The 72,089-nt window shown below is 43.9% G+C and overlaps 3 protein-coding genes and 1 pseudogene across 5 annotated transcripts in view; 2 read left to right on the plus strand and 2 right to left on the minus strand.

Annotated features, from left to right (window-relative positions):
• LOC129867408 (elongation of very long chain fatty acids protein 4-like) overlaps nt 1–5,141 on the minus strand; it is a 13,124-nt gene extending 7,983 nt beyond the window's left edge. The window contains exon 1 of the mRNA XM_055940786.1: nt 4,968–5,141. The gene's annotated coding sequence lies outside the window, so the exon portion shown is untranslated. The remainder of the gene's footprint in view (nt 1–4,967) is intronic.
• Nucleotides 5,142–25,347: 20,206 nt separating this feature from the next.
• On the minus strand, nt 25,348–38,664 carry armh1 (armadillo like helical domain containing 1). Of its 2 annotated transcripts, XM_055940788.1 has the most exons (12): nt 38,551–38,664; nt 38,074–38,293; nt 37,856–37,924; nt 37,597–37,763; nt 36,448–36,644; nt 36,044–36,128; nt 35,719–35,835; nt 35,344–35,416; nt 34,748–34,877; nt 34,592–34,669; nt 30,475–30,556; nt 25,348–30,303 (listed from the first exon to the last, which is right to left on the minus strand). In XM_055940788.1, exons 2-12 carry the CDS (start codon nt 38,277–38,279, stop codon nt 30,275–30,277), a joined length of 1,233 nt encoding a protein of 410 aa, XP_055796763.1. In that variant the 5' UTR covers nt 38,280–38,293; nt 38,551–38,664; the 3' UTR covers nt 25,348–30,274. The 2 variants fall into 2 exon arrangements, with proteins under 2 accessions (XP_055796763.1, XP_055796764.1); XM_055940789.1 differs by having other exon boundaries at nt 38,074–38,664.
• Nucleotides 38,665–40,897: 2,233 nt separating this feature from the next.
• On the plus strand, nt 40,898–42,846 carry LOC129866558 (galectin-3-binding protein B-like; annotated as a pseudogene).
• A 1,149-nt stretch (nt 42,847–43,995) lies between these two features.
• Nucleotides 43,996–53,692, plus strand: LOC129867411 (DNA methyltransferase 1-associated protein 1-like). 2 transcript variants are annotated; one of them, XM_055940790.1, is made up of 11 exons: nt 43,996–44,145; nt 44,591–44,697; nt 44,899–44,990; nt 45,289–45,487; nt 45,701–45,859; nt 46,083–46,250; nt 47,622–47,807; nt 47,924–47,995; nt 48,539–48,611; nt 51,639–51,949; nt 52,978–53,692. In XM_055940790.1, the coding sequence occupies exons 2-11, from the start codon at nt 44,602–44,604 to the stop codon at nt 53,035–53,037; spliced, it is 1,416 nt and encodes a 471-aa protein (XP_055796765.1). In that variant the 5' UTR covers nt 43,996–44,145; nt 44,591–44,601; the 3' UTR covers nt 53,038–53,692. The 2 variants fall into 2 exon arrangements, with proteins under 2 accessions (XP_055796765.1, XP_055796766.1); XM_055940791.1 differs by having other exon boundaries at nt 45,292–45,487.
• The last annotated feature ends 18,397 nt before the right edge of the window (nt 53,693–72,089 follow it).

The following is a 72,089-nucleotide window of genomic DNA, read 5'->3' on the forward strand; positions in this document are numbered from 1 at the left end:
CCATCATAGCACTGAGACTGCACTTGTGAAGGTGGTAAATGACCTTTTTAATGGCGTCAGACCGAGGCTCTGCATCTGTCCTCGTGCTCCTAGACCTTAGTGCTGCTTTTGATACCATTGAGCACCACATTCTTTTGGAGAGATTGGAAACCCAAATTGGTCTACACAGACAAGTTCTGGCCTGGTTTAGATCTTATCTGTCGGAAAGATATCAGTTTGTCTCTGTGGATGGTTTGTCCTCTGACAAATCAACTGTAAATGTCGGTGTTCCTCAAGGTCCGTTTTAGGACCACTATTGTTTTCACTATACAGTGGGGAGAACAAGTATTTGATACACTGCCAATTTTGCAGGTTTTCCTACTTACAAAGCATGTAGAGGTCTGTAATTTTTATCATAGGTACACTTCAACTGTGAGAGACGAAATCTAAAACAAAAATCCAGAAAATCACATTGTATGACTTTTAAGTAATTAATTTGCATTTTATTGCATGACATAAGTATTTGATCACCTACCAACCAGTAAGAATTCCGGCTCTCACAGACCTGTTAGTTTTTCTTTAAGAAGCCCTCCTGTTCTCCACTCATTACCTGTATTAACCGCACCTGTTTGAACTCGTTACCTGTATAAAAGACACCTGTCCACACACTCAATCAAACAGACTCCAACCTCTCCACAATGGCCAAGACCAGAGAGCTGTGTAAGGACATCAGGGATAAAATTGTAGCCCTGCACAAGGCTGGGATGGGCTACAGGACAATAGGCAAGCAGCTTGGTGAGAAGGCAACAACTGTTGGCGCAATTATTAGAAAATGGAAGAAGTTCAAGATGACGGTCAATCACCCTCGGTCTGGGGCTCCATGCAAGATCTCACCTCGTGGGGCATCAATGATCATGAGGAAGGTGAGGGATCAGCCCAGGACTACACGGCAAGACCTGGTCAATGACCTGAAGAGAGCTGGGACCACAGTCTCAAAGAAAACCATTAGTAACACACTACGCCGTCATGGTTTAAAATCCTGCAGCGCAGGGGGACCCCCTGCTCAAGCCAGCGCATGTCCAGGCCCGTCTGAAGATTGCCAATGACCATCTGGATGATACAGGCGGAGGAATGGGAGAAGGTCATGTGGTCTGATGAGACAAAAATAGAGCTTTTTGGTCTAAACTCCACTCGCCGTGTTTGGAGGAAGAAGAAGGATGAGTACAACCCCAAGAACACCATCCCAACTGTGAAGCATGGAGGTGGAAACATCATTCTTTGAGGATGCTTTTCTGCAAAGGAGACAGGACAACTGCACTGTATTGAGGGGGGGATGGATGCGGCCATGTATTGCGAGATCTTGGCCAACAACCTCCTTCCCTCAGTAAGAGCATTGAAGATGGGTCGTGGCTGGGTCTTCCAGCATGACAACGACCCGAAACACACAGCCAGGGCAACTAAGGAGTGGCTCCGTAAGAAGCATCTCAAGGTCCTGGAGTGGCCTAGCCAGTCTCCAGACCTGAACCCAATAAAAAATCTTTGGAGGGAGCTGAAAGTCCGTATTGCCCAGCGGCAGCCCCGAAACCTGAAGGATCTGGAGAAGGTCTGTATGGAGGAGTGGGCCAAATACCCTGCTGCAGTGTGTGCAAACCTGGTCAAGAACTACAGGAAACGTATGATCTCTATAATTGCAAACAAAGGTTTCTGTACCAAATATTAAGTTCTGCTTTTCTGATGTATCAAATACTTATGTCATGCAATAAAATGCAAATTGTTCTCCCCACTGTATATTTTACCTCTTGGGGATGTCATTCGAAAACATAATGTTAACTTTCACTGCTATGCGGATGACACACAGCTGTACATTTCGATGAAACATGGTGAAGCCCCAAAATTGCCCTCGCTGGAAGCCTGCGTTTCAGACATAAGGAAGTGGATGGCTGCAAATGTTCTACCTTTAAACTCGGACAAAACAGAGATGCTTGTTTTAGGTCCCAAGAAACAAAGAGATCTTCTATTGAATCTGACAATTAATCTTCATGGTTGTACAGTCATCTCAAATAAAACTGTGAAAGACCTCGGCGTTACTGTGGACCCTGATCTCTCTTTTGACGAACATATCAAGACTGTTTCAAGGACAGTTTTTTTTTCCATCTACGTAACATTGCAAAAATCAGAAACTTTCTGTCCAAAAATTATGCAGAAAAATGTATCCAGGCTTTTGTCACTTCTAGGTTAGACTACTGCAATGCTCTAATTTCAAGCTACCTGAAAAAGCACTATATAAACTTCAGTTAGGGGTAAATACAGCTGCTATAATCTTGACTAGAACCAAAAGATTTGATCGTATTACTCCAGTGCTAGCCTCTCTACACTGGCTTCCTTTCAAGGCAAGGGCTGATTTCAAGGTTTTACTGCTAACCTACAAAGTATTTCATGGGCTTGCTCCTACCTATCTTTCCGATTTGGTAATCCGTACATACCTACACGTACGCTACGGTCACAAGACACAGGCCTCCTTATTGTCCCTAGAATTTCTAAGCAAACAGCTGGAGGCAGGGCTTTCTCCGATAGAGCTACATTTTTATGGAATGGTCTGCCTACCCATGTGAGAGACGCAGACTCGGTCTCAACCTTTAAGTCTTTACTGAAGACTCATCTCTTCAGTAGGTCCTATGATTGAGTGTAGTCTGGCCCAGGAATGTGAAGGTGAACGGAAAGCCACTGGAGCAACAAACCGCCCTTGCTGTCTCTGCCTGGCCGGTTCCCCTCTCTCCACTGGGATTCTCTGCCTCTAACCCTATTACAGGGGCTGAGTCACTGGCTTACTGGTGCTCTTCCATGCCATCCCTAGGAGGGGTGTGTCACGTGAGTGGGTTGAGTCACTGACGTGGTCTTCCTGTCTGGGTTGGCGCCCCCTCTTGGGTTGTGCCGTGGCGGAGATCTTTGTGGGCTATACTCGGCCTCGTCTCATGATGGTAAGTTGGTGGTTGAAGATATCCCTCTAGTGGTGTGGGAGCTGTGCTTTGGCAAAGTGGGTGGGGTTATATCCTGCCTGATTTGGCCTGTCCGGGGGTATCATCGGATGGGGCCACAGTGTCTCCTGACCCCTCCTGTCTCAGCCTCCAGTATTTATGCTGCAGTAGTTTGTGTCGGGGGGCTAGGGTCAGTCTGTTATGTCTGGAGTATTTCTCCTGTCTTATCCAGTGTCCTGTGTGAATTTAAGTATGCTCTCTCTAATTCTCTCTTTCCTTCTCTCTCTCAGAGGAACCTCAGCCCTAAGACCATGCCCCAGGACTACCTGGCATGATTATTCCTTGCTGTCCCCAGGCCACCTGGCCGTGCTGCTGCTCCAGTTTCAACTGTTCTGCCTGCGGCTATGGAACAGTGACCTGTTCACCGGACGTGCTACCTGTCCCAAACCTGCTGTTTTCAACTCTCTAGAGACAGCAGGAGCGGTAGAAATGCTCTCAATGATCGGCTATGACAAGCCAACTGACATTTACTCCTGAGGTGCTGACCTGTTGCACCCTCGACAACTACTGTGTTTATTATTATTTGACCATGCTGGTCATTTATGAACATTTGAACATCTTGGCCATGTTCTGTTATAATCTCCACCGGCACAGACAGAAGAGGACTGGCCACCCCTCATAGCCAGGGAACCCGGAGAAGAAGAAAAAAACTCTGACTGGGGAAAAATTGCTTTGAACGGTCATCCAACTCAGAAACTTGGGCATCATCCTAGACCTCCAACTGATCTGAGCAAAGATCACTGGGGTGTATTCATGAAGCCAATTCCACAACAAAAGCCATTTACTCCAAATGTTTTGTTTACTTGGTAATGAAAGTTTGAGTTTATATTGGACAAATTCAGGTAGATCATTCCCAGTTTCGTTTGCTTCCGTTTGTTTCTTAAACTGTAAACGGTTCCCGTTGCAATAAGCTATTGAGAGAGGCTGCCATAGTCAGACCTGGACCTCAAGAGAAGACAGGCTATGTGCACACTGGCCACACAATGAGGTGGAAACTGAGCTGCACTTCCTAACCTCTTGCCAAATGTATGACCATATTAGAGACACATATTTCCCTCAGATTACTCAGACCCACAAAGAATTCGAAAACAAACCCGATTTTGATAAACTCCCATTTCTATTGGGTGAAATACCACCGTGTGCCATCACAGCAGTAAGCTGTGACCTGTTGCCACAAGAAAAGGGCAACCAGTGAAGAACCAACACCATTGTAAATATAACCCATATTTTTTCCCCTTTTGTACTTTAATTATTTGCACATTGTCACAACAGGGTATAACGCCATAATATGACATATGAAATATCTCTACACCTTTCACATTTTTGTGAGTGTAATGTTTACTGTAAAAAAATAAGAAATTCATACACATTTGTTTATCTATTTCACTTACTCTGGCAATGTAAACATATGTTTCCCATGCCAATAATGCCCTTTGAATTAAATTAGTAATTAATATATCCCTGATATCACGATTTGTCCCAGTCTGAGCTCGTTTTTTTCTTCTGAGTTCCCAGTTGTCGAGAACGGGATCCTCGCTTTAAATCACAAATGACGTCACTTTTCCCATAACCAAGTAGAGAGATACCACACAACAACCAACGCGTAGGATTCATAGTTTGCGTTCAAAAAATATATATCCTGGTTAGTTCATTGAATCACCAAATAATGTGGAGACAATTCATTGAATCACCAAATGTGTCATGTTTTTGCACGTTAGAGAGGCGTAGTATAATCTCAAAGATTGACACCCATTTAGTGGCCTTTAAACTTTCTTTCAGTCCTTGTAAGGACATTACCATAAATATTATTTCACACGCGCCGTAAATTCATATAAAATGACGGGCAAAGTTCAAATAAACTTACAATATTTGTGTAAATATTTATCTTACGATTTTTCGTCTGACTAAATACAATACATACAGAGCTGTGTTTAATGAATGAACTGGACTTACCCGATAAAAGCGTGGGACTTCCTTCTGAAAACTGGTGAAAATAGGCCTACGCGAGACGTTCCACACGGCGTTTTGATTGGACACATTATGGCAACAGCTACCAGGCAGGTATTTCAAGTTCGAGCATGTGTTCAGTAAGAGATCACCTAACGTAACAAGCGCAGAAAGACAAGCAAGAGAACCCCCCCACACACACACTGCCATAATACTTATGTAGGCCTACGTTTAAAAACCGAATCATATTACTTCATATCCACAAACTGTTTCGTTAATAAAATTATATTGTTTGATCTCAAATTGGAGGGATGATGCTAGGCAAAAAATATATAAAATATATATATATTCCAGTTTTACAGTCAGTATTCTCAATGCATGTGTACTGTGTATATCTGAGGTAAAACACACCAAAGCATATTTTATGCAACATATAGGACAACAAACATTTTGCAGGTAGTGTTCAGCATTCAACTAAAATAATTACACACTGTTTGCATCCTAAAAAGTATTTTACTTTTAGACCAGTTTGGAACTTGTGGCAGTTCGCCAGACAGCAATAGTCATTGTATGTTACTTCGAACCCACAAATGCAGATACTCCAGATACTAAACTAAAGAAGGCCAGTTTAATTGCTTCTTTTATCAGAACAGTTTTCAGCTGTGCTAACATAATTGCAAAATGGTTTTCTAATGATCAATTAGCCTTTTAAATTGATAAACTTGGATTAGCTAACACAACGTGCCATTGGAACACAGGAGTGATGGTTGCTGACAATAGGCCTCTGTACGCCTATGTAGATATTCCATTAAAAATCAGCCATTTCCAGCTACAATAATAATTTACAACATTAACAATGTCTACACTGTATTTCTGATCAATTTGATGTTATTTTAATGGACAAAAAAAAGGCTTTTCTTTCAAAACAAGAACATTTCTAAGTGACCCCAAATTTTGGAACGTACATTCTGAATGTAGTGTATAGCAGACAGTATAATAATATTCACTCTAGATAAGGGTGTCCTGCTGATGAATGTGATGTAGTGCAATAACACTCACCTTGGTAGTTTGTCCCTCTTGATCCTCCAGTGTCATACAGCTTCATAAACTGCAGGGGACAGATGACGCGTGACTATTGTTGTTCACTGTCACAGTTCTTATCACAAACAGTCCACATCAAATCAAATTTATTTATATAGCCCTTCGTACATCAGCTGATATCTCAAAGTGCTGTACAGAAACCCATCCTAAATCACCAAACAGCAAGCAATGCAGGTGTAGAAGCATGGTGGCTAGGAAAAACTCCCAAGAAAGGCCAAAACCTAGGAAGAAACCTAGAGAAGAACCAGGCTATGAGGGGTGGCCAGTCCTCTTCTGGCTGTGCCGGGTGGAGATTATAACAGTACATGGCCAAGATGTTCAAATGTTCATAAATGACCAGCATGGTCAAATAATAATAATCACAGTAGTTGTCGAGGGTGCAACAGGTCAGCACCTCAGGAGTAAATGTCAGTTGGCTTTTCATAGCCGATCATTAAGAGTATCTCTACCGCTCCTGCGGTCTCTAGAGAGTTGAAAACAGCAGGTCTGGGACAGGTAGCACGTCTGGTGAACAGGTCAGGGTTCCATATCCGCAGGCAGAACAGTTGAAACTGGAGCAGCAGCACGGCCAGGTGGACTGGGGACAGCAAGGAGTCATCATGCCAGGTCGTCCTGAGGCATGGTCCTAGGCCACAGGTCCTCCTCCGAGAGAGAAAGAGAGAACATACTTAAATTCACACAGGACACCGGGTAAGACAAGAGAAGTACTCCAGATATAACAAACTGACCCTAGCCCCCCGACACAAACTACTGCAGCATAAATACTGGAGGCTGAGACAGGAGGGGTCAGGAGACACTGTGGCCCCATCCGATGATACCCCTGGACAGGGCCAAACGGGCAGGATATAACCCCACCCACTTTGCCAAAGCACAGCCCCCACACCACTAGAGGGATATCTTCAACCACCAACTTACCATCCTGAGACAAGGGCGAGTATAACCCACAAAGATCTCCGCCACGGCACAACCCAAGGGGGGGCGCCAATCCAGACAGGAAGATCACGTCAGTGACTCAACCCACTCAAGTGACGCACCCCTCCTAGGGACGGCATGAAAGAGCACCAGTAAGCCAGTGACTCAGCCCCTGTAATAGGGTTAGAGGTAGAGAATCCCAGTGGAGAGAGGGGAACCGGCCAGGCAGAGACAGCAAGGGCGGTTCGTTGCTCCAGAGCATTTCCGTTCACCTTCACACTCCTGTGCCAGGCTACACTCAATCATATGACCCACTGAAGAGATGCATGCAAGTACACATACTGGATGCATCCCGGTAGCACTGACGTAATCCAGAGTACAGAAGAAACTATCTTGTCCTCAGTTTCTCTATCCATTCCTGGGCCCATTTTTTCCACCCAAGGAAATGTAACTTTACCTGGTCCAGTTCTTTCACCTGTTCAGTTCAAACATCTGTCCAGTTCTTTCACCTGTTCAGTCCTTTTACTTGTACAGTTATTTTACCTGTCCAGTTCTTCCACCTGCCAGCTCTTTCACCTGTCCAGTTATTATACCTGTCCAGTTATTTCACCTGTTCAGTTCTTTTACCTGTCCAGTTGGTCCACCATTCCAGTTCTTCCACCTGTCCAGTTCTTTTACCCTTTCAGTTCTTTCAGATCAGTGCAAGTGACAGAAAGTAGAGAAACATGTCACAGGTAGAAAGTTTAATTGGACATATCAGAAAATGTGATAAAATAGCAATTGTCTCTGTTCTGTATTAATCTGTCTGTAACGGGCTTCCTCCATCCGAAGAGGAGTAGCAAGGATTGGACCAAAGTGCAGCGCGGCTAGTGTTCAACATGTTTAATAAAAGAACAAGTGAAACACTACAAACAACATACAAAATAACAAATGTGCAAAACCGATACAGACCTATCTGGTGCAGAACACAAACACAGAGACAGGTAACAAACACCCACAAAATCCCAACACAAAACAAGCCTCCTATATATGAGTCTCAATCAGAGACAACGACTACCATCTGTCTCTGATTGAGAACCCACACTAGGCTGACATAGAAACAGACAAACTAGACACACAACATAGAATTCCCACCCAGCTCACGTCCTGACCAACTAAACACATACAAAAACAACAGAAAACAGGTCAGGAACGTGACAGAACCCCCCCTCAAGGTGCGAACTCCGGGCGCACCCCTAAAACTCAAGGGGAGGGTCTGGGTGGGCATCTGTCCGCGGTGGCGGCTCCGGCGGTGGACGAGGGCACTACTCCACCATTGTCTTTGTCCACCTCCTTAGCGTCCCTTGAGTGGCGACCCTCGCCCCCGACCATGGTCCAGGAACCTTCACCAACTCCCCTCTACAATAGAGGAGACAACTCAGGACAGAGAGGTAGTTCAGGACAAAGAGGTAGCTCAGGACAGAGAGGTAGCTCAGGACAGAGAGGTAGCTCAGGACAGAGAGGTAGCCCAGGACAAAGAGGTAGCCCAGGACAGAGAGGTAGCTCAGGACAGAGGGACAACTCCGGACTAGTGGCAGCTCCGGACTGAGTGGCAGCTCCGGACTGAGTGGCAGCTCCGGACTGAGTGGCAGCTCCGGACTGAGTGGCAGCTCATGACTGGAGGGCAGCTCATGACTGGAGGGCAGCTCATGACTGGAGGGCAGCTCATGACTGGAGGGCAGCTCATGACTCAAGGGCAGCTCATGATTGTAGGGCAGCTCATGACTGTAGGGCAGCTCATGACTGTAGGGCAGCTCTGGCAGCTCCTGACTGGCTGGCGTCTCTGGCGGCTCCTGACTGGCTGGCGTCTCTGGCGGCTCCTGACTGGCTGGCGTCTCTGGCGGCTCCTGACTGGCTGGCGTCTCTGGCGGCTCCTGACTGGCTGGCGTCTCTGGCGGCTCCTGACTGGCTGGCGTCTCTGGCGGCTCCTGACTGGCTGGCGTCTCTGGCGGCTCCTGACTGGCTGGCGTCTCTGGCGGCTCCTGACTGGCTGGCGTCTCTGGCGGCTCCTGACTGGCTGGCGTCTCTGGCGGCTCCTGACTGGCTGGCGTCTCTGGCGGCTCCTGACTGGCTGGCGTCTCTGGCGGCTCCTGACTGGCTGGCGTCTCTGGCGGCTCCTGACTGGCTGGCGTCTCTGGCGGCTCCTGACTGGCTGGCGTCTCTGGCGGCTCCTGACTGGCTGGCGTCTCTGGCGGCTCCTGACTGGCTGGCGTCTCTGGCGGCTCCTGACTGGCTGGCGTCTCTGGCGGCTCCTGACTGGCTGGCGTCTCTGGCGGCTCCTGACTGGCTGGCGTCTCTGGCGGCTCCTGACTGGCTGGCGTCTCTGGCGGCTCCTGACTGGCTGGCGTCTCTGGCGGCTCCTGACTGGCTGGCGGCTCTGGCGGCTCCTGACTGGCTGGCGGCTCCTGACTGACGGACGGCTCTAGCGGCTCCTGACTGACGGACGGCTCTAATGGCTCGGAACAGACGGGCGGCTCTAATGGCTCGTGGCAGACGGATGGCTCAGACGGCGCTGGGCAGACGGATGGCTCAGACGGCGCTGGGCAGACGGATGGCTCAGACGGCGCTGGGCAGACGGATGGCTCAGACGGCGCTGGGCAGACGGATGGCTCAGACGGCGCTGGGCAGACGGATGGCTCAGACGGCGCTGGGCAGACGGATGGCTCAGACGGCGCTGGGCAGACGGATGGCTCAGACGGCGCTGGGCAGACGGATGGCTCAGACGGCGCTGGGCAGACGGATGGCTCAGACGGCGCTGGGCAGACGGACGGCTCAGACGGGGCTGGGCAGACGGACGGCTCAGACGGCGCTGGGCAGACGGACGGCTCAGACGGCGCTGGGCAGACGGACGGCTCAGACGGCGCTGGGCAGACGGACGGCTCAGACGGCGCTGGGCAGACGGACGGCTCAGACGGCGCTGGGCAGACGGACGGCTCAGACGGCGCTGGGCAGACGGACAGTTCAGACGGCGTTGGGCAGACGGGCAGTTCAGGCGCCGCTGGGCAGACGGGCAGACTCCGGCCGGCTGAGACGCACTATAGGCCTGATGCGTGGTGCCGGAACTGGAGGTACCGGGCTGAGGGCACGCACCTCAGGGAAAGTGCGGGGAAGAGGAACAGGGCTCTGGCGATGCACTGGAAGCCTGGTGCGTGGTGTAGGCACTGGTGGTACTGGGCTGGGGCGGGAAGGTGGCGCCGGATATACCGGACCGTGAAGGAGGACACGCGCTCTTGAGCACTGAGCCTCTCCAACCTTACCAGGTTGAATGGTCCCCGTAGCCCTGCCAGTGCGGCAAGGTGGAACAACCCGCACTGGGCTATGCAGGCGAACCGGGGACACCACCTGTAAGGCTGGTGCCATGTACGCCGGCCCGAGGAGACGTACTGGAGGCCAGATACGTTGGGCCGGCTTCATGACATCCAGCTCGATGCCCAACCTAGCCCTCCCAGTGCGGCAAGGTGGAAAAGCCCGCACTGGGCTAAGCACGCGTACTGGGGACACCGTGCGCTTTACCGCATAACACAGTACGACGCCCTCTCACTCCACGGTAAGCCCGGGGAGTTGGCTCAGGTATCCAACCCGGCTTCGCCACACTCCCCTTTAGCCTCCCCCCCAAGAAATTTTTGGGTGAGCCTCTCGGGTTTCCAGCCACTCTGCCTTGCAAGCGCCTCATAATGCCGCCTCTCCGCTTTTGATGCCTCCAGCTCCGCTTTGGGACGGCGACACTCCTCTGGCTCTGCCCAGGGTCCTTCTCCGTCCAGAATCTCCTCCCATGTCCATTCCTCCTTGTACTGCTGCCCGTTGCCACGCTGCTTGGTCCGGGTTTGGTGGGTGTTTCTGTAACGGGCTTCCTCCATCTCTTCATCCGAAGAGGAGTAGAAAGGATTGGACCAAAGTGCAGCGCGGCTAGTGTTCAACATGTTTAATAAAAGAACAAGTGAAACACTACAAACAACATACAAAATAACAAATGTGCAAAACCAATACAGACCTATCTGGTGCAGAACACAAACACAGAGACAGGTAACAAACACCCACAAAATCCCAACACAAAACAAGCCTCCTATATATGAGTCTCAATCAGAGACAACGACTACCATCTGTCTCTGATTGAGAACCCACACTAGGCTGACATAGAAACAGACAAACTAGACACACAACATAGAATTCCCATCCAGCTCACGTCCTGACCAACTAAACACATACAAAACAACAGAAAACAGGTCAGGAACGTGACACTGTCATAATGAAAATAATACATTTGATTTGAAAACCAATCTTTACAAATCCCAAGGATACTGAATCACAGATCAACTTTCAGAAACTAAAGTTAGCTTAAAGTAGGCCTACATAGGCCTACATAAAACATGATACTGAATGTTAAGGACTAATTAATAGCAGGCCTAATTTGTTATTTAATGGAGGAGTAATGCACACTTGTTAAAAGATGACTTCTGATTGTACAAGTATAATATTGGACAGTAGCCAACTGGAGACAAATCAAATACAAGTTTAATGAAAGTAAAATGCAACATAAACTGTTGATTAGTAGTTGTAGCTGTACAAGCATTTACAAAATCTTTCACCACATTCGTCACAATTTTCTTCTCTTATTAATCATAATTTTCTGTCCTTTCAGACAGATTTCACAGCTTGTGAGTGTGACTTTGCAGTCGGCAGCATATTGTTGTTGAAGAATTGGGGTGAGCTGTTGTAACTTCTCAGGGATTATGCTCTGTTCTGTGTTGAACTGTGATGTCATGCCTTTCATAGAGTCCAGTTATATCTGCACCCTAACACAAGGCCATTGTGTTCTGGAACTGTTACTTGTATAAATAACTGTTGTGATAATGCTGTTCATTGACTACAGCTAAGCGTTGAACACCATAGTGCCCACAAAGCTCATCACTAAGCTAAGGACCCTGGGACTAAACACCTCCCTAATGTAACTGTATCCTGAACTTCCTGACGGGCCGCCCCCAGGTGGTAAGGGTAGGCAACAACACGTCTGCCACGCTGATACTCAACACGGGGGCCCCTCAGGGGTGCATGCTTAGTCCCCTCCTGTACTCCCTGTTCACCCACGACTGGGTAGCCAAACACGACTCCAACACCATCATTAAGTTTGCTGACGACACAACAGTGGTAGGCCTGATTACAGACAATGATGAGATGCCAGTATGGTGCCAAGACAACAACCTTTCCTTCAATGTGAGCAAGACAAAGGACCTGATCGTGGACTACAGGAAAAGGCGGGTCGAACAGGCCCCCATTAATATCGACGGGGCTGTAGTGGAGCAGGTTGAGAGCTTCAAGTTCTTTGGTGTCCACATCACCAACAAACTAACATGGTCCAAGCACACCAAGACAGTCGTGAAGAGGGAACGACAACACCTTTATCCTTCTCAGAGACCAAAAAGATTTGGCATGGGTCCTCAGATCCTCAAAAGGTTCTACAGCTGCACCATCGAGAGCATCCTGACTGGTTGCATCACTGCCTGGCATGACAACTGCTTGGCCTCCAACCGCAAGGCACTACAGAGGGTAGTACATCCCTGGGGGCAAGCTTCCTGTCATCCAGGACCTCTATACCAGGCGGTGTCAGAGGAAGGCCCAAAAATTGTCAAAGACTCCAGCCACCCTAGTCATAGACTATTCTCTCTGCTACCGCACGGCAAGCGGTACCGGAGCGCCAAGTCTAAGTCCAAGAGGCTTCTAAACAGCTTCTACCCCCAAGCCATAAGACTCCTGAACACCTAGTCAAATGGCTACCCAGAATATTTGCAATGCTCCCCCCCCCCCACCATCACCACTGCCACTCTGTTGTCATCTATGCATAGTTACTTTAATAACTCTACCTACATGTACATACTTCAAGTGGTCGACCGATTAATTGGCATGGACGATTAATTAGGGCCGATATCAAGTTTTCATAACAATCGGTAATCTGACTTTTTGGACGCCGATTATGGCCGATTACATTGCAATCCATGAGGAGACTGCGTGGCAGGCTGACCACCTGTTACGCGAGTGCAGCATCAAAAGAACCTGTGGCTGCAAGGAGTCAAGGTAAGTTGCTAGCTAGCATTAAACTTATGTTCTAAAAAACAATCAATCTTCACATAATCACTAGTTAACTACACATGGTTGATGATATTACTAGGTTAACTAGCTTGTTCTGCGTTGCATATAATCAATGTGGTGCCTGTTAATTTATCATCGAATCACAGCCTAATTCAACTTCGCCAAACGGGTGATGATTTAACAAAAGCGCATTCGTGAAAAAAGCACATTCGTTGCACAAATGTACCTAACCATAAACATCAATGCCTTTGTTAAAATCAATACACAAAAGTATATTTTTATAAACCTGCATATTTAGTTAAAATAAATGCATGTTAGCAGGCAATATTAACTAGGGAAATTGTGTCACTTCTCTTGCGTTCAGTGCAAGCAGAGTGTATGCAACAGTTTGGGCCGCCTGGCTCGTTGCGAACTGTGTTTCTTCCTAACAAAGACCATAGTTAATTTGCCTGTCACGGTCGTCTTGAGGTGAGAGAGTGGACCAAGGCGCAGCGTGAGAAAAATACATCTTCTTTTAATTAGACGAAGAATAACCACGAACTAAACACTTACAAACTTAACAAAACAACAAACAACCGTGAAGCTAGGCTCATGGCAGACGGGCGGCTTTGCAGGCTCAGTACAGACGGGCGGCTTTGAAGGCTCAGTACAGACAGGCAGTTCATGCGGCGCTTGGCAGACGGACAGTTCAGACGGCGTTGGGCAGACGGGCAGTTCAGGCGCCGTTGGGCAGACGGGCAGTTCAGACGGCGTTGGGCAGACGGGCAGTTCAGGCGCCGCTGGGCAGACGGGCAGTTCAGGCGCCGCTGGGCAGACAGCAGACTCTGGCCGGCTGAGACGCACTGTAGGCCTGGTGCGTTGTACCGGAACTGGAGGTACCGGGCTAAGGACACGCACCATCAGGCTAGTGCGGGGAACAACAGGGCACACTGGACTCTCAAGGCGTACTATAGGCCTGGTGCGTGGTGCCGGAAATACCGGACCGTGCAGGCGTACTGGCTCCCTTGAGCACCGAGCCTGCCCAACCTTACCTGGTTGTATGCTCCCCGTCGCCCGATCAGTGCGGAGAGGTGGAATAACCCACACCGGGCTATGTAGGCGAACCGGGGACACCATGCGTAAGGCTGGTGCCATGTAAGCCGGCCCGAGGAGACGCACTGGTGGCCAGATGTGTTGGGCCGGCTTCATGACATCCGGCTAAATACTCAATCTAGCCCGGCAGATACGAGGAGCTGGTATGTACCGCACCGGGCTATGCACACGTACAGGAGAAACCATGCGCTCTACTGCGTAACACGGTGTCTGCCCGTACTCTCGCTCTCCACAGTAAGATCGGGAAGTTGGCGCAGGTCTCCTACCTGACTTTGCCACACTACCCTTTAGCCCCCCCCCCAATACATTTTTGGGCTTGACTCACAGGCTTCCTACCGCGTGGTCGTGCTGCCTCCATTCGCCGGTATCCCTCCGCACATTGCTCCATCGAATCCCAGGCGGGCTCCGGTACTATCCTTGGGTTGATCGGCACTCTGTCGATCTCCTCCCAGGTATTATAGCCCAGATCCTTCTCCTGCTTCCGTGCTAGCTCCTCAAAATGCCGCCTCTCTGCTTTCGCTGCCTCCAGCTCAGCTTTGGGGCGGTTATATTCTCCTGGTACTTCGCGGTCCAGAATTTCCTCCCAATTCCTATAGTCCTGTGTTCGCTGTTGCTGCCTTGATTCTCGCTGCTTGGGCCGATTCTGGTGGGTAATTCTGTCACGGTCGTCTTGAGGTGAGAGAGTGGACCAAGGCGCAGCGTGAGAAAAATACATCTTCTTTTAATTAGACGAAGAATAACCACGAACTAAACACTTACAAACTAAACAAAACAACAAACAACCGTGAAGCTAATGACGTAAGTGCATACACAAGCATCAAACGTACAACATAGACAATTACCCACATTAACCTAATGCCTATGGCTGCCTTAAATATGGCTCCCAATCAGAGACAATGAATGACAGCTGTCTCTGATTGAGAACCCTTCAGGCAACCATAGACTTACCTAGACAACTACACTAGACACTGCCCCATACACATACAACACCCCTAGACACTACAAAAACACATACATTCCCCATGTCACACCCTGACCTAACTAAAATAATAAAGAAAACAAAGATAACTAAGGCCAGGGCGTGACATTGCCAGAATTTTACATAATTATGACATAACATTGAAGGTTGTGCAATGTAACAGCAATATTTAGACTTGGTTGCCACCCGTTTGACAAAATACGGAATGGTTCCATGTTTCACTGAAAGAATAAACATTTTGTTTCCGAAATGATAGTGTCACACCCTGATCTGTTTCACCTGTCCTTGTGATTGTCTCCACCACCTCCAGGTGTCGCTTATTTTTCCCAGTGTATTCTGTCTCTCTGTGCCAGTTCGTCTTGTATGTTTAGTTAAGTAAACCAGCGTGTTTTTCCCGTACTCCTTTTCTATTCACTTTTTACTGTCCTCCCGGTTCTGACTCCTGCCTGACTCTGGACTACTTTCCTGCCTGCATGATCATCCTTCCAGTCCTGACCTTGATTCTGCCTGCCCTTTGGTACCTATTGGACTCTGATCTGGTTTTGACCTTTTTGCCTGTCCACGACCATTCTCTTGCCTACCCCTTTAGATTAATAAACATTGTAAGACTCCAACCGTCTGCCTCATGTACACAGTACATGTCACAACCACGTCTCCAACTAAACAGACAGGCAAAGACCTAACATCTGCCTCCAACCATCTGCCTCCAGATGTCTGCATCTGGGTCTCGCCTTGTGCCTTGATAGATAGTTTCCGGATTTGACCATATTATTGACCAAAGGCTCGTACTTCTGTGTGTTTATTATAATTAAGTCTATGATTTGATATTGATAGAGCAGTCTGACTGAGAGGTGGTAGGCAGCAGCAGGCTCGTAAGCATTCATTCAAACAGCACTTTACTACGTTTGCCAGCAGCACTTAGCAATGCATGAAGCACAGCGCTGTTTATGACTTCAAGGCTATCAACTCCTGAGATTAGGCTGGCAATACTATAGTGCCTATAAGAACATCCAATAGTCAAAGGTATATGAAATACAAATGGTATAGAGAGAAATAGTTGACATGTCATAATTCCTATAATAACTACAACCTAATACTTCTTAAATGGGAATATTGAACCACCAGCTTTCATGTGTTCTCATGTTCTGAGCAAGGAACTTAAACGTTAGCTTTTTTATATGGCACATATTGCACTTTTACTTTCTTCTCCAACACTGAGGTTTTGCATTATATAAACCAAATTGAACATGTTTCATTATTTATTTGAGACTAAATAGATTTTATTTATGTATTATATTAAGTTAAAATAAAAGGGTTCATTGTTCATTCAGTATTGTTGTAATTGTCATTATTACAAATATATATATATATATATACACTGCTCAAAAAAATAAAGGGAACACTTAAACAACACAATTTAACTCCAAGTCAATCACACTTCTGTGAAATCAAACTGTCCACTTAGGAAGCAACACTGATTGACAATAAATTTCACATGCTGTTGTGCAAATGGAATAGACAAAAGGTGGAAATTATAGGCAATTAGCAAGACACCCCCCAAAACAGGAGTGATTCTGCAGGTGGTGACCACAGACCACTTCTCAGTTCCTATGCTTCCTGGCTGATGTTTTGGTCACTTTTGAATGCTGGCGGTGCTTTCACTCTAGTGGTACCATGAGACGGAGTCTACAACCCACACAAGTGGCTCAGGTAGTGCAGCTCATCCAGGATGGCACATCAATGCGAGCTGTGTCAAGAAGGTTTGCTGTGTCTGTCAGCGTAGTGTCCAGAGCATGGAGGCGCTACCAGGAGACAGGCCAGTACATCAGGAGACGTGGAGGAGGCCGTAGGAGGGCAACAACCCAGCAGCAGCACCGCTACCTCCGCCTTTGTGCAAGGAGGAGCACTGCCAGAGCCCTGCAAAATGACCTCCAGCAGGCCACAAATGTGCATTACATTTTGAATGCTAGGCAGGACAGGACCAGGGTCCAATTCACACACTTATCAAGAGAACATCCCTGGTTATCCCTACTCTATCTGATGTGGCAGACTCAGTAAAAGCAAATGCTTCATTTGTAAATTATGTCTGAGTATTTGAGTGTGCCCCTGGCTATCTGTACATTTTAAAAACTTTTAAAAAACATGAATTTTAACAATTACATTTACTTTTGATACTTAAGTATATTTAAAAACCCTTTTAGACTTTTAGTAAAGTAGTATTTTACTCAGTGACTTTCACTTGAGTCATTTTCAATTAAGGTGTCTTTACTTTTACTCAAGCATGACCATTAGGTAGTAATCGATCACAGTGGCAACCTGGGTCTGCTGTAACATGATTTCTGAGCCTCAAACTTGAGAGGAAACGAGGCAGATAAATGAGGAAAAGGCCCACTAGATAGATCATCACACAGAGCGGAGCATGCAGCCTCTGGTGTCCTGATGTTGATGTCCGGTTCTGTCAGAGCCTATTAAAGCTGCAATATGTAACTTTTTGGGCGACCTGACCAAATTCACATAGAAATGGGAGTTATAGATCTGTCATTATCATTGAAAGCAAGTCTAAGAAGCAGTAGATCTGCTCTATGTGCAACAATTTCTATGCTTCCTTGTTCTTTACTTTCGGTTTTGTATAGGCCTACCAGCTTCAACCACCTGAAAACACAATATTGTTGGTTATGGAAAATACATTTCATAGCAGTTTAGATGGTACAATGATTCTCTACACTATACGTGCTACACGTATTGAACCTTTAAGTCAAATCATATTCCTTGGGGGAACGCAAAATGCATTCTACCTAGCCTTTTCTATACCATATAGCAACTCATGGCTTATATTCTAACACACTTTCCAATGGTATAAGGGAGTAAATTCGTACACATTTAATAATCATGATCATCACTACAATAGAGTCAGTACAATAGAGACAGAAATTCTATCATATATCATGTTCTATTAACACTGTGGTCAGTACACTCAGTGGCTATGGAACCCTGACCTGTTCACCGGACATGCTACCTGTCCCAGACCTGCTGTTTTCAACTCTCTAGAGACAGCAGGAGCGGTAGAGATACTCTGAATGATCGGCTATTAAAAGCCAACTGACATTTACTCCTGAGGTGCTGACCTGTTGCACCCTCGACAACCACTGTGATTATTATTATTATTTGACCATGCTGGTCATCTATGAACATTTGAACATCTTGGCCATGTTCTGTTATGGCCATGTTCTCTTCTCCTTCTGCATAGCTGATAGTAGCCTGCTAATAATAACATAAAATCTCCCTATTTTGGTACGTATGTAGGCTACAGTTGACAAATTCAACTAATTACTAGTGGAGATATTATCAACAATCAAATAATAATGTCCAATATTGTTCATGCAAAACTGATAAAGCAGTTTGTTTAACTTCAGTCAGTTCACACAGATCTCTCCCGCCACTAGTGACTGAATGGCAGTTTACAACATTTCATGGGAGGGGATCGACGGTCAGTGCCATCTGCGATCCTTGGGTTCCCTAACATTAACCCATACCCTTACCTAATCCTAACATTAACACGAACCCGTACCTTAAACATTTTAAATGTCAACTTCAATGGAGTAGGGACGTCCCAAGGATCCGTGGACCGACACCGTCTGTCTCAGCTATTAGCTAAAGCGTGACTTCCCCTAGAGCTCTCCGCTAAATGTAAAGGGGCATAGCCCACTTGCACCATTTTCTATTAAGGTATCTTTACTTTTACTCAAGTATGACAATTTGGTACTTTTTCCACCACTGTAGTCAATACCTTTGGGAGAGATATTGGGTCATTCAGCAGATGCTCTTATCCAGAGCAACTGACAGCCAGGGCCCTGTTTGAATAATTTACAAATGCATCATTTCTTCCTTGTTCCCTTGAGGTTAGCACATGTACGTGGTTTGATCTATACTATATTGGATACATGTAAGCAAGGTTACCACCCTATGACTTACACCAATGTAACCATTTTAGATTCTGTAGTCAAACGGAGCCATGGAGTATGCAGCTAACCATTATAGTGAAACCTAAAGATACATTCATATTTATACATTATATAATGTTTTATGTAATAAATATGACAATAATGACAGTAAAACTGAATGAATATTAATGATAGAACGGTGTTAAGAAAATGCACAACAACACGCAGGTGTTATTGCAGCTCCTTTTTTAACTATTCGTGCACTGAATAATTACCATTAGAAAACGGGGAGATGCCTCATACTCTGGTAAATACGCCCGCCTCTGGTTGGTTGTTCACCTAAAAGAAAAAAATATTTTCTCAAATCTGCCAGTCCAATCCAACCACAACGCCGTCTTTTCATACTCTTGAACTCCACTGTTGAGGAACAGCTAATGCACAGAGGGGGGAAACATAATGCAGAGGTCAAATTGAGCACAAATGCAGAGGTTGAGAAGAGCGCTCCCTACTGGACCAACAACACCACTTCAAGTTCCAGCAACATCTGGCACTCCAAATCAAGGATCAATCAAGGCCCGCTTAACTTGCTACTTCATGGTTAATTATTCTTATTAGTTAAATTGTTTAATTGTAGAATACTTAAAGCTCAATTCCTGGCTGCCATTGTGTTACAATGATCTGTTGAGCAATTTCGAAAACTATTGTCGTCATATCCTATTTTTAGGTCACAATTATATTTACTATAGAGAACTAGGGAACGATAACTTTGACATTGGCTTTATTTATTCTTGCTCACAGTTTATACAAACTGAAGAAATGCAGAATTTACATAATCACACATTGCATACAGAATAGCACGAGGAAACGCTTAGAATACATAACACACGGCAAACATAATACAAACACTGTCACGCCCTGACCATAGAGAGCCCTTGGTTCTCTATGGTGTAGTAGATCACGGCGTGAATAGGGGGTGTTCTAGGTTATATATTTCTATGCTGGTGCTCTTGGTATGGTTCCCAATTAGAGGCAGCTGATGTTCGTTGTCTCTAATTGGGGATCATACTTAAGGGTTCCCTGTTCCCACCTACTTTGTGGGATATTGTTTTTGAGTGAGTGCATGGTGCACCTCAGTACTGCACTGTCGTTGTTTCTTTTAAGTTTCACTAAAAATAAAGATGTGGAACTTCAATCCCACTGCGCCTTGGTCGGTCTCTCCACACGATCGTGACAAACACTTAGAATGCATAACACATGGCAAACATAATACAAACACTTAGAATACATAACACATGGCAAACATAATACAAACACTTAGAATACATAACACATGGCAAACATAATACAAACACTTAGAATACATAACACATGGCAAACATAATACAAACACTTAGAATACATAATAGGCTCTTGATGGGAAAACTGTATTGTGTAAAAAAAAAAAAGACTTTGAAAAAGATAACTTAGCCATTAATACTTTAAGAGCTACAGCAAGCTCGTTAGCCTATATTCTGGCATCATTTTCAGCATGGGACAGCTCCTGTAATGATATAGTTAAGGTTAACTTTGTAACGAGTGCACAGCGTGGTGTATTGGGAAACAGGTGTGACATCTTCGGCTGTTATTTTAAAGATGCATCATTAAAACACTCGTATGCCTAAGTTCCATCAATATCGGTAAACCGGGCCCAGGGTCTCAACTTGATATTGTTTAGTTCAAATATACTAATCCGCTATTAGTGTGTGCAGTAGTCTACATTACTGAACAATAGCCAGCTCTCTCACCCCATTTGATGTAGTTATGACTGGATTGCCAGTTCACGGTCTCTTTGGAAAAACAGTAACATTTGGTGCAATGTTTCACCAAGTCATCTGGACAGCTCTGACAAACTGCATGGGTCAGGGAGGAAAATAAAAACAATACATAAACTATGTTAAAATGCTGTTTTGACAGTTGCAGTAAAAATGTGCATTTTGAAAAAAACATCTAAGAAGAATGACATATACAAAGGGTGGTTATGGACATATAAAGTAAATAATATCTGTGTTTCCCATATTAAATACAGGAGGCCCTTTACTTAGCCTACCCCTTGAGGTGGCTACAATAAATAGCCATCTGGGGGATTTTGGTGAATAGAGAGCTGAAGGCAGTTTGAACTCTTTCCTTATTGTTCTTCATATCAGTCTTCCCATTTTGTTTGCTTTTGATTGTGAAGAAAATAGTATCCCTCTCACTGGTTAAGGTAGTGTTCTGATCAGTGACATTGCTGAGGTCCAGTAGAAGTTGGTCCCTATGTTTAGTCACATTATCAAGGTCTATCTCAAGTGTCATTCAGATCTTTCAACATCTCCCTTTCTTCAGTCACCTTATAGGCATAAGACGGTCTCTCTCGCTTCTCAGTTGGGTATGTTCTTTCGTTTTCTCATCTTTGTCTTGACATAACTGAGAACTGAGGTTTTTCATTGCATCAAATTCTGTCTGAAGAGTCTATGTTTGGCTTAACAACTTCTCCTTTTCATTGGTTAAATATTCAATGTGTTTTGGAAGCTGTTCCATCTCATTGCTCAATACAACACATTAGTCAATTCCAGTGAACTGGTGAGGACTTGAGTTTGTTCGTCTCACTGCTTAGCTTCGTCTTGTCTTTTAACCTGGAATCATCTGCAGTCTGGACTAAGTATTTTCCTTAATCAGTATAGTTTTTCTTCCTGAAGTGTGGCCCTTTTCTTTTTCAACTGAATGTTTTGATTGATCAGAGTGCAAATACTATTCCATAGCTTGGCTAATTGAGCATCGATACACTTTGGTTCACCTATCGCTATAGGTAAAACCATTTAAAAAGTAACACATGACTTTAGAAACACATACAGTACCAGTCAAAATGTTGGACACACCTACTCATTCAAGGGATTTTCTTTATTTTACTATTTTCTACCTTGTAGAATAATAGTAAATACATCAAAACTATGAAATAACACATGTAGTAACCAAAAAGGTGTTAAATATATTTTAGATTCTTCAAAGTAGCCACCCTTTGCCTTGACAGCTTTTCACACTCTTGGCATTCTCTTAACCAGCTTCATGAGGAATGCTTTCCCAACCGTCTTGAAAGAGTTCCCACATATGCTGAGCACTTGTTGGCTGCTTTTCTGCGGTCCATTTCATCCCAAACCATCTCAAATTGGGTTGAGATCGGGTTATTGTGGAGGCCAGGTCATCTGATGCAGCCCTCCATCACTAGCCTTCTTAGTCAAATAGCCCTTACACAGCCTGGAGGTGTGTTGGGTCATTGTCCTGTTGAAAAACAAATGATAGTCCCACTAAGAGCAAACCAGATGGGATGGCGTATCGCTGCAGAATGCTGTGGTAGCCATGCTGGTTAAGTGTGCCATGAATTCTAAATATATCACTGACAACGTAACCAGCAAAGCACCACCACACCATCACACCTCCTCTTCCATGCTTCACAGTGGGAACCACAGATGTGTAAATCATCCGTTCACCTACTATGCGTCTCACAAAGACACGGCGGTTGGAACCAAAAATCTCAAATTTGGACATCAAACCAAAGGACAGATTTTCACCGGTCTAATGTCCATTCCTTTTGCTTCATGGCCCAAGCAAGTCTCTTCTTATTATTGGTGTCCATCAGTAGTGGTTTCTTTGCAGCAATTTGATCATGAAGGCCTGATTCACGCAGTCTCCTCTGAACAGTTGATGTTGAGATGTGTCTGTTACTTGAACTCTGTGAAGCATTTATTTGGCTATGCAGTTTCTGAGGCTGGTAACTCTAATGAACTTATCCTCTGCAGCAGAGGTAAGTCTGGGTCTTCCTTTCCTGTGGCGGTCCTCATGAGAGACAGTTTCATCATAGCGCTTAATGTTTTTTTTGCAATTGCAGATTAAGAAACTTTCAAAGGTCTTGACACTTTCCGTATTGACCTTCATGTCTTAAAGTAATGATGGACTGTCGTTTGTCTTTGCTTATTTGACCTGTTCTTGCAATAATATGGACTTGGTATTTTACCAAATAGGGCTATCTTCTGTTAACCACCCCTACCTTGTCACAACACAACTGATTGGCTCAAACGCATTAAGAAGGAAAGAAATTCCACAAATTAACTTTTAACAAGGCACACCTTTTAATTGAAATGCATTCCAGGTGACTACCTCATGAAGCTGGTTGAGATAATGCCAAGAGTGTGCAAAGCTGTCATCAAGGCAAAGGGTAGCTACTTTGAAGAATCTAAAATATATTTTGATCTGTTTAACACTTTTTTGGTTACTACATGATTCCATGTGTTATTTCATAGTTTTGATGTCTTCACTATCATTCTACAATGTAGAAAATAGTAAAAATAAAGAAAAACCCTTAAATGAGAATAGGTGTGTCCATACTTTTGACTGGTACTGTATGGGTAGGCCTATTTGTGAGTGCGAATGTAGTACGTATGGGTTGCAATACTAAATAAGTACATACAGCTGGCACCAAAGACAGATAGGCCCAACAATAGGAGTCCACACTGCACACCAAGACAGAGCAATACGTCTATAAGGATCTATTGGGGGAGCAATCTCTGAAAGAACCAAAAACATGTAAAAAACTAATATAAGCAAGCATTATGTTTGGCTCACATTGTTGATTAAAAAAACATGAGCTGGCGCACACCCAGAATAACAGTTTGTGTGGAGGTGCTGTCTAATGGCGAATAAACTATCAAAATAAAGAAAGTCGCACACTCCATGTATAAACTCCCAGCAATTTAATGGGTATTTACCTATGTTTATGGCATCACTGTGCCTTCCTCAGGGTAATGTCATGAATACTTGAACCAGGTTATGCAGACACACAGTGCAATTAGTGTAACCAATGACAATAGTGAGGGATGTGTCATAATGATTAAGTTAATTCAAATTAATTAGTGAAACTGTTAAAAAATTGTATATGGCATATTAAATATATTACGCTATTATTATCATATAGAAACATAATGGAATATTGTACATCATATTAGCATAAACATAAATTATTGTTTCATTCAATTTCACACAATTTTGTATTTCATTTCATTTTTGTTACATGTAATCTTTTGGTTCAACCTTAATATATAATGAGCATCATCAACAGTTGATGAAATACGAAATTATTATGTGAAATTGAATGAAACAGTAATGTATGTTGATGCTAATATGATGTACAATATTCCATTATGTTTCTTCTATATGATAACAATAGCATAATATATTTAAATTAATACGTCAAAGGTTTTTCAAAAATGTATAAAAACCTGTTTTGCTTTGTCATTATGGGGTATTGTGTGTTGATTGAGGCAGAACATTTTGAATAAGGCTGTAATGTAACAAAATGTGGAAAAAGTCAAGGGGTCTGAATACTTTCCGAATTCACTGTATATCTTGATTATATAAGTATTCATCCACCCTTGAGACAATACATGTTAAAAACATAATTTGGCAGCGATTACAGCTGTGAGTCATGTTGGGTAAGTCTCTGGCACACCAAGATTGTACAATATTTTACCATTCTTATTTTTTTTATTCTTCAAGCTCTGTTGATTGTTGATCATTGCTAGAAAGCCATTATCAAGTTTTGCAATAGATTTTCAAACCGTCGTAAGCCAAAACTGTAACTGGGCTACTCAGTTAACATTCAATGTCGTCTTGGTAAGCAACTTCAGCGTAGATTTGGCCTTGTGTTTTAGGGTATTGTCCTGCTGAAAGGTGAATTTGTCTCCCAGTGTCTGTTGGAAAGCAGACTGAACAAGGCTTTACTCTAGGATTTTGCCTGTCCTTAGCTGTATCCCGTTCTTTTTCATCCTAAAAAACTCCCTAGTCCTTGCCAATGACAAGCATACCCATAACATGATGCAGCCACCACCATGCTTAAAAATATTAAGAGTGGTACTCAGTGACGTGTTGTGTTTGCTCCAAACGTAACGCTTTGAATTCAGGACAAAAGTAAATTTCTTTGCCACATTTTTTGCAGTATTACTCAAGTGCCTTATTGCAAACAGGATGCATGTTTTGGAATATTTCTATTCTGTACAGGGTTCCTTTTCATTCTGTCATTTAGGTTAGTATTGTGGAGTAACTACAATGTTGTTGATTCATCCTCAGTTTTATCCTATCACAACCATTAAACTCTGTAACTGTTTTGATATTTGCTATTTTATTAGGATCCCCATGAACTGCTGCAAAAGCAGCAACTACTCTTCCTGGGGTCCACACAAAACATGAAACATAATACAGAATGACATAATACAGAACATAATTACACAAGAACAGCTCAAGGACAGAACTACATACAGTTGAAGTCGTAAGTTTACATACACTTAGGTTGGAGTTATTAAAACTCGTTTTTCAACCACTCTACACATTTGTTGTTAACAAACTATAATTTTGGCAAGTCGGTTAGGACATCTACTTTGTGCATGACACAAGTAATTTTTCCAACAATTGTTTACAGACAGATTATTTCACTTATAATTCACTGTATCACAATTCCAGTGGGTCAGAAGTTTACATACACTAAGTTGACTGTGCCTTTAAACAGCTTGGAAAATTCCAGAAAAAATGTCATGGCTTTAGAAGCTTCTGATAAGCTAATTGACATAATTTGATTCAATTGGAGGTGTACCCGTGGATGTATTTCAAGGCCTACCTTCAAACTCAGTGCCTCTTTGCTTGACATCATGAGAAAATCAAAAGAAACCAGCCAAGACCTCAGATAAAAATTGTAGACCTCCACAAGTCTGATTCATCCTTGGGAGCAATTTCCAAACGCCTGAAGGTATCACGTTCATCTGTACAAACAATAGTACGCAAATATAAACACCATGGGACCACGCAGCCGTCATACCGCTCAGGAAGGAGACGCCTAGAGATGAACGCACTTTGGTGCGAGAAGTGCAAATCAATCCCAGAACAACAGCAAAGGACCTTGTGAAGATGCTGGAGGAAACAGGTACAAAAGTGTCTATATCCACAGTAAAACGAGTCCTATATCGACATAACCTGAAAGGCCGCTCAGCAAGGAAGAAGCCACTGCTCCAAAACCGCCATAAAAAAGACACACTACGGTTTGCAACTGCACATGGGGACAAAGATCGTACTTTTTGGAGAAATGTCCTCTGGTCTGATGAAACAAAAAATAGAACTGTTTGGCCATAATGACCATCGTTATGTTTGGAGGAAAAAGGGGGATGTTTGCAAGCCGAAGAACACCATCCCAACCGTGAAGCACGGGGGTGGAAACATCATGTTGTGGGGGTGCTTTGCTGCAGGAGGGACTGGTGCACTTCCAAAATAGATGGCATGATGAGGAATGAAAATTATGTGGATATATTGAAGCAACATCTCAAGACATCAGTCCTGAAGTTAAAGCTTGGTCACAAATGGGTCTTCCAAATGGACAATGACCTCAAGCATACTTCCAAAGTTGTGGAAAATGGCTTAAGGATAACAAAGTCAAGGTATTGGAGTGGCCATCACAAAGCCCTTTGTGGGCAGAACTGAAAAAGTGTGTGCGAGCAAGGACTCCTACAAACCTGACTCAGTTACACCAGCACTGTCAGGAGGAATAGGCCAAAATTCACCCAACTTATTGTGGGAAGCTTGTGGAAGGCTACCCGAAACGTTTGACCCAAGTAAAACAATTTATAGGCAATGCTACCAAATACTAATTGAGTGTATGTAAACTTCTGACCCACTGGGAATGTGATGAAAGAAAGAAAAGCTGAAATAAATCATTCTCTCTACTATTATTCTGACATTTCACATTCTTATAATAAAGTGGTGATCCTAACTGACCTAAGACAGGGAATTACTAGGATTAAATGTCAGGAATTGTGAAAAACTGAGTTTAAATGTGTTTGGCTAACACGGAACCCAACGGAACGGCTGTGCGCGTGCTCCATCGTGCATACATTTATTTTGTCCCCCCACACCAAACGCGATCACGAATCGCAGGTTAAAATATCAAAACACACTCTGAACCAATTATATTAATTTGGGGACAGGTCAAAAAGCATTAAATATTTATTGCAATTTAGCTAGTTAGCTTGCACTTGCTAGCTAATTTCTCAATTTTTGCTAGCTTGCTGTTGCTAGCTAATTTGTCCTGGGATTTAAACATTGAGTTGTTATTTTACCTAAAATGCACAAGGTCCTCTACTCCGCCAATTAATCCACACATAAAACGGTCAACCGAATCGTTACTAGTTATCGCTCTTTCTTCCAGGCTTTTTCTTCTCTTGACTTTATATGGTGATTGGCAACTTTCAGAAATGTGGTGCAATACCGCCACTGACCTCATTCGTCTTTCAGTCACCCACGTGGGTATAACCAATGAGGAGATGGCACGTGGATACCTGCTTCTATAAACCAATGAGGGGATGGGAGAGGCAGGACTTGCAGCGCGATCTGCATCAGAAATAGAACTGATTTCTATTTTAGCCCATGGCAACGCTCGTTGGCTCATTGGCGTGCGCGAACAGTGTTGGTGCAATAAATGAATAACATAGATTTCCAAATTTATTTTGCAACGCACGTGACGCGAGCGGTGTGATCAGCCTGTAAGGTGTATGTAAACTTCCGACTTCAACAGTACATTTTTTAAAAGGGACACATAGCCTACATATCAATGCATACACACAAACTATCTAGGTCAAATAGGGGAAAGGCATTGTACCGCGAGGTGTTGCTTGATCTGTTTTTTTAAACCAGGTTTGCTGTTTATTTGAGCAATATGAGATGGAAGGAAGTTCCATGCCATAAGGGCTCTATATAATTATTACGTTTTCTTAAATTTGTTCTGGATTTGGGGACTATGAAAAGACCCCTGGTGGCATGTCTGGTTTGATACGTGTGTGTGTCAGAGCTATGTGTAAGTTGATTAAGCAAACAATTTGGGATTTTCAACACATGAATGTTTCTTATAAAAAGAAGAAGTGATGCAGTCAGTCTCTCCTCAACTCTTAACCAAGAGAGACTGGCATGCATTTATATCAGCCCTCTGATTACAATTAAGAGCAAAACATGCTGCTCTGTTCTGGGCCAGCTGCAGCTTAACTAGATCTTTCCTTGTAGCACTGGACCACACGACTGCACAATAATCAAGATTAGACCGAACTAGAGCCTGCAGAACTTTTTGGAGTGTGGTGTCAAAAAAAAGAAAAGAATCACCATTGGCATCATGGTAAAATCCCTGAGCAGTTTTCCTTCCTCTATGGGTAACTGAGTTAGGAAGGGCACCTGTATATGTGTAGTGACTGGGTGTATTGATATACTGTACCATCCCAAGCCTAATTAATAACTTCACCATGCTCAAAGGGATATTCAGCATCTGCTTTTATAATTTGTACACATCTACCAATCTGTGCCCATTGTGAGTTATTGGAAAACCTCCCTGGTCATTGTGGTTAAATCTGTGCTTGAAATTCCCTACTTGATTGAGGGACCTTACAGATAATTGTATGTATGGGGTACAGAGATGAGGTAGTCATTCAAAAAACATGTTAAACACAATTATTGAACACAGAATGAGTCCATGCAACTTATTATGTGATTTTTTTAGCACATTTTTACTCCTGAATTTATTTACACTTACATAACAAATGGGTCGATTGGTACCCAGACTATAAATGGTAAACAGTCTGTTTATCATTCCACTTCTTGCCTCTCCTGTCATTTGCCAAAGAAACTGGTTTTCAGCAATCTCAACGTTCAATTTGAAGCTGGATTTCCAGCGGAGTTGCTCATTGGTTTTTGGAAATAACATTAGTATTTTCCATGACATGTGGATCCTCGAAAACAGAATTATAATTATAACAAAGTCCAAAACAAATATGTAGCTGTTAGCTAGGCAAATGTGTGTATTGTGAGGCTTAAAATCGAACCGAAGACATTTTGTGGTTGGAATTGCAGTATGTATTTAGTTTGAGAATTTAAACGTGAGCTAGCAATTTTTGACAGACTGGTTTTCATTTGAAGATTAAAATATGGGATCCTTGGTTTGAGCAAATCGGGATCCTTAGGACGTCTGCTAGGGGAGTAAAACGCTCTGAATTTACGAACATACAATCAAATCAAAGTTTATTTTTCACGTTCGCCGAATACAACAGGTGTAGTAGACCTTATAGTGAAATGCTTTCTTACCAATAGTGCAAAAAAGGTATTTGGTGGACAATAGGTAGGTAAAGAAATAAAACAACAGTAAAAAGACAGGCTATATACAGTAGCGAGGCTTTAAAAGTAGCGAGGCTACATACAGACACCGGTTAGTCGGGTTGATTGTGGTAGTATGTACATGTAGATATGGTTAAAGTGACTATGATAAACAGAGTAGCAGTAGCGTAAAAGAGGGGTTGGCGGGTGGTGGGTGGCGTGACACAATACAGATAGCCCGGTTAGCCAATGTGCGGGAAAACTGTTTGGTCGGCCCAATTGAGGTAGTATGTACATGAATGTATAGATGAAGTGACTATGCATATATGATCGAGTAGCAGCAGCGTAAAAGATGGGTTTGTGGGGGGGGCACCATGCAAATAGTCCGGGTAGCCATTTGATTACCTGTTCAGGAGTCTTATGGCTTGGGGGTAAAAACTGTTGAGAAGTCTTTTTGTCCTAGATTTGGCACTCTGGTACCGCTTGACAACGCTCTGAATTTACAAGCGCACTCTGGCACTCCAGATTTAATTTACGAACACACCCAAAATTGAAATTTAAAATGGTTAAGGTAAAGGTTAGGTTATGGTTAAGGTAGGAGTTAAGGTTTAGGGTAGGGACGTCCAAATGATTCCGGATAGCACTGAACGTTGTGGAATCAGGACCAAATCCATATCTCCTTGAGCTCATTTATGATAGAATGTTCATATTTGAAGATTGGAGAAAGACAAGTCTCTTTGGCAAATGACAGCAGTGCAAGTAAGAAGTGGAATGTCAGCTATAAACACTGGTACCCAGGCTAAACCACTTATTCTCTTAATTTGAAAGGCATTTCTCATGGTTACAGTTGCTAAGCAATCGGTTCAAAAACAATAATATGGGCTTAATACTTTTTGCTATTTTTATTGATTTATTTTACTGTAACATGAAAATAAAGTGTAAACTATTATTATACAAAATGGCATGCCTGTACTTTGTCTGTTTCAGTCTTCTGAGCTCTGCTGCTCCAGAACTGTAAATAAAAAGACGAAAGATATTCATTTGAAATTCTATTTTGTAATGGAAAGTTACAGTAATATAAAAGCTAAATAAACTATTATTAATATTAATGATGTGAGGCTTAGGGATACAAGTTTACTTACACAAATATTGCAAAACTGAAGAGAAAGTCTCATACAATTACCTTCTGAAATGTTGACTTTATTTGATAGCAGGATATCTGCTTGAATTTCATCCATCTTCATGTAGAGAGTCTCAGGTTTGTGCTAAAAATTGTAGAGAAGCAAACATTTTGTATTTATTTTTTAAATAAAAGTAATTTGAATGCATCGTATAGAAATTGATTTATTAATGTCTACATTCGTTTTTTGCCACATTTCTATTGCAGATACCTTAGTGCATACCTCTAAATTATATTTTGTGAGATAAACGAAAACAAATAATGAAAACATCTATAAAAGAAAATCTTAAAGTATTATTTTTTTAAATTAATAATGTTACTGTTTCCACTACAACAACAACAATCCTTAAATACATGTAATTTTGTCCTTGAAACATTTAATTGAAATACTATAGAATTCCATTCATTCCTATGGATGACTGTGCCTACTGGGGAGTGCCAATATGGCCGACCTGTGGTTTCAAAGCCTCTCAATAGCCAATACATTGCATCAGCAGTCCAGGGTTTATACACATCATTGCTCAGACCAGTTGGCCACTTTAGCCAGTGCCATTTAGTCTGGCTAACTCAAAGTACTCCTGACTTCTGAGTCTAGAAAGGCTATTTTGATGTTGTCGAGACTCGGCACAATGCGTCAATAATGCATGGGATGTGCTTTTTTACTGATTGGTTCTCTTCTGTGTCTTTCTCACTCAAACCAACATGGACAACCACACACAGCCCCAGAGTGCCACCCCCTTTCAATACAACTGTTGGATTTTCAAATCCAAAAAACGTGAGTCCTAATCTCAACCCCCCAGGAAAGAAAAAACATTTGAGAGAATCAATCAAAACTCAGCAAAAATAAGGACAACTGCGCGAACACTGCATTTAAAACGGCCTTCTGTCCAGACCAGCATGTCACAGCCCTCCCTCTGCTGTGGATCACGTGAGTCGTGTCAGTATGGAAGCATTCACTTATGGCAGGTCTGTTCGAGACAGAGGCATAACTTTCAACAGAATAGATGTCCCTGAGTCTGCTGTGTGTCAGGTGTGCACCCACTGGGCAAAATTGGTTGAATCAGCATTATTTCCACATCATTTAAACCCCCAAAAATCGAAGTGATGACATTGGATCAACGTGGGAAACTGATTGGATTTGCAAAAAGTCATCAACATAAGAGCATTCAGTCTTTTTTTCACCAAACTTCTAACCTTAATCCAATGACATCGTGACATTTTTTGTTGATTTCATGTTGAATTCCCGTTAGTTGACAACCAATTAAATGTAAATCAAAACTAGACGTGTAAACCATGTGTAACCACACCAGTCCAGGACTTCCACATCCGGCTTCTTTACCTGCGAGATCGTCTGAGACCAGCCACCCAGACAGCTGATGAAACTGTGGGTTTGCACAACCGAAGAATTTCTGCACAAACTGTCAGAAACCGTCTCAGGGAAGCTCATTTGCATGCTTGTCGTCCTCACCAGGGTCTTGACCTGACTGCAGTTCGGCGTCGTAAACAAATTCAGTGGGAAAATACTCGTTCAATGGCCCATGGCATGCTGGAGAAGAATGCTAGTCACGGATGGGCCTATACAGCTGCCATGGGGAATTTGTGGTTCTACCTGGATTTTGTTGGAGAGGCTTCCTGTCACGCCCTGACCTGAGATATCTCTGTTTTCTTTATATTTTGGTTAGGTCAGGGTGTGACTAGGGTCGGTACGTTAGTTTTTGTATTGTCTAGGTTTTTTTGTATGTCTAGAGTTTTTGTAGGTCTAGGTGATTTGTATGTCTATGGTGGCCTGATATGGTTCCCAATCAGAGGCAGCTGTTTATCGTTGTCTCTGATTGGAGATCATATTTAGGTAGCCATTTTCCCTTTGGTGTTCGTGGGTTCTTGTCTATGTGTAGTTGCCTGTCAGCACTCATTTGTATAGCTTCACGTGTCGTTTTGTTATTTTGGTTCGTTTGTTCAGTGTTCATTCTTATTATATTAAAGAATGTACGCACACCACGCTGCGCCTTGGTCCGATTCATACGACGAACGTGACAGAAGAACCCACCATAAAAGGACCAAGCAGCGTGTTCAGAAGGAGCAGACATCATGGACATGGGATGAGATTTTGGACAGTAAAGGATCCTGGACGTGGGAGGAAATATTGTCAGGAGAGGATCGCCTACCATGGAAGCAGGTGGAGATAGCGCAGGAGGAACGGCGACGATACGAGGGGACGCGGTTAGCACGGAAGCCCGAGAGGCAGCCCCAATAATTTGGGAGGCACACGAGGAGATTGGCTGAGTCAGGTTGGAGACCTGAGCCAACTCCTCGTGCTTACCGTGGGGAGCGTGTTATGCAGAGATGCGCACAGTGTCTCCAGTTTGCATTCATAGCCCGGTGCGCTCTATTCCAGCTCCTCGCATTTGCTGGGCTAGAATGGGCATCCAGCCAGGACGGATGGTGCCGGCTCAGCGCTCCTGGTCTCCAGTACACCTCCTTGGAACAGGACATCCTGCGTTGGCTCTGCGTACTGTGTCTCCGGTGCGTCTGCACAGCCCAGTGCGTCCTGTGCTAGCGCCCCGCACTTGCCGGGTTCAAGTGAGCATCCAGCCAGGACGCATTGTGCCAGCTCTACGCTCCAGATCTCCAGTGCGCTTCCACAGTCCAGTACGGCCTGTGCCTCTTCCCCGCACTCGCCCTGAGGTGCGTGTCCCCAGCCTGGTACCACCAGTTTCGACCACACACATCAGGCCTCCAGTGCGCTTCCACAGTCCAGTACGGCCTGTGCCTCTTCCCCGCACTCGCCCTGAGATGCGTGTCTTCAGCCCGGTACCACCAGTTCCGGCACCACGCATCAGGCTTCCAGTGCGCTTCCACAGTCCAGAGCTTCTGGCGACAGTACCCAGTCCGGAGCTTCCGGCGACAGTTCCCAGTCCGGAACCTCCGGCGAAGGGCCACAGTCCGGAACCTCCAACGACGGGCCACAGTCCGGAACCTCCAACGACGGGCCACAGTCCGCAACCTCCAACGACGGGCCACAGTCCGCAACCTCCAACGACGGGCCACAGTCCGCAACCTCCAACGACGGGCCACAGTCCGCAACCTCCAACGACGGGCCACAGTCCGGAACCGCCAACGACGGGCCACAGTCCGGAACCTCCAACGACGGGCCACAGTCCGGAACCTCCAACGACGGGCCACAGTCCGGAACCTCCAACGACGGGCCACAGTCCGGAACCTCCAACGACGGGCCACAGTCCGGAACCTCCAACGACGGGCCACAGTCCGGAACCTCCAACGACGGGCCACAGTCCGGAACCTCCAACGACGGGCCACAGTCCGGAACCTCCAACGACGGGCCACAGTCCGGAACCTCCAACGACGGGCCACAGTCCGGAACCTCCAACGACGGGCCACAGTCCGGAACCTCCGGTTGTTCAGTGTTCATTGTTATTATAGTAAAGAATGTACGCATACCACGCTGTGCCTTGGTCCGATTCATCACGAACGTGACACTTCCATTAAAGATAGACAGGTAACTCTTTATCCACAATATAGCAGGAGGTCTAAAGCCATAACACATGAAAAGTTTTTTTCCAGCAACAGACTATGATTGATAATGTCAAAAGCCACACTGAAGTCTAACATAACAGCCCCCACAATCTTTTTATCATCAATTTCTCTCAGCCAATCATTAGTCATTAAGCATGTTTGGAATGCTCTGGATCAACGTGTACGACAGCGTGTTCCAGTCTTAACGTCAATATCAAGCAACTTCGCACAGCCATTGAAGAGGAGTGGGACAACATTCCACAGGTCACAATCAACACACTGATCAACTCTATGTGAAGGATATGTGTCGCGCTGCATGAAGCAAATGGTGGTCCCACCAGATACTGACTGGTTTTCTGATCCACGCTCCTACCTTTTTTTTAAGGTATCTGTGACCAACATATGCATATCTGTATTCCCACTCATGTGAAATCCATAGATTAGGGCCTAATGAATTTATTTCAATTGAATGGTGTCCTTATATGAACTGTAACTCAGTAAAATCTTTGAAATTGTAGCATGTTGTGTTTATATTTTGGTTCAGTGTAGATGCATACTCTTACATACAAAATAGATTTCAGCTTACCATGAAGGCTGCAAACAGATTGATACCCATGGTTCTGCGTACATGCTCCTCCACCACTGGGTATGTACGGACAAAATGCTAAAGACAAAGGCAAAGATAAGACTTGGCTTGAGTGATTACATTCTACACTGTACTGATATACAGGGTAGAATTTACCTCCAGTGCCAGGCTGGCTTGTCTCTGGGCGTCAGCATGCTCCTGGTTTCCCATAGCATACATCAAATGGTGCACCACTCTGAGAGGAAGTAGTGCCTGGGACAGCTCCTGACTCCCCTGAGCAAGCAACCTTCAGCACATACAGTCAAAACGGTCAGCATTAGTATATGATGATCATGAACGTTACTGTTACAGACTAATACACTTTTTTTTTTTTTTACATTTCAGGTAAGAACAAATTCTTATTTACAATGACGGCCTACACCGACCAAACTCTGCCGACGCTGGGCCAATTGTGCGCCGCCTTACGGGACTCCCAATCACGGCCAGTTGTGATACAGCCTGGATTGTACTAATTGTACTGATCTGTATGTCATTACATTTAAAGTACTAAATATGGGCTGAGTGGCAATATAAAATAACAAGTAAATCGCTTCTAATTTAACGAGTGACAAATAAATCAGATTAGCCGCTGATTCTACTAATATACAGCATTTAACTTCAGTTTTCAGTTTCAGACAGTTTGTGGCAAATTCACAGACCATGTCAGAATGATATTTCTAAGGGATACCCATACATGAGGGTTCTGACTTCACCTTAAAGCTTTGGCTGCCGCAGCTTGTTGAACAAACACAGGCAGGGATTCAGTCATCTTGGTCATTTCTGGGTCTGATGGAATGGACATCAACACATCAATAACAGTTCAAGTGTTTTATTGATACAAAAACATTTTCATTACCTAGAACTCTATGCTGAAAGGGGATCTACATTGCTTCAGGCATGATGACTATGTTAAAAGACGTATGCAATATCACATCTTGTGTGTGAAGAAAATGGACTGTTAGAACTGTAGCAAGAAACGTCCTATGGGGTTGCTCTTAGTGGGTTGCAATGAGAACTATGCAATGACTAGATGCACAATGACTTTGCCTCTCATTTACTGGGGAACCAATAAGGAGAAGATGTGAGACCTTCCAGGATCTTGTATGTCTGCACTCCCTCCATAGCCGGTTTGAGCAGCGCTACGAGACCTGTGAGCAGCGCCGGTCTGACCTCACACTGCCTGAGATCTGTGATCAGCTCGATAGCTGGGAGAGAGAGAGGGGGGAGATAGACAACACAATAATTACAAAAGAGATTATAAAATAATACTGCATACTATAGGAATCAGATACTACAGCGTGAAGTACAAGTGGATGTTGAAGATGTCAATGGAAGAGATCTGTATTTGAAATACATGTAGAACAGGCTGTCTGGATAGCTGAGAGTTGACACGCACATCTAGCTATTACTTACCCTCATATTGCACCTCCAAATGCAGGGACCTCAACAAATTCAACAGAGGTCCCACGATGCTGGGGTGGGCTTCCTTCACTATGTCCTGTTAGGGGTCAGAATTATATCCAATCTTTACCTTCATAAATACACTCAAGCCACAGCAGTCAGGTGTGTATGACAAGGTCACACACAGCTGGATTTTCAGCTGTTATGTCCCATGGTAGTTGAGCCCATGTGTGTGTGTGTGTGTGTGTGTGTGTGTGTGTGTGTGTGTGTGTGTGTGTGTGTGTGTGTGTGTGTGTGTGTGTGTGTGTGTGTGTGTGTGTGTGTGTGTGTGTGTGTGTGTGTGTAAGCACACTTGAATGCATGCCTGTGTGTCAGCAAGCGTGTGTGACTGCCTGTGTGTATGTGTGTTGTTATACTTGTACTATGCGGAGGGTCTGTAAGACCAGTTGCTGGGCCTTGGGCGAGGTACAGGTCAGCAGGGCGATCAGCCCTCTGTACACCTGGTTCTGGTATTTGGGGTTTCCATGGGCCAGGGACTCCAGCAGGGCCCGTGCTGTCTCTTGGGTCCCCTCTGTCTTGGACTTGGCCAGGCACTCTGCAATGGCTCTCACACCTGCAAGCCACGTGGAGAGAGGAAACAGTGGACACAGTGATATGGTCTGAGAACCAATCAAACAACATTAACCAATCAACAACACACACCCTTCGCTCCTCTAGGTCCTTCTCCCTTCAGCAGCCCTGCAGCTGACTAAAAACTAGGGGTGACAGGGCTTTCTGTTGCGTGGCTCCCTGGCTGTTGAACGCACTTCCAGACACTATTAGGGCTGCAGAATCTCTGTCCTCCTGTAGCCCTCTCCTGCAGTCAAATGACTACTGGCCTCATGGGTGGAATGTTATTCATATTTCTCAAAATTTCATCATTAATAAACAATTTTTTTTAACAGCCCGAAAAACGGTCAAACAGTTTTGTTATATTTTAGTCTTCTGTGATGTATATAAAGTGTAATATTGGGGTGCAAACTCAAAATTGTATACATTTCAACATTATGGTACAGGTGTCTTATTTATTTTGTTGTTGCCCATAACCATGTGTGTGAGGTGTATACTTTGGTTTCAAAGTACATTTGTTTAAGACTACCCTGATTTAGCCCAATGCAGTAAAAGCTTATTAAGGTACAGCTCAAGACCGTGCTGTTCAGAAATGCTTTCAAGGACCTCTGCTAATTCTGTTCTCATGTCCTCCGGATCTGGCGACACCTATATATAGCTTTGATTGTTGTCTATGTTCTAAGTTCTGTGTTTTGGATTGTTTTTATTATTATTATTATTCGTTTGTATTTTTTTGCGCATTGAGTCTGAGAAAAGCGTTTTACAAATTCAATTATTTATTATTATTATTTGCCAATCAGTCTTTAATCATAGACTGAAAAACTCAACACATCTTGGAGCAATAACAGCGAATCATTTCTCTCTACATAGATCATTTGAACTGTAACAATTTAGAAATCCAACTGCATACTAAAAACACGGTATGTATCATAGAGATAGTTTGGTGAGTTGTTTACCATAGCTTTCGCAGATTAGCTCTTTGTACTTGCGTCCAGCGTTGGAGACTATCTGAAGCAGCCAAATGGCCTCTGCCTTGTCCTCCTCCTTGGTCTGTTTCTGACCTAAGATCTCCAGGAGGGTTAGGACCCCTCCAACCTCCAGGAACTCTATGAGATAACGATGACTGTGGAAAGATAAAGGGTATGTGACTAAACCTTATGGTGCAAGAGATTAATGTGTTAGCTATACAAATTCAGACAATGTTTTTCCACTCACTTGCTAGCTGCAGAGAGGAACACACCAACTGCTTTCAGTTGAAGACCTAAGCATGTTCCGAACATGTAGCTGAATGAGCCTGAGTAAATGAAAATGCCAAAATACACATTTGTTTTGCATCCCCTTCTCCAAACATGCGGCCTTTGTATGTGGATATGAATGACACCATAGCACTGGACTGGTTATCTAACCACATCAAATGCATTATGCAAGGATACGTCAGCCTCATCCAGGCGGTGAGCCGAGCCAGAAAGAGACTGGCAACCTGTGCGAATTCCAGTTCTAACTCAGGGCAAGTCTTTCCAGTGTTTTGAGTCAGAAAAACGGTCAGCATGCGGCTGCGTACCGTCTTGTTGCCATGATCCCACTCTTGAAGGAAACTCATAACTTTACTGATAGCTGCTTGTTCCTTGCTTGTGGACATTATTGCTTTTGACACTGTCAAACAGAGAGGGCAAAGCAGAGCTTTAATGTGGAAAAAGTAGCTAGCTAGTAAGCTGGATGGACCTAACTAGCCTTTTAACAATACCTAACGTTAACTATTCTAGCTACTGTACAGTAACGTTAGCTAGCCAAAAGCCTGCTTTTGGAAATTTGAGTCAAATGCCTAACTAGCAAGCCATGTTATCGAGTGAGTCGCACATAGGTACGCCTACATTGAAACGTGAATTGCTTTGTTGAAAATAATCGATTACCTGCTGTTAGTATACTGCCAAAATATCAAGCCAAAACGACATGCATTAGCTGGAAATCACAGCTGGCTCAAATTGTGTGTTGGCGCCCTGTGTGTACCGTTGCTTAGCAGCGTTACCTCCTCCCTCCTGGTACAGTGCACCATAGAACTAGAAAAAGTCTGCCTTTTTGGGAAGGGAATTGGTCAACTATGGTTTGCTAGTCCTGTCAGAAGATGTCCTGTAAAACAATGAATTTGAATATTATCTGGACTGCATGTTTGTTAGCTAGGTAGCCAGCCAGTTTTAGACGAATGATTCCATACATTTTTATAATTAACTGCCAACATTCCGTTCCAACAATGCATTAATTCCACAGCCACTGAGGTTTTAACTAGATGGTATACAGTTTTTGTCAGATTTGACTTTTCGTAAAACGTTAGGAAAGGTTACTTATTAGGTTAGAATAACTAACATATCAGGTTAGGAAAATTAGGTTAAGGTTGGGAAAGGGTTAGCTAAAATGCTAACTTTTGACATTAATTTGACAAAAGCTGTATGCTTTCTAGCCATGACCATACACTGACTGAAATCAGCTGATGTTTTATTTGTTTATAACCTTTATTTAACTAAGCAAGTCAGTTAAGAACAAATTCTTATTTACAATTACGGCCGATACTGGGCCAATTCTGCGCCGCCCTATGGGACTCCCAATTACGTCTGTTTGTGATACAGCCTGGAATGGAACCAGGGTGTCTGTAGCACTAAGATGCAGCGCCTTAGACCCCTGCGCCACTTGGGAGCCATGATAAGTGATAGGGCTAAGATAAATTGTAAATGCAACAAGTACTGATATTGTATTATACCACTCACAGCTTTCCACAGAAAACAAAAATGTAGACATTTACGACATTTATGGTCTGTTTACATATATTTTAGAGGCTCTCTATATAGAAAATTGGTTTAAAAGTCGTTTAAAATGTATTTCTAATTATATTAAAGGAATCTTAAGTTGAAGCTCATTTACTGCATTTCTACACAATAAAACAATTCTAAAATGCTATTTGGAGAAGCAGTTGCCATACAGTTGCCATACCAGGCAGTGATTCAACCCGTCAGGATGCTCTCGATGGTGCAGACATAGTATATTAACTATACAATTATCTGCTACACATTAACTCAGCACCAGAATTAAAAACTATACAGAGGAATCTGCTAGCAGAAAACACATTTTATTACCAAAAGATAAACAAATACGTTTGCTTTAAAGAACTGTTTTTTTGTTGTAGTTTTACAGCTAATTTCCTGCAGTTCTACATATTTTGCGATGAGGTGGGGAGAAATGTTTGCAGTTTTATGAGCTAATTTCCTGCAATTGACTTGTGCCATGTTAATATGATATCTGAGTGAGAGTAACTATCAAAATCAATGTGGGCCCCCATTAGGGTCAGGGCCTCTGGCATGTGCCCTGCGTCCCCAGTCAGTAATTTGGCCATTAATGCTACACCTTTAGATAGCTGGCTAGACTAACTAGTCTAATTTACCAATCTCGAAAAATGTACCAGCATGGGCTAATTGAGTAGCTGTCAGTAGCTAGGTTTCCATCCAATTGAAACATATGTGCATTTTCCCACCAGTGGTATTTCCACCAAATGGACTTGTTGCAGATAAAAATCAGTGCGTGATGAACTAGTGCACACAAAATATACTTTTTTAGCTTACATTTTATATCGAATAAAACAGTTTCCACTGTATGTTTGTTTGTTCATCCAGAACTAGGTTGAATCAGTGTCTGACAAACCACCCTTAAATAGTATAAAAAAGCATAACCTAATTTTAGAGTAGACAATTGGATGCTTGTTTATTATTATCCTTTTAACTTATTGATCATTTTGTTGTTATTTGTACCCTTTTGTGATCTGTACCCTTTTGGCCAAGATCATGCCATCCTGTTTAGTTGGTTAACTGGTACTGGGCGACTATAGAGCTCGCCAGCTTGCGGTCCTAAAAAACAGAAATTAGTTACCTCTGGTTCGTTCAGCCATTCCTTTGGGGAAAATGAATGGGGAAAAAATAGGGTTTGGCGATAAATGCTGAAAAAAAGGTCTGAAGTTAGGATCTTATACGTTTTATTCTATGAGATTATATCAGTCAGTTAACATGACCTTGATGAATTATGAAGCCTTTTTAAAATTACATAAATGCTTAACAAATCACAAAAAGTGACGTCAGCTGATGAAGATTATCTCATAGTACAACCATGGGGGAGTTAGTGCCTACAAAAAGACACCACTATTTCTCGCTATTTGACTAACTGACTGACTTACTGACTGTACTCTAATGCCTCCATTCAGGGTTACAGAATGGGGCCATGAGGCTGGTGGGGGGTAAGCTGTCCTCTGAGGGCTGTGTGGAGGTCTAATATAATGGACAGTGGGGGACCGTGTGTGACGACAACTGGGACATTATTGAGGCATAGGTGGTGTGTTGCGATCTCAACTAACCTGGTGCTCTCACTGCCGTGGTGGCTGGAATATTTAGGTTGCAAGTTAGGTTGGATCTGTATAACGTCTCTTGTATCCACTCATCTCAGTTTTGATTCAATGGAGGCTTGATCTGTGTCCGGGAAACTAGCCCCATGTGTATCTTTGCATAGGTACAGAATATCACACCTTCACTGTTTGTTTTTATTGACCCAGGACCCGTCTGTAATCTGGACACAGGCTGGACACAGGCTCTAAACTGTGATGGGCAAGACCTGTCCCACGGTCTCTTCAAAGGCTGGGGGGGGAGACGGAGGGGGAGACGGAGGGTGCTAGTGTGGTCTGTGAGAGAGGTAAGACTGACCAGTGACCACAAATACTCATCCACAAAGACCTAAAGACCAGACACAGTGTCATTGAAATGTACTTAATGAAAATTGAAACAGCAGAAATGTTTGGTGCATGGCTCACTTTGAGATGCTAGCATAGACGACTGTTACAGTACATGCTCAAGGAGGTGCTCAGTTTACAACAGTGGAGGCTGCTGAGGGGAGGACGGCTCGTAATAATGGCTGGAATGGAGTCAATGGATTGGTATCAAACACATTAAAACCATGTTTGATACCATTCCATTCATTCCATTCCGGCCACTATTATGAGCCGTCCTCCCCTAAGCAGCCTCCACCGGGTTTTCAATGAATCGTTCTGTTAGATTGGATGAAAATGTATGATCAATTTCTGATATTTTGTTTATATACTGTTTGTGCTTTTCAATATATGATGTGGTTGACCAATATTTTTTTATTTGATCAGAATTTGCTCAGAATATCAGCCGTGTCTACGCCCTGGAGCACAACGCAGGCCTTGCTAACCACATGGGGGGGCTGTTTGAAAGTGGACGCGACTGTGACTTTGACATCATGGTGCGGGTCGGGTCGCAAACAGCACTGTGGAAAACATCTGTGTTCACAAGCTGACCGTCACTCTCGATCCAGAGGCCTCCATCTTAAACGTCTCAAAGGAGGAGAACTTCATTAACTTCAACCTAGACGTCAGACTCAACTGCCACCCTCATTTCACCAACTTTCTAAGGTAAGGTGAGACCAACCTGCTCTACTTTACAAACCAGAGCCTAGTTAGCCTGTTATTACATCCACCATTTCTTTGTCAAACCCGTGTCGTGGCAGAGAATCCATGTATCTTGTGTCTCCTTCTTCCCCAGGTATCTTTGTACACAAGGCAAATCAACATCACTGCGTCCTCTGCCCAGTGCATCCACAAGATGGTGTTCGACTGGAGTCTGACGCAGCTCCAGGAGGAGGAAGGGAGGCTCTTCACCTGACTGCTCCCAGAGGATTCCTCCTTCCAGACCCAGACCTCTCTGTACGAGCATTCCGTCTGTACAGGCGACCCAGTTCTGCAGGAAACCTGTCTGCGCTACCTTGCCTGGAACTGTAAGTCACTGAGCCATTCCCCAGCCTGGACTGGTCTTGGCCTGGGCACAGTAAAGGACCTTCTGGCCCGTTCAGACGTGGTAGTGCCAGAGGAGGTCTTCTTGCTAAAAGGTTTGGAGGACTGGTTGTTGGATCAGGGTAACTCATCCACCCACGAAGACCAGGTGGCCCTTTTGGACTGCATCCCTTTTCCCATGATCGCTGCTGAAAATGTTTTCAACCTCAAAGCTAAGTCTAAACTGTACATGGACCAACTAGAGCTGTATAATGCCGGCATGTTGCAGGGCGTTCAGTTCAATGCGTTGCCCTTCCGGATGCTGCTTGGGGACCTCCTCCATAAAAAAGTGGAATACACACCCAGGATCTACACTGGCAAGCCATGACTCAGTGCCTCCTTCAACACTCCTGTGCACAACAGTGCTTATTTTGCCCTGTTTAAAAAGCTAAACTGGCATACCAGGGTGTATATCCACAACCATGAATGCTCAAACAACTATTTCCACTGTGCAACGCTGCCAATGGTCTCGCAAACTGCCCATAATAACAGTGAGTTGCCCAAAGAATACGAGGATGGCATCCGTTACCTCAACAAGGTTGTCCTGATGTGTGAAGGGGAGTATATATTCCATGTCCAGGATTTCACTGTTGGCTGAGTCAAATTCCCAGTCAACAGTAGTGTGGTCCAGGCCTACCCGTGCCACTCAGACCAGTTCTCCTACCGCGTGGTGGTTCAGTCTGAGTACACCACTGAGATCAAGCAGAATGAACAGAAAGTAGAGGATGAGGAAGATGAGAAAATAGAGTGGACAGGTTACAACATTTTTGTTATTTTCATTTTTGATGTTGAATTCCTCTATATTCAAGTATAAGAAAGCAATTCACTTAAAATGTTAATTTTATGTAGTCTTTGTTGATAACCCATCCAATCATTTTCTGAATGTTTCTTCCAGGCGACACAGTATCATTCCAATTTCAATGTACTTTGGAAAATGTCGGGCATGTTCAGAACAATAATAAACTCGTTTTTAATAAGGATTTTAATGAAACAGTCAACATGTTGCTTCTCTACATGTATTCATGTCTTATATATGACAACATATGGCATGTGTGTCATATCATTTATCACAAATGTCATATAATTTATCAATGATTTATCTGCACATCTATCACTCCAGTGTTTATTTGCTAAATTGTAATTATTTCGCCACTACGGCCTATTTATTGCCTTACCTCCCTAATCTTACTTCATTTGCACACACTGTATATAGACTTTTCTATTGTGTTATTGACTGTACGTTTATTTATTCCATGTGTAACTCTGTGTTGTTGTTTGTGTTGCACTGCTTTGCTTTATCTTGGCCAGGTCGCAGTTGTAAATGAGAACTTGTTCTCAACTGTTTTACCTGGTTAAATAAAGGTTAAATAAATAAATACATTATTTTGTTTTTAAATGTGGTTAAATCATTTTGTCCCAAGTTCACCCCCTCCACATCAGTAGGTGGCGAAAAACGTATTACAGAAGCGGCTTTACTGGCGAAGAAGAATTACTTCCGGTTTCCGCTGAACGCAAGCTTGTTGATTATAGCTTGTTGTTAGCCGGTTAGCTAGCTAGCCAATTTTTATACTTTCACAGAATATTTGATTTAAAAAGACAAAAACAGACGCGTGGATTCACCAAAAAGGTAAACGGTAAAACTTTACGTTGAAAATGAAGTATTCCATAACTAGCTATGTCCCTGCTGGGCTTTAGCGCTGCAACGTTTGCTAAAGCCGGCTAGCTGAACATATTCGCTTGAAAGCTAACGTTAACTAGTCAACGTGAGCGACGCATTAACTAGCTAAATTATCGACACAAAATACAGGTATCTTCTTTGAATACACCTAATACATATGTTAACTAAATAATGTATCCATCAATTATAGACCGTTAACGTTGGCTTTCTGCAAAGACCGAGTAGTAGCCTCTACAAAGAGATTAGCTAACTACATTGCTTGCTAGCTCTGCTTGCCATGTCTAGCCAAGAACGTACGGTAAATAACTTGATAGTTAGGTGAGCTATCAGGTGATGACATATACATTTGACACACAATGACAGAATACAAATACACAGTTCCTACTCTTTACAGCACACGTCATCATGGCAGCTGGTGCCGATGTGAGAGATATTCTGGAGTTGGCCGGAGGGGACAATGATGGGCCGATCAGTAAGAAGGATTTCATCAACTCCGAGAAGGTAAGAATGATGCCCTCTGGTCACAACCTGCTGAGGACCTGTCTGTTGATGGTGTGTGAGAGTGGCTTGTGTGGAACAACTTACTGTGTCCCAACTGTCCATTGTTGAGTTTCATTAGCACAAGCCTATCAACTGACAGTCTATCGTTTACATCTAAATTGCACAGTTGATCTGCACTCAACCTTAATCCCCCCATTACAGAAAAAGGCCAAGAAAACAACTGAAACGTTGACCTTCAAGAGACCAGAGGGGATGCACAGAGAGGTGTACGCCCTGCTCTACTCAGACAAGAAGTAGGAACCCTGTTTGACGCAAACTCCCTCTGTCTGGCTGCCCTGCCTCTTGGGCTGAACATACTCCATTCTTTTACTTTTGAGTTGTTAGATACTTCTGCACTGTTGGAGCTAGGAACACAAGCATTTCGTTACATCCGGAAAACATCTACTAAATATGTGTATGTGACCAATAAAATTAGATTTACGTGAACACTGATCTCATAAAATGGTTTTTACTTGTGACTAAATTTCTGTATTGCTGCGTTTAATAGGGTGTGTCACTGAATTAGTATTCTGACCACCACCTGTCTCTCAGCAGAGATGCTCCCCCCCTGCTGCCCAGTGACACTACTCAGGGCTACCGGACAGTGAAGGCCAAGTTGGGCTGTAAGCGGGTGCGACCCTGGAAATGGATGCCCTTCACCAACCCAGCCCGCCGAGACGGAGCCGTCTTCCACCACTGGAGACGCATGGCAGAGGAAGGCAAGGACTACCCCTTCGCCCGCTTCAACAAAGTAAGGAGATGGGTTTCTCTCCACTCTCTTTTATTGTTTTTATCTCTTTATTGTTCACTTCATCACTGTCGGTCTCACACATCTCTCCCCCTCCATCTCCCTCTCTCTCCATCTCTCTCTCCCTCCCTGTGACCACCCGTCTCGCTCTTTTTCAATTCAAAGGGGCTTTATAGCCAAAGCAAATGCAAAAATCTCTCTCTGTCTCCTCCCTAGGCAGTGCAGGTGCCAGTGTACTCGGAGCAGGAGTACCAGATGTATCTCCATGATGACGGCTGGACCAAGGCGGAGACGGACCACCTGTTTGACCTGTGCAAGCGCTTTGACCTGCGCTTCATCGTCGTCCACGACCGCTACGACCATCAGCAATACAGAGTGAGGAGGCTATCTATGACTGACATTACACACACACACACACACATTTTAAATACATTTGAATCCACAAATCACAATACAGAAAAGAAGATTCAAGTATTTCAAAACATTTAGAATATTAGATTTTTGGGGGGCAAATATTTGAATGTGATGCATCATGAAATATATTGTCTTCCCATGATAATTGTACCTGCCGATAACATTTCTGTATTTGTACTTTCAGAAACGGTCAACAGAGGACCTGAAGGAACGTTACTACAACATTTGCGGTAAGCTGACCAAGGTTCGCGCTGCAACAGGGACAGAGCCCAAGATGTACGTATTTGACGCGGGTCACGAGAGGCGCAGGAAAGAGCAGCTGGAGAGATTATTCAACCGCACGCCTGATCAGGTTAGCAGCACCTCCCCAAAGACAATTCCACTGTTAGTGTTGAAGGTTGAAATGCTAGTCCAAGATAATAGTTGTCTACTTACCCATAGTCAGAAGAAATCATGGTTACCATTTTTATGTCTCTGTGTGCAGTTTGAAGGAAGTTGAAAGTAGATTTGCGAGCCATTGCTAACTCGCCTATGACTAGAAGTCTAAGGGTACAGCTATTGCGCGAATGCTACTGAGCAATTTCATGGTTTCCATGAGTTCATCTGACTCTGGGTTAAAGTAGCAAATGGCTTATGTGCCAAAATCTTGCACTATCCCTTTGAGGTGCAATTACTTTCAGCCTTTGATTCCTATCATGTATCTGGTGTCTAACTCCTGGACGGAGTTTGGCATGGTCATGGGTTATATTTTCACTGGGATCGCATAAATTAAGACAATGCACTCATTAGGTAGCCTAGTGGTTAAAGCATTGGGCCAGTAACTGAATGGTTGCTAGATCGAATCCCCGAGCAGACAAGATAAAAATCTGTCGTTCTGCCCCTGAACAAGGCAGTTAACCCACTGTTCCTAGGCCGTCATTGTAAATAAGAATTTGTTCTTAACTGACTTGCCTAGTTAAAGGTTAAATAAAAAATTGTATGTTGATTTGGACAGAAGGATGGCTATATTGCATAGGCCTAAATTATTTTAGTGTTATATATTTTTTAATTAGGGGGGGGGGGGGGGTTATCGGTGCCAATCAAACGAGATAGCTGTCAGACTACCACAACAACAAAACATAAGCAAGAAGGGGGGGTTGAAACAGCAGTTAGCTAACCCAGGTCTTTGATGATGGAGATGACCTCTAACCAGCCCACTAGAGTTTTTGTAGCTACAGAATAAGAATAAGTTCTCCAATAAGTTTTTATAGAAGTATTTGGCTCAAACCACTTTAAAAATAATTTTTAAAATTATTGCCTTTTTGGCGGCAGTTAGGGGGCACATGAACAATTTCATCGAATCCAATACAATGTCTGAAGTATTTCCTACTAGAAACAGACCATGTGACCAAAATATATTTGCATCTATCAAGCTGTGAAGGTCTTTAATGTATGTCCAGAGGTCACAGACCATTATAAGCTGGTTGTTTCAAGACCTGAATGCTGATTGGCTGATGTCATACCACATGTATTTTTACTGTTCTCATTATGTTGGTAACCAGTTTATAACAGCAGTAAGGCACCTCAGGGGTTTGTGATATATGGCCAATATACCAAGGCTACGGGTTGTGTCCAGGCGCTCCCTCGGGCCTTGTCGAGTGTTATTGCTTAATTATATTATTCGTAACTCATTCTTCTGTTTTAATCCCCCACTCATGTTGCACTTCCCCGTTTTGTCCTGAAGGTGGCAGAAGAGGAGTATCTGATGCAGGAGCTGAGGAAGATGGAGAGCAGGAAGAAGGATCGTGAGAAGAAGGCCCAGGACCTGCAGAAGCTCATCACAGCAGCAGACACCAACACAGAGATGAGACGTGCCGAGCGCAAGGCTACCAAGAAGAAGCTCCCGCTGAAACGAGAGATGGAGAAACCGGTATACAAACACTCTCCCATTCGCCCAATCCCTTAATAAGGAACCTGATTCCACCCTGCTTGTTTGTCTTGTCTCTGCGCTCACCTCTCTACTGTCTCCCCGTCTGTCCACAACAGACTGTTCCTGAGACGGCAGGGATCAAATTCCCTGACTTCAAATCAGCTGGAGTCACGCTGCGCAGCCAGAGGGTAAGCATGGCCATGCACAAAAATTATCAGTCACACATGATCTGTATAGGAATTGTATATTGGTTTGCTTAGATGGTTCCCCCTCCAAATATCACCATAGGACCTCAGCTTCCCTCTCAAAGACCAATATAAAGCATTCTCATTGAAACTCCATAAACACCATAGAGAACTCCCATTTGAAACACCGTAAAGAACTCCCTTTTGAAACACCGTAAAGAACTCCCATTTGAAACACCGTAAAGAACTCCCATTTGAAACACCGTAAAGAACTCCCATTTGAAACACCGTAAAGAACTCCCATTTGAAACACCGTAAAGAACTCCCATTTGAAACACCGTAAAGAACTCCCATTTGAAACACCATGAAGAACTCCCATTTGAAACACCGTAAAGAGCTCCCATTTGAAACACCGTAAAGAGCTCCCATTTGAAACACCGTAAAGAGCTCCCATTTGAAACACCGTAAAGAGCTCCCATTTGAAACACCGTAAAGAGCTCCCATTTGAAACACACCCCAACGTATTATTTTCTGTGTGTGTTACAGATGAAGCTGCCGAGCTCGGTAGGCCAGAAGAAGATCAAGGCCATTGACCAGATCTTGACAGAGCGGGAAGTGGGTGAGTTCAGTTAGGCATAATACCTACCATAATCTCAGCATAAATGTTAAACAGCAAACCAAGGCGCTGTCTCACTCACACAAACAACCAGACCTGGGTTCAAATATGTCTATTATTTGTTACTGAAATACTTATTTTCTGTGTAGTAGAATATTTAAAAAATATATAAATGTTTTAAATCTAACCTTTTATTTAACTAGGCAAGTCAGTTTTAAGAACACATTCTTATTTACAATGATGGTCTAGGAACAGTGGGTTAACTGCCTTGTTCAGGGGCAGAACGGCAGATTTTTACCTTGTCAGCTCGGGGATTCGATCCAGCAACCTTTCGGTTACTGGCCTAAAGCTCTAACCACAAGCCCCCCCCCCCCCCCAATAATGTGTTCCGAATCAAATACAACATTTAAAATACCAAACCGGTCTGGGTTAAAGGCATGGGAGTGCGTTTTGAGTCGGTGTATTTGAGTATTATAAAATACTTTCTAAGTGTATTTCCAAAAGCTGTGTTTTTTTTCTCAAAGAAAATATATCCAAATACTTACTTCCAAATGACTTTGAAAGTAATTGAAATACATTTCAGCGATTTTACTGAGTTAGAGTTCAGATAAGGAAATCAGTCGATTGAAATGAATTCATTAGGCCCTAATCTATGTAATTCACATGACTGGGAATACACATATATATATGCATATATATATATATGCATGCATGCATGCAGATACTGTAAAAACAACTAGGTGGCGTTGATCAGAAAACCAGTCAGTATCTGGTGGGACCACCATTTGCTTCATGCAGCGCAACACATCTACTTCACATAGAGTTGATCAGGCTGTTTGTGGCATGTTGTTGTCCCACTCCTCTTTAATGGCTGTGCAAAGTTGTTGCATATAGGAAAGAAACTGGAACACGCTGTCATACACGTCGATCCAGAGCATGTCTGGTCAGTATGCAGGCCATGGAAGAATTGGGACAATTTCATCTTCCAGGAATTGTGTACCGAACCTTGCGACATGGGACTGTGCATTATCATGCTGAAACATACCGTAATTTCCGGACTATAAGCCGCTACTTTTTCCCACTCTTTGAACCTCGCGGCTTATACAATGACGTGGCTAATTTATGGATTTTTAATGTGACGTAAATCGAGCACGCTTAAACTTCCCATCATTCTGATTACGGTAGTCATTTTGTCACCCTCATCATGGCAAAGACACGGAGAAATGCATGTGATGCAGCTTTCAAGTTGAAGGCGATCGATCTGGCTGTTGGAAAAGGAAATAGAGCTGCTGCACGGGAGCTTGGCCTTAATGAGTCGATGATAAGACGTTGGAAACAGCAGCGTGTGGAACTGACTCAGTGCAAAAAGACAACAAAATCTTTCAGAGGGAAGAAAAGCAGATGGCCCGAACTAGAAAATGAGCTTGAAGACTGATTCCTGGAGGCACAACAAAGTATTTGCAGCCACTCGACATCAGTGTAAATCGTGCATTTAAGGTGCCGTTCAGTGGGAGGCTTGGATGACAAGTGGGGAGAAATCCTTCACTAAAACGGGCCGCATGCGAACGGCAACTTATGGTCAAGTCTGCCAGTGGGTCCTGACAGCGTGGAGCATTGTCAAAAAATCCACTATCATCAACGGGTTTCGAAAGGCTGGACTGCTGCGTGTTGAAGAGGGCAGCATGAGCTCAGTGGGGAATTTGCCTCCGGATGAAAGTGACGAGAGCGACAATGAAAACGATCCAACATCGGATGAAGCAATTCTGAGGCTATTCAACTCCGACACCGAAGGAGATGACTTCAGTGGTTTCAGTGCACAGGAGGAGGAAGATAGTGACCAATGACTTTCTTGGTAGGCTACTGTTTACTGCTATTTTATTTATTTTTGTTACAAGCCGTGTTTCGTTAAAGCCTATTTATTTTTGTTAGAAGCCGTGTTTCGTTTAAAGGCTGTGTAAAGTTCATTTGTTTCAATGTACCGGTTGTCACCTGCGGCTTATAGACATGTGCGGCTTATTTATGTACAAAATACATATTATTTAAAAATTCAGTGGGTGCGGCTTATATTCAGGTGCGCTTAATAGTCCAGAAATTACGGTAAGCTGATGTCGGCGGATGAATGGCATGACAATCCAATTTTGCTCGTTGTTTGTTGTCCGTAGCTTATACCTGTCCATACCATAACCCCACCGCCACCATAGGTCACTGACAGCATCAAACCACTCGCCCGGTACAATTGAAACGGGGATTCATCCGTGCCCGTGGCCATCGAAGGTGAGCATTTTGCCCACTGAAGTCGGTTACGATGATGAACTGCAGTCAGGTCAAGACCCTGGTGAGGATGACGAGAACGCAGATGAGCTTCCCTGAGGTGGTTTCTGACAGTTTGTGCAGAAATTCTTTGCTTGTGCAAACCTACAGTTTCATTAGCTGTCCGATCCCGCAGATGAAGTATCTGGAGGTGGAGGTCCTGGGCTGGCGTGGTCTGCGATTGTGAGGCCAGTTGGGCGTACTGCCAAATTCTAAAATGACGTTGGAGGTGCCTTATGGTAGAGAAATGCAACATTTAAATTATCTGGCACAGCTCTGGTGGACATTCCTAAAGTCAGCATGCCAATTGCACACTCCCTCAACTTGTAGCCTTTTATAGTTTCCAGCGCAAGGTGCACCTGTGTAATCATGCTGTTTAATCAGCTTCTTGATATGCCACACCTGTCAGGTGGATGGATTATCTTGCCAAAGAAAAATGCTCACTAACAGGGATATAAACAAATTTGTGCACAACTGGCCTACCTGGTTAAATAAAGGTGAAAATAAATAAATAAAAAAATAGAGCAAACACAGACCAAGGTACTGTGACTAGATAGTTGGACTTAAATATCCTTTGAGTTGATTTGTCCATGTAGGTCAAGTAAAACAAGGCAAACCGTTTGGTTACCTCCAATGCATTGTGGGCCTCGTACAATGGTTAGTGGGATATGTCCTATCTGTGTGTTTTTCATCTTTCCCTACGTTGCTCTCTCTGTGTAGACCTGAACCCCATGCCCACAGAGGAGATAGTCCAGATGTTCAACGAGCTGCGCAGTGACCTGGTGCTGGTCTATGAGCTGAAGCAGGCCCACGGTAACTGTGAGTACGAACAACAGATGCTGCGCCACCGCTACGAGGCCCTGCTGAAGGCTGGAGGAGGAGGGGGGATCCCTGTTGGGCCCCCAGGAGGAGGAGGACTAGAGGCCCCTGGGGGTCCCGAGATGCCCGCCTGGCCCGGCCCAGACGACATCAAGGGCGAGGCCAAGGAACAGATCATCGATGTGGTGGGAGCTCCGCTCACCCCCAACTCAGTAAGTCTCTCAGCCCACCCCACTCACAAAAACCATTAGGCACCAAAGTAAGCATTTCACGGTAAGGTCTACACCTGTTGTATTCGGCACGTGACAAATAAAATTTGATATGATTTGAAATGGAATTAAACACACCGACACAGAGGGACTACCTGAACCAGGGATGCAAACTGGTCACCTTTTTTCGGCGAAATTTGCCATTTTGAATCCAAAATAGGTGACCTGCGTGATTCGTGTAGATCCGATGAGAAAAGTTTGGGAGGGGAGAGGGGGGGTTTGGATCACTACTGGCTGGATTCTACTTCATTTTACTCAGTGAATGTTATTCTTGCATACATGTAGCCTTGTGCTCTTGATCGATATCTATAGTTGCCACTATAATACAGCAAAAATAGAATGCCTGTTTCTTTCATTCTATTGCTACTTTAAGATGTTTTTTTCTCAAGTGCAATATTTAGATGTGTGTGTGGTCACAAGCGTTCTATTATAAAGGCCTTCATGGCTAACTGCAATATTAGTGTGTTGTTTCTTTCTCAAGACTTGACTGTCATTTGCAGTAAAGTCTAGGCAACAAATAACATTGGATTAATTTCTTTACATTTTTTAGCTGTGAGTTAGGTTCATATTAACCACTTTTTATTTGACACACCGAGACTCATCATGTAGTTCATATTCTTTGTTGTTTAATTAGTTCCAACCTGCATTTCCTCCTAGCAGAGATGTTTTGCATGTTTGTGTCATCTTTTTGAGCCCTCACCAGTTTGCATCCCTGCTAAGACTTGTCCAATAAGAAATGCCTATTTTCATTGTCCGTTGCAATACGTTTTGATAGTGTATCCTAATGAATACGACCCTGCTGTATTAACAGGAGTTAGCTGAATACAATTTGTCAAAGAGAATACATTTAGAAAATGTTCCAATGTGCACAGCTCTTAGTATTCTCATAGTTTATGTGAAATTCTGCAGGTTTATACATCTTCTGGACCAATGGCTGACAGCGTTTGGTGCAATTTTTTTTGTCTTTCCAGCGTAAACGCAGAGAATCTGCATCCAGCTCCTCGTCCATCAAGAAGGTGAAGAAGCCGTAACGTCAAGCCCTGGTGTTTTATGGGACTGTGGAGGAGAGGAGAGTGGATGAGGTCAGAATACAGAATGCTGGAGATAGGGGGGGTGGGGGAGTCATCCACCCCTCTGACAAATAACAACCAAGCCTTGTCCCCCCCATCACACACACCCCTGAATATGACTGATACACAGGAATAATACCCCCCACCAACACCACCACATCCCCTTTACAGCCAATGGACCCCCCCCCCCCCCCCCCCCCAGCCTATCATGACGGAGACAACGACTGACATCCCATTTCATTACTCCTCTCCCTCCTTCGCCCAGGCCGAGATGAGGCCAGGTAAACTGTAAATAGCCAGAGTGAGCTAATTGAGCCGTGGGGAGAGAAACGTCTATTTGAGATTGGGGCAGGGGGGTGGGACCTTTGGTCACTGTCTTTTTGTTTCTCGTCATGCTGTTATGTTTCCTGGGCTGTGTAGTTTTGTGTCTTACCTCTTAGTTGGCGGCTCGCCCTGTCATTGCGGTCAGTGACACTTCCTTACTCAGATGGGTCAAAAGATTTAGCTTGTGGGAGAGTTTGAACAGGCTAAGATGGACTGTTGTCCTCACTGTCTGAAAAGAGAGGAAAGCAATCTGCTCCATTACCCATTCAATAAACATCTTTGTTTTTTCAAACGGTCTTGTGTGCTAATATCTCACGGCTAGCATAGTACCTGTATGTAACTCATGCTAGAATCAGTCTGACCCCTCCAAAATCACCAGGCAAACTCTACCCTGAAAGGTAGGACTGTAGTGGGCAGTAATATTTAACATGTAATTAGCCTATTCAAATGTTTGACTCCATTAAGATCTTTAAAATAAGCAAGCGTTAGGCAATGAGTTGACATTGACACGTAAGAATTGGTCTGACAATTGTCTAGATCAAAGGCAGATATTTTAACAATGAATGTATTCACATATAAGGCAGGAAGCTTCAGCTCCACAGCATTAACAAGCATTCCAAGGCATTCCAAGAATATAGATCCTAAGGTTAAGCATGAACATGGAGATGCTTACTAGGCCTGAGACCTAAAAGTCTAGGAAATTCAAATGAGTCATACAACCTTCCTCCATGGGCAGGATACAGGGTAAGAGAGAGAACAAAAGGCATTTAATTCCATTTATAACATCTGAAGGTGTAACCTTGCAACCCAAGACCAACCACCTTTCGCCAATTAAACAATACCAAGTTTACAGAATAACCTGACCACCAAGGCCCAGTCTCCACAGTGTGTCAGCGCATAACCTGACCACCAAGAGTTATCCTCAGTGAACAGTAACCACAGAGATCATAAACTCAGTGAAATGTCCCTTTTTCAGGACCCTGTCTTTAAAAGATAATTCGTAAAAATACAAATAACTTCACATATCTTCATTGTAAAGGGTTTAAACACTGTTTCCCATGCTTGTTCAATGGACCATAAACAATTAATGAACATGCACCTGTGAAACGGTCATTAAGACACTAACAGCTTACAGACAGTAGGGAATTAGGTCACAGTTATTAAAACTTAGGACACTAAAGAGGCCTTTCTACTGACTCTGAAAAACACCAAAAGAAAGATGCCCAAGGTCCCTGCTCATCTGTGTGAATGTGCCTTAGGCATGCTGCAAGGTGGCATGAGGACTGCAGATGTGGCCAGGGCAATAAATTGCAATGTCTGTACTGTGAGACGCCTAAGACAGTGCTACAGGCAGACACGATGGACAGCTAATCGTCCTCGCAGTGGCAGACCACTTGTAACAACACCTGCACAGGATCGGTACATTCGAACATCACACCTCCGGGACAGGTACAGGATGGCAACAACAACTGCCCGAGATGCACCAGGAACGCACAATCCCTCCATCAGTGCTCAGACTGTCCACAATAGGCTGAGAGAGGCTGGACTGAGGGCTTGTAGGCCTGTTGTAAGGCAGGTCCTTTCCAGACATCACAGGCAATAACGTCGCCTATGGGCACCAACCCACCGTCGCTGGACCAGAAAGGACTGGCAAAAAGACGAGTCACGGTTTTGTCTCACCAAGGGTGATGGTCGGATTCACGTTTATCGGTGAAGGAATGAGTGTTACACCGAGGCCTGTACTCTGGAGCGGGATTGATTTGGAGGGTCCGCCATGGTCTGGGGCGGTGTCACAGCATCATCGGACTGAGCTTGTTGTCATTGCAGGCAATCTCAACGCTGTGCGTTACAGGGAAGACATCCTCATGTGGTACCCTTCCTGCAGGGTCATCCTGACATGACCCTCCAGCATGACAATGCCACCAGCCATACTGCTCATTCTGTATGTGATTTCCTGCAAGACAGGAATGTCAGTATTCTGCCATGGCCAGCGAAGAGCCCGGATCTCAATCCCATTGAACACGTCTGGGACCTGTTAGATCGGAAGGTGAGGGCTAGGGTCATTCCCATCCAAAATGTCCAGGAACTTGCAGGTGCCTTGGTGGAAGAGTGGGGTAACATCTCACAGCAAGAACGGGCAAATCTGGAGCAGTCCATGAGGAGGAGATGCACTGCAGTACTTAATGCAGCTGGTGGCCACACCAGATACTGACTGTTACTTTTGATTTTGACCCCCCCCCTTTGTTCAGGGACACATTATTCAATTTATGTTAGTCACATGTCTGTGGAACTTGTTTAGTTTATGTCTCAGTTTTTGAATCTTGTTATGTTCATACAAATACTTACACATGTTAAGTTTGCTGAAAATAAATGCAGTTGACAGTGAGAGGACATTTCTTTTTTTGCTGAGTTTACATCCATATAGATAGCATCAGAGTTCCCCTTGGTGAACAGTAACCACGGAGATCATACATCAATATCGATAGCATCAGAGTTCTCCTCAGTGAACAAGTTTCACATAGATACCAAACATGGATACTTTAGCATTAGTCTGTCACAATAGTCAGTCCTCTGAACACTGTAACAGAGATATATTTTGTCCCCTCAGAGGGGGAAGGGCTTACTAGTCCTTGGGCATTGTCCTTTGTTACTGGACCATTTTCCATGCAGCTCCATGTGACAGAGAACACATAAATTCGGGCCGAGCCTACAGGACTAATCCCTCAAATCACCTGGCAAATTGTCCTAAAAAATAGGGATGAACGAGATTGAGAAGACAGCCCACAACGGAGTGTGATGGAGAGGAGTCTTCGATTTCTTCAAGAACAGCCTGAATTCTTTGGGACATGGGAACGTTGCTTAATTGGTATCACGGGACCTAACGTGTGTCAGGAAAACACCATTACACCACCGCCACCAGCCTGTACTGTTGACACCAGGCAGGATGAGGCCATGGACTCATGCTGCTTATGCCAAATCCTGACTTTGCCATCAGCATGACGTAACAGGAACCAGGATCATCAGACCAAGCAATGTTTTTCCACTCCTCAATTTTCCAGTGCTGGTGAACACGTGCCCACTGGAGCCAATTCTTCTTGTTTTTAGATGATAAGAGTCGAACAAGGTGTTGTCGTGACAAGGACCGACGAGTTGAGCGTTCCCAAGATGCCGTTCTGCACACCACTGTTGCACTGCGCCATTATTTACCTGTTTGTGGCCCGCCTGTTAGCTTGACGATTCTTGCCATTCTCCTTCGACCAATCATCAACGAGCTGTTTTCGCCCACAAGACTGCTGCTGACTGGATGTTTTTTTTTTTTTTGTCGCACCATTCTTAATAAACGCTAAGCACTGTCGCGCGTGAAAAGCACAGGAGGCTGGCCGTTTCTGAGATATTGGAACCGGCGAGCCTGGTGAGCCTGGTACCGATGATCATACCACACTCAAAGTCGATTAGGTCACTTGTTTTGCCCATTCTAGCGTTCAATCGAACAGTAACTGAATGCCTCGATGCCAGTCTGACTGTTTACATAGCAAGTCACAGCCATGTGACTCACTGTCTGTAGGAACAAACCATTTTCGTGAATGGGGTGGTGTACATAATTAACTGGCCACTGAGTGTATATTAATTAATGTTCATCACACATTTGTTAAAGCGATAGTTCACTAAAATGATAAATACACTATATTGTATAGAGAACTAGCAACATTGCTAAAGCTTAGTTCTGGATGAGTAAACTGATATGTTTTTCTGGTCTCTGACACCCAAAGTCAGTAAACTACGAGCTAACTGTCAATAAAATGTGTTAAGTTTGTAATTTTAGTGAAACACCCCTTCCATGGAGGTTTTCGTATTGATATAGAAAAAGACAAAAACAGCAATGCCTATCCACTGGGCCTTAAGCAAGCTCTAAAGGGCCATCCACACCAAGGATAATAACTATAACAATAATTATAACGGTAACTATAACGATAATTCAAATGATGAGGAGCGTTCACACTACAACGATAACTACAAAAAGAGTGGAGAACAATAACGATAGCTATTGTTTGGATCACTTTCAGAGTGATTCCATACTTGCTCGCTAGCCTAACTTCCTACTACATCTAACTACATATTGAACTTCCATCCTCTCAGGCCAGGGGCACAATGTATGAATTTATGGTTGGATCAGAATCGCCGTTATAATCATTGGCCAGTACGGAGAATTAAGTAAAACCATGAGCCCATTCCCTATCTCCATCCATGGCTAATTTAGGAAAGGGAAAATGTTTGCTAGCTAGCTAGCCACCGGAGGACAACACCACAAGATGCAACAATTCCCATTTTTTCTGTCAATGTCGTTGTGCACTCAATGTGATATCATTGGTGAGAAGCCAAATCCCAACTGGCTTCCCTTGACAATTTTTCTTGGTGCGCCAGGACCATTCACAGTTGACCTCATTCAGTTTAGCTCAATGCTGAATGGCTATTATTTTATACTTTTCTTATCAAGGGAGGTCAAATGCTCGCTGGCTTCCCTTGAGTTCAATGCTACGGGCGGTAACAATGTCATACTATTTTTGACCAGACAGCATCAGATAGATTGGCTACACATATACAGACAGAGAGGCGCTGTTTCGCCCACTCAGGTGCTTTCTCCAGTGAGATACATTTAGCCTCTTGTGAATTGAAGGAAAATTATGAAACACAGAGAGACTAAATATGAATTATTGTATATGTTTTTGTATTTTTTTATTGATACATTTTTGGGGGAAACCTGACTTCCCTTGGCATCCATGAATACTGTACATTCAAAACATAGGGCTTCATAGCGGTTGTTGAATACGAATATTCACTTCAGTTTACAGCCTATATAGAAACCTATACTTACTAGAAAAAATATATAAAATGTATTATTGTATTGTTATAGCTTATGGATGATCATTTTCTTGTCCCTAGAAAGTTAATCAATTGGGGAGATTTTCGAGCTGTGTGCCAGCGGGGACTGGAGTGCAGCCTGGGGAGCACACTACAGCAGTGGTTCCCAACCTTTTTTGGCTACTCTACCACTCTAAAAAATGAATTTTGCTCTGTCCAGAGTACCCCTGATGTACCCCCTCATGTGCATTTTACCATGAGTCTTCTCATGTACCCCCTGTGGATAGGCCAAGTACCCCCAGGTGTCCCGGAAACCACTGCACTACCTGTAATTTCATTCATTAATTCATTCATTAATTTCATGTAATTTTATGTAATTTAAGGCATCTGTAAATATTTGTTTTTACCATAAATAACTTAAGTTATTAAAGTAATTGCAAAAGAGGGCCAGAACCTATGATATGAATAATCAAAGACTTTTTTTGCTTTTGAGATAATGAGTATTTTTCAAGTCCCAGATCTCAGAACTGTTTTGTGATGTCTTCCTCTTTCACGACTCAATAAGTACATCACCTTACATACAGTTATTTGTTTATTGACAACACAGCATTGTGTGATTGGATTGCAGATACAACCTTAAAGCACCAAGTTCAAAGGTGTTTGCGCAGAAACGACTTTCAGAATATTATTTTTTTGGTCGTAAATGTACTTTTTCACAAATCTGACTTATCTCACATGTGAAGGACCACCTAAAGAGCAACTATGTGAATAACACATTTTATTACAAAATGTTAGATAGAACCTTATAGTCCCAAGGTCTCAATTTGTTGATGTAATGACCTGATTAGAATCGAACAGATTTGGATCCCCCTTGAAAGCTACCAACAAGGTAGTCTGTTTCCATACTGTAGTGTTTAATGATAGAAGAGTAGTCTACAGCACATACAGTATGGAACCAGGCCAGGAACAACGTGTTATGTCATACTGTACAAAACATTAGGAACACTTTTCTTAATATTGAGTTTCACCTTCTTTTGCCCTCAGAACAGCCTCAATATTTGGGGGCATTTACTACAAGGTGTCAAAAGCCATCCACAGGGATGCTGGCCCATGTTGACTCTAATGCTTCCCACAGTTGTGTCAAGTTGGCTGGATGTCCTTTGGGTGGTGGACTATTCTTGATACACACGGGAAACTGTTGAGCGTGAAAAACCCAGCAGAGTTGCAGTTCTTGACACACTCAAACCAGGGTGCCTGGCACCTACTATCATACCCCATTCAAAGGGGCTTAAATATTTTGTCTTGACCGTTCACCCTCTGAATTGCACACATACACAATCCATGTCTCAAGGCTTAAAAATCCTTCTTTAACCCGTCTCCTCCCCTTCAACTACACTGATTGAAGTGGATTTAACAGGTGACATCAACAAGGGATCATAGCTTTTACCTGGATGTACCTGGTCAGTCTATGTCATGGAAAGAGCAGGTGTTCCTAATGTATTGTACTCAGTGTATATCCTATATCCACAAAGCCAAGTGGCAATTCTCTGGAGAGCACTTGGTGCTGGTCGATGACACCTGGATCCAGAACTGGTGATTGGAGACTTCAGCTCGCCCAAACGAAAAGTAGCCCCCTCAGCCAGAAAGAGGAGGGAGTTTAGCCATGGATATTCACTCAATTCCATTTCAATTCAGTCAATTGAGGAAGTAAAGGGGGATTTTAATTCCAGTTCCATTTGTTCTCAAAGAAGACATTGAGGAAAATGGATGCAAAAAAAATAAATGGCCGCGCTGAAGATGACTATACAGGACTGACTAGTAAAGGCCCAGTGCAAAGGTGTCGTCAAGGCAAAGGGTGGCTAATTTGAAGAATCTAAAATATATTTTGATTTGTTAACACTTTTTTGGTTACTACATGATTCCATATGTATTATTTCATAGTTCTGATGTCTTCACTATTATTCTACAATGTAAAAAATAGTGAAAAATAAAGAAAAACCCTTGAATGAGTAGGTGTGTCCAAACTTTTGACTGGTACTGCATATATATATATATATAAAAATGTTTTTATTATTTTTCTGGGGATTCTGCAGCATCCTCAGCACCCCTACGTCCCAGGGCTATGTGTAGGCCTACTGTATCTGTATCTGTTAGCATTTTAACAGTCAAAATCCTCATGAACTGGTGGTGGCACAGGTGGGATCTGAAACCTGCTGTGTGAGAAACCATTGTCAAATTAGTATGTTAGTGTCAAAATATTGTTTGTTTCATTGTGCAACATGTTTGATTCAGTGTCCATTGGCTTTATTTTTACTCATCCATCTAGAATATATTATTTTGAATGACAGAGGGAGAGAAAGAGAGAGCGAGAGCGCGCGAGAGAGAGAGAGAGAGAAAAAGAAAGGGAGAGAGTGAGGCAAGCCATAACTTACGTGGCTATGTGCTATTCATTTGGAGGAACCTGCTATAGTCGGACAGGGAGCATATCTGAGGGACTCACGAGCTGTTTTCTGTGGGAGGAGGTGTAAATTGCCCCTAATCTGGGGTCAATTTAGCATTTTCCCCACTAATGAGGTGGCAGGTAGCCTAGTGGTTAGAGTGTTGGACTAGTAACTGAAAGATTGCAAGATTGAATCTCTGAGCTGACAAGGTAAAAATCTGTCGTTCTACCCCTGAACAAGGCAGTTAACCCACTGTTCCTAGGCCATCGTTGAAAATAAGAATTTGTTCTTAACTGACTAGCCTAGTTAAATAATGGTCAAATAAAAATAATGGTTAAGTTTAGGATTGGGGGAGGGAAAGCTGATTCTAGATCTGTCCTCGTGGGAAACTTCACCCCAGAGCGTGGAAGGCGGTGAGAGGCTGGTAACACAGGTAAATGGATTCCTGGTGTCTATATATCATGTTGAAAATTGGCTCGTAAATCCACTGGTTTTGATCTATGGAACCCATCGCCGCTTGAAAAAAAACTCAGTAAATGTGTAATTTCTCCCTTGACAAAGCACAGACGAGAGGTGATCATTCTTGTTCTCTCTCTCTCCCACCCTCTCCATCCCCCTGTATTCAGTGGAGCGCTAGGCTTGTATTGGATTAATGCTTTCCTCTCCTCCTCTTCTCTCCTTCTCCTCCTCCTCTCCTCCTCTTCTTCTACTCTCATTCTCTCCTCTTCTCCTCTCTATCTCTCCTCTTCTCCACCTCCTCCTCCCCTTCTCTCCTCCTCCTTCTCCTCCTCTACTCCTCCTCCTCTCCTTCTCTCCTCCTCTGTCTCTCCTCCTCTCCTCTTCTACTCTCCTCTCCTTTTCTCCTCCTCTCCTCTTCTCCTCTCCTCCTCTCATCCTCCACTCCTCTTTCTCCTCCTCTCCTCTTTCTCCTCCTCCTCTCCTCCTCACCCCTTCTCATCCTCCTCTTCTCCTCCTCTCTCTCCTTTAATGCTTATTTGATATCTTATTTTCATCCATTTATAAAGCCTGCTACTATGAGAGTGTGCTTCTGTGATCGTAGAGGTGGTATGTGTGAGCGAGTTTGTGTGCGCATGCCCGAGTGTGTGTGTGTGTTTTCATTAATAAAAACAGGTCCAAAATGGGTTGAAGGTGGGATGCCTCTGCCACTCTCAAGAACATCCATCTGGATCAGCTGTAAGCTACATCACACGCTCCTCTGCTCCAGTGCGTGTGCGTGCGTGCGTGCGTGCGTGTGTGCGTGCGTGCGTGTGTGTGTGTCTGTCTGTCTGTGTGTGCGTCTGTGTGCATCTATGTGTGTGTGTGTCTGTGTGTGTGTGTGTGTGTGTGTCTGTGTGCGTGTCTGTGTGCGTCCATGTGTCTGTGTGTGTGTGTGTGTGTCTATATGTGCGCGTCCGCATGTGTGGTGGTGATGTGAAAGCATGAGGAAAAACACCAACTGAACAGCAATGGCTGTTAGGTGATGGGAGGCAGATGGGATCTCTTTATCAACTATTGGACTGCGCCTTTAATCAGGGCCTAAGCGGTGGGAGGGGTTTTATCATAACTGAACTGTGTCCCGGCTAATGGTAGCTATATGTCACTGTGGCATGACTGTGGCATGACTGCGCCGGCAGGACAGGGTAAGACTGGGGACAGACGTCTGGTAAAAGACAGAGATTGGGACCGATAGAGACGGGTGCATCCCAAATGTCCTTTATAATGCACCGCTTTGATCAAGGCGCATAGGGCTCTATTCCCTTTATAGTGCACTGCTTTTGATCAAGGCCCATAGGGCTCTAGTCCCTTTATAGTGCACTGCTTTTGATCAAGGCCCATAGGGCTCTAGTCCCTTTATAGTGCACTGCTTTTGATCAAGGCCCATAGGGCTCTAGTCCCTTTATAGTGCACTGCTTTTGATCAAGGCCCATAGGGCTCTAGTCCCTTTATAGTGCACTGATTTTGATCAAGGCCCATAGGGCTCTAGTCCCTTTATGGTGCACTGCTTTTGATCAAGGCCCATAGGGCTCTAGTCCCTTTATGGTGCACTGCTTTTGATCAAGGCCCATAGGGCTCTAGTCCCTTTATAGTGCACTGCTTTTGATCAAGGCCCATAGAGCTCTATTCCCTTTATAGTGCACTGCTTTTGATCAAGACCCATCGGGCTCTAGTCCCTTTATAGTGCACCGCTTTTGATCAAGGCCCATAGGGCTCTGGTCAAAAGTAGAGCATTATAAAGGAAATAAGGTTACATCTGGGAAGCAGACTGCTATTACAGGAAGTGACATAGAAAGGGCTGCTCTTGTCTGAAGATGGTGGATTCCGCTGTCATCTTTGATAGAAATACGTATGTCATGTCTCCCAACATAAAACTCTGTGGTCAAACTATGGTGATATAACCACATTAACTGTGTCCATATAATGACATGTCTAACACATTATGTATTCCACATCTCTGTTTGATAAGCACATTGAATTACATCATATTTGATATTTTCATGCAGTAGGGAGACTACATTACCAACCTGTCTATCCCTTTATCAATTCTCCACGTCTCTGTCCAATGTCATTCTGTCTTCCAACCTTCCTAGCTGTAGATGTGGGTCACCTCTGTGTGAAAACTTTGAATTGTACAAGTTTACCTAATTTCATGAGATACTGTACGTAGAGAAGGTCGGTTGAATTCTTAGATTGGTATGAACGCAAGAATCGCCCAAAGGCGGACAGTTGGAAGGAGATGTAATTTCCACTGGTTTTAGCTCATGGATAAGGCACAGGCTACAGTACACAATACATTCCCAATCCCCAGTCATGAGTACTGCTTACAGCCAAGTATTAACCCCTATGTCCACTTTCAACATTCTCCCTACATTCATGCCCTAAAGACAAAATGGAGTGGAGAGAGGAAGGAGAGACTCTAGAAGTAGACTTCTCATCCCCTGGAACTGTCTGCCTCTAGGGAGGCTGTGACTGAATAGAGCGTAGGACAGTTTGATAGGGTCACCTTCTCATCCCTGGAACTGTCTGCCTCTAGGGAGGCTGTGACTGAATAGGGCGTAGAACAGTTTGATAGGGTCACCTTCTCATCCCCTGGAACTGTCTACCTCTCCATTTTGACAAGATGGCGCCGATAGAGATGGTAACTTTGCTTCAAGTCCTTAGGAAACTGTGCAGTATTTAGTTTTTTATGTATTATATCTTACATTGTTAGCCCAGAAAACCTTAAGTGTTACTACATACAGCCGGAAAGAACTATTGGATATCAGAGACACAACCTACCAGCACAACCAGCACTAAAACCAGGAATATCACTTTCTCAAAGCTGATCCTTTGTCTGCACCTCCCAGGACATTTGAACTGATTCCAGAGGCCGACCCAAAACAGCGCCGTCGGAGGAGAAGGTGCCGGAGCGGTCTTCTAGTGAGGCTTCGGATGCGCGCACACCACCCACCACTCCCGAGTATATTACTCGCTATTGTCCAGTTCCTAGTTTATTAACAACGTTGACGAAATTAGGGCAAGAGTTGCTTTCCAAAGAGATATCTGGGATTGTAACATACTCTGTTTCATGATGACATGGCTGGCTGGGGACATGCTGTCGGAGTCCGTACAGCCAATGGGATTTTCAGTGCATCGCGCTGACAGGAACAAACATCTCTTTGGTAAGAAGAAGGGCGGGGTGTATGTTTCATGATTAATGACTCATGGTGTATTGTAACAACATATAAGAACTCAATTCCTTTTGTTCACCTGACCTAGAATTCCTCACAATCAAATGCTGACCGTATTATCTCCCAAGAGAACTCTCCTGGGTTATCATCACAGCTGTGTATACCCCCCCCCTCCCAAGCGGATGCCAAGACAGCAATCAAGGAACTTCCCTGGACTTTATGCAAACAGGAAACCATATATCCTGAGGCTGCATTTATTGTAGCTGGGGATTTTAACAAAGCTAATCTGAGAACAAGGATACCTAAATTCTATCAGCATATCGATTGCAGTACATGAGCGAGTAACACACTCGACCACTGATACTCTAACTTCCGCGATGCATACAAGGCCCTCTCCCGCCCTCCTTTTGGCAAATCTGACCATGACTCCATCTTGTTTCTCCCCTTCTATAGGCAGAAATTAAAACAGGAAGCGCCCGTACTTAGGTCTATCCAACACTGGTCTGACAAATCGAATTCCACGCTTCAAGATTGTTTCGTTCACATGGACTGGGATATGTTCCGGGTAGCCTCAGACAATAACATTGACGTACACGCTGACTCTGTGAGCGAATTTATAAGGAAGTGTATAGGAGATGTTGTACCCAATGTGACTATTAAAACCTTCCCTAACCAGAAACCGTGGATTGATGCATTTAATCGTGGCAAGGCGACTGGAAACATGACTGAATATAAACAGTGTAATTATTTCCTCTGTAAGGCAATCAAACAAGCAAAGAGTCATTATAGAGACAAAGTGGAGTCGCAGTTTAACAGCTCAGACTGTGGCACGGTCTACAGACAATCATGGATTACAAAAAGAAAACCAGCCCCGTCGCGGACATCGACGTCTTGCTCCCAGACAAATGAAACAACTTCTTTGCTCGCTTTTCGGACAATACAGTGCAACAGACATGGCCCGCTACCAAAGACTGTGGGCTGTCCTTCTCTGTGGCCGACGTGAGTATAACATTTAAACGTGTTAACCCTCGCAAGACTGCAGGCCTAGACGGCATCCCCAGCTGGCTGGTGTGTTTACGGATATATTCAATCAATCCCTATCCCAGTCTGCTGTCCCCACATGCTTCAAGATGGCCACCATTATTCCTGTTCCCAAGAAAGCTGGGGTAACTGAACTAAATGACTATTGCCCCGTAACACTCACTTCTGTCATCATGAAGTGCTTTGAGAGACTAGTCAAGGATCATATCATCTCCACCCTACCTGTTACTCTAGACCCACTCCAACTTGCTTACCACAAATGATGCAATCACCATCACACTGCCCTATCCCATCTGGACAAGATCAACACCTACAGTTGAAGTCGGAAGTTTACATACACCTTAGCCAACTACATTTAAACTCAGTTTTTCACAATTCCTGACATTTAATCCGAGCAAAAATTCCCTGTCTTAGGTCAGTTAGGATCACCACTTTATTTTAAGAATGAAAAATGTCAGAAAAGTAGTAGAGAGAATTGTTTATTTCAGCTTTTATTTCTTTCATCACATTCCCAGTGGGTCAAAAGTTTACAAACACTAATTTAGTATTTAGTAGCATTGCCTTTAAATTATATCCACATAATGTTTCTTCCTCATGATGCCATCTATATTGTGAAGTGCACCAGTCCCTCCTGTAGCAAAGCATCCCCACAACATGATGCTGCCACTCCCGTGCTTCACGGTTGGGATGGTGTTCTTCGGCTTGCAAACATCCCCCTTTTTCCTCCAAACATAACGATGGTCATTATGGCCAAACAGTTCTATTTTTTGTTTCATCAGACCAGAGGACATTTCTCCAAAAAGTACGATCTTTGTCCCCATGTGCAGTTGCAAACCGTAGTCTGTCTTTTTTATGGCGGTTTAGGAGCAGTGGCTTCTTCCTTGCTGAGCGGCCTTTCAGGTTATGTCGACATGGACTCGTTTTTACTGTGGATATAAATACTTTTGTACCTGTTTCCTCCAGCATCTTCACAAGGTCGTTTGCTGTCGTTCTGGGATTGATTTGCACTTTTCGCACCGAAGTACGCTCATCTCTAGGAGACAGAATATGTCGCCTTCCTGAGTGGTATGATGGCTGCGTGGTCCCATGGTGTTTATACTTGCGTACTATTGTTTGTACAGATGAACGTCAGGCATTTGTAAATTGCTCCCAAGGATGAACCAGAATTTTTTTTCTGGGGTCTTGGCTGATTTCTTTTGATTTCCCCATGATGTCAAGCAAAGAAGCGCTGAGTTTAAAGGTAGGCCTTGAAATACATCCACAGGTACACCTCCAATTGACTAAATTATGTCAATTAGCCTATCAGAAGCTTCTAAAGCCATGACATCATTTTCTGGAATCTTCCAAGCTGTTTAAAGGCACAGTCAATTTAGTGTATGTAAACTTCTGACACACTGGAATTGTGATAAGTGAAATAATCTGTCTGTAAACAATTGTTGAAATAATTACTTGTGTCATGCACAAAGTAGATGTCCTAACCGACTTTCCCAAAACTATAGTTTGTTAACAAGAAATTAGTGGAGTGGTTGAAAAACGAGTTTTAATGACTCCAACCTATGTAATCTTCCGACTTCAACTGTATATAAGAATGCTGTTCATTGACTACAGCTCAGCATTCAACACCATTGTACCCTCCAAACTCATCGTTAAGCTTGAAACCCTGGGTCTCGACCCCGTCCTGTGCAAATGGGTCCTGGACTTCCTGACGGGCCGCCCCCAGTTGGTGAGGGTAGGTAACAACATCTCCACCCCGCTGATCCTCAACACTGGGGCCCCACAAGGGTGCGTTCTCAGCCCTCTCCTGTACTCCCTGTTCACCCATGACTGCGTGGCCATGCACACCTCCAACTCAATCATCAAGTTTGCAGACGACACTAGGCTTGATTACCAACAACGACGAGACGGCCTACAGGGAGGACGTGAGGGCCCTCGGAGTGGGGTGTCAGGAAAATAACCTCACACTCAATGTCAGCAAAACAAAAGAGATGATTGTGGACTTCGCCCTCCTTGACTCCAAGCGCCTGGGAAGTCGCATCCACTACCTGGTGGATTGGGAGGGGTACTGACCTGAAGAACGGTCCTGGGTCCCCGCCCAGGACATCCTCGACCCAGCCATGATCCTGGCTTTCTACTGTAACCGTCCTGACTGCCCAGCTCCACGTGCCCGGGGGAGGCCCCCTGATCAGCTTCCTAGGCTGTCATGAGCCGCCCGTGAAGGGGGGGTACTGTAACATCTGCTTCCAACTCACACTCTCAAACACGTCCTAATCACCTGAATTCTGATCACCTGTTCACACACCTGTATGTCATTATCACACACTATTTATTTCAGTTCTTTGCACCCCATCATTGTCAGGTATTGTTTGTTTTGTGACATATGTCTATTTGGAGCGCTGTTTTTACCATAATTTAATCCTCCCGTGTATGATAGCTTTTGCCTGCCTCACTAACGACGCCTATTTCCTGCCTGTACCTTAGCCTATCAGATTTCCTGTTATCAACCTATTGCCTGATCTCCCGGTCAATGTTACTAGCCTTTTCCCTGCCTGTACTGTTGCCTTTTTGGACCCACAGTGTATGACCTTCTGCCTGCCCCTGGACCCAGCTACCTGCCTCCTCCTGTGGTCCTTTACATTAAACACCTGCTGCAACCTGCGCTTGAAACCAGCTCTCTGTCTCCAATCGTGTTCATTACAGATATCATTGGCCACTTTAATAAATGAAACACTAGTCACTTTAATAATGTTTACTTATCTCACATTCCTCATCTCATATGTACTGTATATCCTGTATCCTTGTCACGCGGGACTAGGTGGGTGCAGGAATCAGGCGCAGAGAGAGTTCCACTGGGGTTATAGTGCTCTTTAATATGGCACACATAAAATATAAGCCCAACAAATACAGGGCGCGGACATACAACGTGACAACCCAAAAACCACAGGGTGTCAAGTGTAAGAAAGAAAATACACCTCAGCCTACAATGCACTCACGTAACAAAATAAAGACAATCCCGCACAAAACAAGGGCGGGTCTACCTACTAAATAAAGGGAAGCTCATTAACCGAAAACAACAGAAACACAGGTGGAACTAATAAGACAAAACAAACAGACAAACGAAAAAGGGATCGGTGGCGGCTAGTAGGACGTGACGACGACCGCCGAGCACCGCCCGAACAGGCAGGGGAGCCAACTTCGGCGGAAGTCGTGACAATCCTTCACTATCTATTCTTTACTATCTATTGCATCTTAGCCTGTCACTGCTCATCCATATATTTTATACTTATATATTCTCATCCATTCCTATAGTAGATTGTGTGTATTAGGTTTTCTTGTGGAATTTGTTGGATATTAGGTTTTGTTGTGAAATTATTAGATATTACCTGTTAAATACTGCTGCCCTGTCGGATCTAGAAGCAGAAGCATTTCACTACACTCATAATAACATCTGCTAACCATGTGTATGTAACCAATAAAATAAAATTCGATTTTATTTGATTCCAAGGAAGCTGTGATTGAATAGAGCATAGGACAGTTTGATAGGGTCACCTTTGGAGTGTCATGAAACAATAGACATTCTCAGACAGGAGTCCAGTTATCAAGCCAATCTTAGATACTCATTGAAAGTGAAAGGCGTTCGTGTGTTGATGATTGCATGCATACTTCTGTGTGCAACGAGGGGCATCACAGTCTGACCCTTTAAGGTAGTGCCCTGATTGCAGCTTGACCATAGATGAGATTAGTTTAGATTGCTACTGCCCTGTCCCATCAACAGCCCATACAGAGAGAGAGAGAGAGAGAGAGAGAAAAGACTCAACAATACCTGACAGAGGGGAGGCAACAAGGAATGTCTCCCTTACCTGCTTCAGCGCAATTCCCAAAAAATCCAATTTACCATGTGGCTCTGTGGCTGTCACGGAAGGGAATTAAACATTACCCATAATTCACTCTGAGCTCTCCTCAGGTCAGCGCCTCTGGCAGAGCCATGGCAGGCATAGTGACATCACTTCAGGGTGCAATAATAGTGTGACATTGAGGATGTTAACCTTTAACTCTGTCTGTTTCATCCTTTCCTGTCTGCGGTGTCCATATTAGGACAGACTCAGTCTCATCTCATCCACCTGCAGTGGACAATTCAACAAATTCACCTGAATTACCTGTCAGTCACATTTGTAATGAACACAGGCAAGGGAACTGTTATTAAAATGGCATTTGCTCAACCTAAATGCAATGTTTTCCACACTACAGAGTCACCTTTGAGTTGGTGGTACAGCTAAGCTCTGGGAGTTGCTACTGTTGAGCTAGCATCTGTCTAGCTTTGCTAGCATTCCTGTGCCATCACCCAGGCTGTGTTCCAAATGGAACCCTATTCGCTATGTAGTGCACTGCATTTGACTAGAACCCTATGGACCCTGATCAAAAGTAGTGCACTACATAGGGAATAGGCTGCCGTGTGGGACACCTGCTCTGTCAAGTCGCCCGGCCGCCACCAGAGCCTCAATTACCTGACTGACGTTTCATTAGTGGCTGCTGCTGATCATATGCCTAAGAGTTAGGGAGGTGCACAGCAGTGTTGAGAGGAGATGAGGGAGGAGAAGAGAGAGGGAGGAGAAGAGAGAGGGAGAAGAGTAGAGAGGGTGGAAAGGAGAGAGGGAGGAGAGGAAAGAGCGAGGAGTGAGGTAGGAAAAATGGAGGAGAGGAGAGGACAGGAGAGGAGAGAGGAAGGAAGGAGATCGGGAGGAGATGAGAGAGGGAGGAAAGGAGAGGAGAGAGGGAGGGAGGAGAAAGGATATGAGAGAGGGAGGATAAATGAGATGAGAGAGGGCGGAGAAAGGAGAGTAGAGGGAGGAGAGGAGAGAGAGAAAGGGAGCAGAGAGGGAGGGGTAAGGCTTCACTTCTTACTGCCTTACAACCTCATCTGCTGTCAGTGTCAGACACACATTACATTACAGTCATTTAGCAAATGAATGAAGTCGCATGCGCTTGTGTGTGAGGTCTTGACATGGTTGGGATGAGGTCTGTGTGGGGGGCTTAATGAGACCCCCAGACTGAGCTGTTCCTCCACAGACACCACGGTTGACAGACTTCTACTTCACACATTGTGTGTGTGTGTGTGTGTGTGTGTATGTGTATGTGTATGTGTATGTGTATGTGTGTGTGTGTGTGTGTGTGTGTGTGTGTGTGTGTGTGTGTGTGTGTGTGTGTGTGTGTGTGTGTGTATGTGTGTGTGTGTGTGTGTGTGTGTGTGTGTGTGTGTGTGCGCGCGTGTGTGCGTGTGTGCGCGCGCGCGTGTGTGCGCGCGCGTGTGTGTGTGCTCCACAGACAGCATGGTTAACTGCCTGACACCCTGTCAGCCAGGGACAGTAAAACCCTACAACAGGACCCACCAGAGATTAGGGCCGAGGAGAGAGACCGGAGGAGAGAGACCGGAGGAGATAGACGGGAGTAGTTGAGGAATAAGAGGATCACTTTGGCTCTGAGAGAAATTTTTGTCTTTCCTTACTTTGGTACAACTCTATTAACGACCAGTTGGTTTACATCTTGTTCCAGTCCAGTGTTAAAACTTCTTGTCAACAGGGGGGGCGCTGTATTCACTTTGGAAACAATCGTGCCCAATTTAAACGGCCTCGTACTCTATTCTAGATCACACAATATGCATATTATTATTACTATTGGATAGAAAACACTCTCAAGTTTCTAAAACTGTTTGAATTATATCTATGAGTAAAACAGAAATCATTTTGCAGAAAACTTCCACATAGGAAGTGAAAAATCTGAAAACGAGGCTCTGTTTCAGGGCCTGCCTATTCAATTGCCTTATATTTATCGATATGCATGCACTTCATACGCCTTCCACTAGATGTCAACAGGCAGTGGAAGGTGGAATGGGGTGTCTAGCTTGATCTGAGGTCGAACAAGAGCTTTTGGAGTGACAGGTCAGCCATTTTGTCAGTTTTCCAAGGCGCACGAAGGAGCTCCACATTGTCTTCTGAAAAGCGGTCGGTATACACAGCGAAAATCTCCGGCTCTGATTTTATTTGATACATTTGATAATAACATCATAAAGTAGGTTTTTTCAACCGAGTTTTATCAGTTTATTCAACGTTTATTGGGACTTTTGGAGTTTTCAGTTCTTTGCGCCAAGAGAGGATGGGAATGTTAGTAACCTTGGCTAGCATTGTGGAGCGAATTCGACAGAAGAAATGGACATTCTAAAACCAAACAACGATTTATTCTGGACCAAGGACTCCTTGTACAACATTCTGATGGAAGCTCAGCAAAAGTAAGAAAAAATGTATGATGTCATTTCGTATTTCTGTGTAAAATATTGACTCCTATTCTCCGCCGTGTTGGTGAGTGCTGTCTCACAATAACGCAAGCTGTATGTTATGGTAAAGTTATTTTAGAAAAACTAACACAGCAGTTGCATTAAGAACCAGTGTATCTTTCATTTGCCATACCACAAGTATTTTTATGTAAAGTTTATGATGAGTTCTTTGGTCATATTAGGTGAGTGTCCAAAATATCTCCGGACATTCTGGGAAAATGTTGCTACATATTCACAATGTATAACCACGATTGCAGCGCTAAATTGCACGATTGCAGCGCCCTTTCCCCCCCTCTGATAACCAGGTGGTGAATCGCATCTCTGCATGTCTGGCAGACATATCAGTGTGGATGA

This window comes from Salvelinus fontinalis, chromosome 12, assembly GCF_029448725.1.
Source record: "Salvelinus fontinalis isolate EN_2023a chromosome 12, ASM2944872v1, whole genome shotgun sequence".
In the NCBI taxonomy this organism is placed as follows: domain Eukaryota; kingdom Metazoa; phylum Chordata; class Actinopteri; order Salmoniformes; family Salmonidae; genus Salvelinus; species Salvelinus fontinalis.

Bases quoted from the DNA above. Each gene is read 5' to 3' on its own strand.
- LOC129867411 (XM_055940790.1), top strand. From the start codon at position 44,602: ATGGCAGCTGGTGCCGATGTGAGAGATATTCTGGAGTTGGCCGGAGGG. The intron at 47,996-48,538 runs GTAAGCATGGCC...TGTGTGTTACAG, and splicing joins TCACGCTGCGCAGCCAGAGG to ATGAAGCTGCCGAGCTCGGT. The intron at 48,612-51,638 runs GTGAGTTCAGTT...CTCTCTGTGTAG, and splicing joins CTTGACAGAGCGGGAAGTGG to ACCTGAACCCCATGCCCACA.
- armh1 (XM_055940788.1), bottom strand. From the start codon at position 38,279: ATGTCCACAAGCAAGGAACAAGCAGCTATCAGTAAAGTTATGAGTTTC. The intron at 36,129-36,447 runs GTATAACAACAC...GACCCCTAACAG, and splicing joins AGACCCTCCGCATAGTACAA to GACATAGTGAAGGAAGCCCA. The intron at 35,417-35,718 runs GTCTCACATCTT...CCATTCCATCAG, and splicing joins GACATACAAGATCCTGGAAG to ACCCAGAAATGACCAAGATG.